Genomic DNA, 69,783 nt, shown 5'->3' on the forward strand with positions numbered 1-69,783 from the left:
CCACAGCATCAGCCCTGGGCAGCAATGCCAGGGAGGGGCACTGCCCACAGCCCTTCTGGACACCCACACAGGCAGGAGAGTCAGGGATTAAAGGCTCTGATGTGAGGCAGGAAAAGGCCAGGGCATGTAATTCCCTGAGGAGAGAGGGCAGAAATGTAATTCCATGAGGAGAGGGCAGGAGCAGTGACCCCAGCCCGAGTGCCTGAGTGTGGGGCTGAGCAGCACCAGCCCCAGCACAGCTGGGCAGTTTTCCTTCCCAGTTACAGGATCCCATTCTCTCTGAAGCCAGGGTTCTGAGCCTGCTTTCCACCTGAGGCTGCTGCCCAGCACAGTCCTGCGGTGTGCCAGGCTTTGCCATCTTCCATCAGCTCTGCCCCTGCAGTGTGCCAGGGTGATTCAGCAGCTCTGCCCTCTGCTCCCACATTTCCCCCCAGCCCTTTGCCTGCAGGAGAAACGTGTGAATGTTTTTGGTTGAAGGAGAAATGTGTGAATGTTTTTGGTTGAAAGCTCCCCTGGCAGCACAGCCCTGCAGCCTGGAGCTGCTCTGAGCCAGCTCCACAAAACCTTCCAGGGATTAACCAGGCAGCCAGTGTGGGATGAGGCTGTTTGTGTGCCCTGCAGATTCCTGGGAAGGGCAGCTGTGATCAGAGGGATTTGCAGGGGGTGCAGCAGACAGAGAGCCCTCTCCAGGCTGGGTGGGCAGCAGGAGCTGCGCTGAGCTTGGCAGCCTGGCTCTGTTTGGAGGCAGGAGCTGCGCTGAGCTTGGCTCTGTTTGGAGGCAGGAGCTGCGCTGAGCTTGGCTCTGTTTGGAGGCAGGAGCTGCGCTGAGCTTGGCTCTGTTTGGAGGCAGGAGCTGTGCTTGCTGCCACACCGGCAGGGGCAGATGCAGCTCTGGATGCAGATGGTGCATCAATAACCCACTGCTGCTGCTGACCACTGTTGGGAAGGAGCCCTGGGAGCCACCACAGTGCAGGTGGGACAGGCAGGGCTCAGGTGAGCACCAAACCTGCCTCTCCTGCCTGGTCGTGCTCTGCCTTTGTTTTGTCTCTGCCCGGAAGTTGGGACTGGCTGTGCTGCTGTTCAAAAGAAAATTCCAGATTTCATTCCTTCAAGCCAAATCTCAACCTGGCCAAGAGAGCAGGGAGCAAAGCAGATCAGACCTATCAATGGCTTGGGTTGGCTTTGACATTTCCTACAGGCAGCAAAGCCTTAATAAATATCAACTGCAGGAGCTTCCTGGCATTGCTGGAGAAGCTTTCCAGGTTTCTGGAGGAGCAGAAGTAAACTGGATCCCAGTGCAGATGCTGGAGGAATGGAGAGAGCCACAGGGACCTGAGCCACAGCCAAGTGAGCACAAACCACCCAGAGGCTCGGGGTGTGCAGGAAGGAGACCAAAGGGAAGAACTAAAAAGGCTGGAAAAAGCAGCCCAATGAATTGCTTGGTGGCATTGGAGGACAATAAACCCCAAACTGTGCTGTTCAGACCCAAATTAACTCCTCATTGCAAAGGAGATGGAGACAAAATTCCCCTGCCTGTCCTGGAATCCAGAGCCCATTCCAGCCCCTCTGGAACCCGAGCTCAGGCTCACAGCACATCCCTGTGCATGGGGTTAGGCTGGGCTTAGGCCACACAGCTCAGGCTGAGGCACATTGGCCAAGACACAAGGGACCTGTGAGGGCTTGCAGAGCCAAGGACACACCTGGACAAGGCCGTGCCCCCAGAGCTGGGCTGGAGGAGCTCTGCTGCAGTATTCCCCCTCTCCTGCTCCTGCAGGAGCTCTGCTGCAGCTCTGCCCCTGCCCCTGCCCCTGCTGCAGCTCTGCCCCTCTCCTGCTCCTCTCCACAGGCAGGGGTTGGACAGGGCTGAGCAGCAAGTGCTCAGGTATTTCCTGGAGCATTTCTAGCAGGAAATCTGCCTCTCTGAGCAGGGCTGCTCATGTTGCAGACCTTTGCCCCCACGGTGTGAGCGCTGCAGTTCCCCTTTCCCCAGCTCCAGCCCCGTGTTCGAGGTGCTTATTCTGGCTTCTTTCAGACCACGACTCATTTGCAAGAGCCCAACTGTCGTCACATTTATTTTTCTTCCTCCTGCTTCCCCTGGCCTGGGCAGGGCTGGCATTGGGGCCCCTGGGAACCCAGATGTGCCCTGGGATGATGCAGCAGCATCAACATTTTCCCTTGGAAGGGATTTGTGTTTGTGCCATGGCCAGCTCCTCGCAGTCCAGGGTGTTCGGGGGCTTGGGGAGAAGGAGAGCCCTGATGGGAACACAGGAGGGAAGGAATGCTTGGGTGCAGTGGCCAGGGGGAGATGGGTTTGGCAGGGCTGACAGGGATGCAGAAATGGAGCTGGTGGGAACTGGCTGCCCTGGATCGTTGCTGATAAATCTCTGGGAGCACCTCGGGAGCAGATCCAGCCCAGGCACATTCCCTGAGCTGCTGCACAGGCACTGCTCCCACAGCCCTGCCCACACAGGGCCCTGCTGGGCTGGGAGCCCCTCACTGTCACTGCAGGACACCAAACAACACAAGCACGCACCGCTGCTCTCAAGGTGAAAAAGGGGAGTTTATTATCTGACTCCAACATTTATAGTTCTCCAAAAGTGACAGTGGGTTGGAGGGTGACAGTGCCACGTCTCCAATGACACCCAACAAACCAACAGTCCGTCAAATTTCTCCTTCTCCATAAAATAGTGCAAAACAATGAGTTATTTACAGAAAGTGTGTGAGAAAGTTCATTACAAGAATGTCAACATCAGAAGGCTTAGAAAATCTTAAAAAATCAGGGTGACACCTGACCACCCCACAGGCACTCAGGTCTGAGGCAGAGGGGACACCTTGGAGGGAGGCTTGGGGGAGCCTTGGAATGCAGGCAGCCCAGTAACCACGAGCTTTACAAAGAAGGTGATTGCCTGTGCCAGGATTGGTGGATTGACCAGAAAAAGGCAGAGAAATCCAGTCCTGGGGAGCCCTCGGAGTCACAGGCACAGCACTGCCTGGTTTGAGGTGGCAGCAGCTGGAGCAGCCTGGCACCGCTGTGCTGCTCCTGTGAGGGCACGCCAGCACCCATCCTGCCATCCAGGGAGAGTCACAGGATCCTGGAATGGGCTGGGAGGGACCCTAAAGATCACCTCATCCAAACCCCAGGCTGCCCAGAGGCACTCTTGCCTCATTTCCCCTTTGGAAAGTGGGAGCAGCAATGACCTGCACTGGTTTCCAGCAGGTCCCACCATCACATGGGTGATGTTCCTGTGTTTTTGTGCTTGGTGCAGTGTTGGCATCTGCTGGTCCCAGCTGCAGAAAAGCAGCTTTGCTGTGATTATTAAATTTGAGCCCTGAGATCAGGAGCAGCTTTGCTAGGGCTGTGTAACGTGTGTGTGCTCTGGAGAAAGGAATTACACACGTCTATGTGTGCTCTGGAGAAAGGAATTACACACGACTGTAAGTTGTGTGTGCTCTGGAGAAAGGAATTACACACATTTGTAACATGTGTGTGCTCTGGAGAAAGGAATTACACCCATCTGTAAGTTGTGTGTGCTCTGGAGAGAGGAGTCGGTGTCCATGTAACCCAGCCCTGCTGGGGCTGCAAGAGGAGCTCCCCTCATTCCCAGCGCTGTCCCAACACCACAGCTCACCCACAGGAGCCCATAACACAAGATTTTAATCAACAATGTATTTTTTCTCTGCCACATCATTGTGCTTAAGTCCAACTTAACCTTCTGGACCAAAGAAATGGCAATAGAAAAACCAGAGTTTCCTCTTTGAGTGACTCATGCCTGATTCACCAAAAAAGTATTGAAATCCAGGAATTTTCATCATGAAACTGCAGGGAGGGAAGTGGGAAGGACTTGGGGCTGCAGCTCCTCAAGCATTTTAACCCAAAACTTCATCTCAGTTCCATGAGAATAAAGTAAACTACTGACCATTGGACACTCCCCTTTATAATCAATTCAGAGCTGGGCTTTGAATATTCATTTGTTGGTTCTGCTGCACACATTTCTATGCCTGAGTGGAAGTGCACAGAGAGGATTTCTGTGCTGGTTGGCAGAACCTTCCCAAGGCACCTCCTGGAGCCCTTCAGACAGGAGGGAGCCTGTGACCATGTTCACAGGGGTCTGAGGATGAGGGAAGAGATGTAGGTCTGACTCCATGTTACAGAAGGCTTGATTTATTATTTTATTGTATATATTACATTAAAACTACACTAAAAGAATAGAAGAGAAAGTTCTTAGAAGGTTAGCTAAGCTAAGAATAGAAAAGAAAGAATGATAATAAAGGCAGCTGTCTCGGACTCTTTGTCTGGGCCAGCTGACTGTGATTGGCCATTGATTAGAAACAACCACATGAGACCAATCACAGATGCACCTGTTGCATTCCACAGCAGCAGATAATCACTGTTTACATTTTGTTCCTGAGGTCTCCCAGCTTCTCAGGAGGAAAAATCCTAAGGAAAGATTTTAAATGAAAAGATGTCTGCGACAGCAGCCCTGGATGGACAATCCCTGCCCCAGGCTGTTCCCTCTGTCCCAGCCCAGGACTGACCCGGTACAGCCCATTCCTGACAAAGGAGAATAAACCCCCCAGTGCAGAGGCAGCCCTGGATGGACAATCCCTGCCCCAGGCTGTTCCCCCTGTCCCAGCCCAGGACTGACCCGGTACAGCCCATTCCTGGTCAGAGAGAAGAAACCCCCAGTGCAGAGGCTTTGAACCCAGCTGCTCCTCCAAACACCTCCTTCCATGGGCTGGAACACATCCCAGCAGTTTCTTTTTTGTGTGGCAAGGAAAAAACATCAATTTTTAACTCATGCAAATGAGGAACAAGATCCTTGTATAAAACAAACAGACAACTCATTTTTCACCTGTAATTGTTTCTTTGCCACATTAATAAAAATATGGTGTGTATTATGGTTAATGAATATGTAAATGAGATATGATTAATAACTCATTTGGAGAGAAATGGGAAGATTCATTGGCCTTCTGTAATTTCTCTGTGCCTCCCATCTTCTGTTGGATGCCTGTGAGGTGAGAGGTGCCCAGAGGGGCTGGGGCTCCCCTGGGCCATCCTTGCACCCTCTCAGCCTCACAGACATCCCCTCATTGCTGGGGGAGCCCAGACAGACAGAAACTCAGCAGCAGAGCTGTCTGTGCACTCCCCTTCCAAATGGAAATTTGGCTGCAGACGTGTCACTGGAAATTACAATTTTTGCAGGGAAAAAAAAAAACCAACAAAACTATGATCAATCATTTGTTCCAATTTTCATTAAAAGCAAGAATTTTCATTAAAGTAAATGTTGGTTACAGAAAAGCAGCTGTTTGTTTTGTTTTCTGTAACCAAAACCAGAAGATTGCTCTTTAAAATGTTTTTGAAAAGCAGCTGCTTCGGTCAGCAAAGCAAAAACAAAGGGAAACTGTCGCAACGACTAAAATAAATGTTTTCCTCAGAACTTCCAAGAACATAAAGGGAAGACACGACTCGCTTGTGCTGCCCTGGCTCTGCTGCAGATGCTGAGTGTTTGCAGCCCTTTCCTGCTCTGGGAGCGCTCAGCAGGATGGACAGCAGCCCTGCAGGAGCAGAACCCTGTCTGTGTCCTTCAGGAACAAACCCTGCCCGCATTTCTGCAGGAACAGAACCCTGCCTGTGGCTCTCCCAGAGCAAACCCTGCCCATGGCTGTCCTGGAGCAAACCCTGCCCATGGCTGTCCTGGAGCAAACCCTGCCCATGGCTGTCCTGGAGCAAACCCTGCCCATGGCCTCACAGCCCTTTCCTGCTCTGGGAGCACTCAGCAGGAGGGACAGCAGCTCTGCAGGAGCAGAATCCTGCCCATAGCACTCCTGGAACAAACCTTGCCTGTGTTTCTGCAGGAACAAACCCTGCTCGTGGCTCTTCAGGAACAAACCCTGCCTGTGGCATCCCAGAGAAAACCCTGCTCATGGTCCTTCAGGAGCAAACCCTGCCCGTGGTTATCCCAGACCAATCCCTGCCCATGGCTCTCCCAGAGCAAACCCTGCCCATGGTTCTGCAGCACCAAACCCTGCTTGTGGTCCTTCATGAGAAAACCCTGCCTGTGACTCTCCAGGAACAGAATCCTGCCCATGGTACTCCTGGAACAAAGCCTGCCAGTGTTTCTGCAGGAGCAAACCCTACCCATGGCTGTCCTCTTGGAGAGGAGAGAGGGGAGGAGAGGAGAGGAGAGGAGAGGAGAGGAGAGGAGAGGAGAGGAGAGGAGAGGAGAGGAGAGGAGAGGAGAGGAGAGGAGAGGAGAGGAGAGGAGAGGAGAGGAGAGGAGAGGAGAGGAGAGGAGAGGAGAGGAGAGGAGAGGAGAGGGGAGGGGAGGGGAGGGGAGGGGAGGGGAGGGGAGGGGAGGGGAGGGGAGGGGAGGGGAGGGGAGGGGAGGGGAGGGGAGGGGAGGGGAGGGGAGGGGAGGGGAGGGGAGGGGAGGGGAGGGGAGGGGAGGGGAGGGGAGGGGAGGAGAGGAGAGGAGAGGAGAGGAGAGGAGAGGAGAGGAGAGGAGAGGAGAGGAGAGGAGAGGAGAGGAGAGGAGAGGAGAGGAGAGGAGAGGAGAGGAGAGGAGAGGAGAGGAGAGGAGAGGAGAGGAGAGGAGAGGAGAGGAGAGGAGAGGAGAGGAGAGGAGAGGAGAGGAGAGGAGAGGAGAGGAGAGGAGAGGAGAGGAGAGGAGAGGAGAGGAGAGGAGAGGAGAGGAGAGGAGAGGAGAGGATCGAGATGTCTCTGTGGTTCTCAGGTTATTCATTGATTTTTCAATTTGGACAAACAAAGTGTCATTCAAAACCCGAACTCTTCCTCCTTAATGCGCCTTCACTGAATCAAGTTCTACAGCACTCAATTAACACATCAATAATTAAAACACTTCCAATGAAAAGTTCTGTCCACAAGAAGACCTCAGTGTGTGAAGTGCAGGGCATTAATTCATACCCAGCTTTCTTAATGGAGCTCGACCTTCGGCCTCGTGTCTGGCACAATGAAGTGGGAATTAATCCAGTGTATTTCATGGGCTGTCAACTCATCCCAGCCCCGTGGAGCACAGCCCCCCAGAGGTCACCTGCATCTGTGGGGACAGCAGCTGTGCATGGTGTCAGCTTTGGGAAGGGTTGGACTCCACTGCATGGGGTTCCCCAAGGCTGCAGGGGCACCAGGCTGAGCCTGGGACCAACCTTCCCTGCAGCTGGGGCTTCACCAGCTCGGCTTTGGGCACAGCTTTGGGTTTGGGATGCCCTTGCAGGGGAAGGCTGCAGGGGAAGGCTGCCAGCAGCCTCCCAGTGCTGAGGCAGGAGCTGTCCCGATGGCCCAGCCATGGGGTGCTGCCATGGGGAGCAGCCATGGGGTGCAGCCAGGCCAGGCCCAGACGCACCCCATAGGGCTGGGAGGGCAGCAGGGACCCCTCTGCTCTCCGCCCAGGCCCTGGATCTGTGGCCAGGCAGGAGCAGAGCCCCTGAGCCTTCAGCCCCTCATCCCCAGCGTGCAGGACCCCGGGGCTGTGCTCCTCTCCGGGCAGCAGCTCCCCCAGCAAAGGCAAAATGCAAATTCTATCGCCCATCCCTCAAGGCCTGCTCCATTAAAAATCAGATTTGGGCTTGGAACATGTCTGTGCTCCTGCACTTTGAGATGAGCTTTAATTAAGAGGTAAAATTATTAAAGCTGCAAGTTATTATAGCCCAAGGACCCCAGCCCAGTGATATGAAGCAGATGGTCCCGGGGCAAGCAAAAGCCCTTTAATAAAGAAGCGTTTGCAATTCATGAGCATTAATTATGTCCACTTCTCTCATTTTAAAATGTTCTGCTTGTCAGCCCAGGTATTGTGTGCGGAGCAAGCAGGATGAATTAGGCAAACCCCTTCTGGTTCAAGACATGTTCTTTGTGTGGTGAAAATTAAAAGTATTATCTCCCAGAAGATGGGGTGATTGGGATATTTAAGCACTTGGGGACCCCCAGCCCTGCTCCCCAGTGCCCCAGCTCCCTGGGCAGGTGTGGAGGGCACTGCTGGGCTCCAGCCAGGGGAAGCATCACTCCAGCCCTTATGAGGGGATGCAGCAGGCAGAGGGGTCCTGCTGCCCTGGGGCTGCTGCTCTGCCTGCATGCACCAGGGTGCTGGTCCCAGTTGGACTGGGAGGGCTCAGCCTGTCTGGTGGGATGAGAGGGCTTGGGCAGAGCAGCAGGGTGCTCATTGAGGGCACTGCCCACCCTGTGAAGCTCAAAGCCAAGGCACAAGTGGCTGGTGACCCTGGCACACCAGGAAACCCTGCAAACCCCTGAGAAGGTGCCAGCCACATTTATTCTTGTCGTTTGCTTCCTCTCCTCATGTCTCTTTGCTCTGAGCATTTGAAGAATTCACTTCAAACCACCAATAATTCCTCCCACCACCCCCAGCAAGGGGAAATTCCTTTTGCTGCTCTGATTCACAGCTGAAAGGTCTCTCCTTTCATTCCCTAGGTACAAATTCATATTTTCCCTGCAGGGGAGTCTCAGATCATGCCTGATGATCCAAGATACCCCCGTATGACCTGGAGCCAGGGTCACCTGCCCGAAATCCCTTCACCCACTGCCCACCTTGGCTGGGGACACCCTTTGCTTTCACAGAGATTTCTTGGCTCTTCCATCTGCCCTGGATTAAACCCACCATGCACTGCTAGATTAAACCCCACCATGGATCCTTCAGAGGAGTCCAGGACAGATGAAATCAGTGCAAGCTTCCCACACAGTCCCAGCAAGGGCTGAGCACCAGGCTCTGGCAGGACACGAATCCACTGTAAATGAACCAGGTCACCCCAAAAACCAATCCCCCAGGCTGTGCTGGCCAGGCTGAGCACAGGCTGGGCTGCTCTGGGTTGAAGAGAATCCTCAGCCACAAAACTGCTGCTATAAAGTAAAAATGCTCCTGCCTGGGGATCCTTACATGGGCTAAGCAAAACCAAACACCCGGGTTTGGCTTTATTCATCCAGCCCGGGGAGGAGACGAGGAGGATGCTCTGGGTGCTGGTTCAGTGCAGGGATGACTGGATTTCTGGCTGCCCCAGAGCCTGGCTCTGCTGTTCCCTGTGTCCTGTCAGGGCTCTGAGCTCAGGCCGCAGCTCCCAGCTCCATCCCGGGCTCTGAGCGGCTCCCGGAGCTCCAGCCCGGCTCTGCGGGTCCCTACCGCCCCCTCTCGCCCAGCTCCGGGCTCGGGGCTGGCTCTGCTCCCCTCTCCGCCCGTGCTGCACGATTTCCTTTGGCCCTGATTGATTTATTTTCAGGCACGCTGATGAAACGTGCAGCCCTTGCGCAGGCTGTGCTCACACCAGCGCCTGCGGGGCCGAAATCGCTGCCTCGGGACAGCCCCAGGGGACCCTGCCAGGCTGCCCTGGCACTGGGGACACCCTGCCCTGACCACGGCCCTGCCAGGCTGCCCTGCAGTGTTACTCCTGCAGTGTCACCAGAGAATTTCATGCTCCTGTTCCCATCCCTGCCCTGCCCAGCCCAGCCGTGCTGGTCCCTCGGTGCCAGGGGACGCAGCTGTGCCACAGCTCAGCCCAGAGCCCTCTGCACACTCTGCCACCGCATGAAGATGTTCCAGCACCGTGACAGCTGTCCCGGGGGGTCCCCAGGGTTTGCTCTGAGACCCCTCAGGAAAAGGAGCAGGTGACCCTGCTGTGGCTTGGTGAACCCCAAATGTTGGTGGTGGCTCAGGGGATCCAGGCAGGCCCTCGGGACAGCATAAATCATTTCTTTCACAGGTGTAATTTGCATATGCAAGTATCCCTGGGCTTCCCTTGAGCCTGCCCAACTTGCAAAGGCACCACGTGCTGCTTTCCCAGCCCCACAGGAGCCCCACAGAGGACCCTCAGATTCCCCTGGCACACCCCAAATCCCCACCACGAGCAGTCCTGACCAAATAAGCCCAGCGCAGCTCAGCCCCGTGGATGCCAAAGGCAGCCTGGCCCTGCAGTGCTGGATGGGGACGCCAGGGGCTGGGCGAGCCTTTGGGGACCTGGGAGAGCCTTTGGGAACCCCCAGGAGCTGCCCACCTTACAGCTGTGTCACAGCCCGGGGACACAGGGAAAGCCCCCCGGGTCTGTCACAGCCGGGGGCAGCGCTGGGATGGCTCAGGGGGGCTCTCAGTGAGGGGAATAAGAGAGAAGCAGCAGCAGAATGGGACACTGAGCACAAGGAAGGGGAGGTGGGAGGTAATTCATCGTGCCGGCCCATTAACCCCCCCATCCCCTCGGAGCGGGGATCCTGCCCGGGGCAGATGGGATCCCCCCGGCCACCCCCAGGTGTTTCACGGTCAATTGCGGGGGGAGCAGGGACAGGGGTTAAAGATTGCACCGAGGGCCAGGCCAGGGACGCAGCGGGGCTCCGCTGCCCATCCATATCATAGACACTAATTTGGTTTAATTCACTTCAAAGGCTTTCCCGGGGCTGTGGCGCACGCCGGGCTGGGATCTGTTCCTCCCCAAAGAGGTTTGAAAGGGGGCAGGGGCCTTTCTCTTGAAAGCAGCCCAGGGACAGAGCTTTGAGGTTTGATTTTCCTTTTTTAAAATTTCTTTTACAAGGCCTGCCTCCAAAGGCAGATAAGAGGGAGCCCTGGGAAATGAAAGCTGAAAAAGTGGTTATGAAAGGAGACAGGACCGACAAAGGCTGTAACGAAGCAGTTAAAGGAGTTTAAAATAAAGCCTGTCCCCAGCCAGTGCCTGCAGAGGAGCAATAAAACCATCCTGCAAAGTGCCAGCCAAAGATTCCCCCAGGAAAACCCACCCTTGGGGAAAGCTAAATGTGTTGAATTATCCCCCAGGAAGCAAATAAACCAGGGACAACACGGAGCTTTTATCCTTTCATCAGCCTGGGGGAGTGCCTTGTTAATGCTGGGAGCTTAGGGAGGCTGGAGAGGCAGGAGCAGCCTCGGATCTGTGTCTGGGAGCAGGGGATGGATCCAGAGCTCAGCCCGGATCTGTGGTGGGAGCAGGGATGGATCCAGAGCTCAGCCTGGATCTGTGGTGGGAGCAGGGGATGGATCCAGAGCTCAGCCCGGATCTGTGGTGGGAGCAGGGGATGGATCCAGAGCTCAGCCCGGATCTGTGGTGGGAGCAGGGGATGGATCCAGAGCTCAGCCTGGATCTGTGTCTGGGAGCAGGGATGGATCCAGAGCTCAGCCCGGATCTGTGTCTGGGAGCAGGGATGGATCCAGAGCTCAGCCCGGATCTGTGGTGGGAGCAGGGATGGATCCAGAGCTCAGCCCGGATCTGTGTCTGGGAGCAGGGATGGATCCAGAGCTCAGCCTGGATCTGTGGTGGGAGCAGGGGATGGATCCAGAGCTCAGCCTGGATCTGTGGTGGGAGCAGGGGATGGATCCAGAGCTCAGCCTGGATCTGTGGTGGGAGCAGGGATGGATCCAGAGCTCAGCCCGGATCTGTGGTGGGAGCAGGGGATGGATCCAGAGCTCAGCCTGGATCTGTGGTGGGAGCAGGGGATGGATCCAGAGCTCAGCCTGGATCTGTGGTGGGAGCAGGGGATGGATCCCAGGGCTGGATCGCAGGGCTGGAGCAGCTCTGCCGCTGGGGTCTCACCTGAGGGAGGCTTGGCTGCTGCCGCCCGCACTGGGGCTGAGCCGTGTCCTGCCCCATATGCCGGGTCCCGGGTCCCGTATCGCATGTCCCGGGTCTCTCGGGGCAGGGCTCGGTCCCGCTCGGCGCAGCTCAGCTCGACTCAGCTCAGCTCGGCCCGGCCCGGCCCGGCCCCGCCGCTGTCCCGGCTGCCCCGCAGCTCCCGTTCCCGGTCCGGGGCCGCCCCCGCCCGGCCGGAGCGGGGCTGGAGCCGCAGCCATGCCCGGGCTGCCACGGCTTCGATTCCCACCGTAATTTTTCAATTTACAAGGCAGTAAGTGGAAGAGGGAGATGAGATCTGCTGAGCGCATTTTCCAGGAGTATTTACTGCTCACAACGCCGCAAAAGCCATTTAAACAATTGCTTTTATGACACAACACACATTAAAGAAACTTCCCGAATTTTTTTTTCGCCCCTCTGCCATTCCGTGCCGCGCTGCTGCTGCTGTGCTCCGCTCGCTGCTTTATGGGCTGTTCGGATTTTAATGGGGCTGGAGCCCCAGGGAGCGCTGAAATTCGGCTCGTTTAGCTCAGGGAGTGCTCTCAGCTGATCGGGCAGCGAGGCTGGTCCTGCCCCTACCCCGCTGTCCCTCCGGGAGCTGCTCCAGCCCTGGGGAGTTGATGGGGATGAGGGGATGAGCTCACCCCAGCCCAGCGCAGCCCAGTCCGGGCTGGGGTGCCCCATCCCTGGGCGGGTGCTGTGCCCAGCGCAGGCAGTGAGGGCAGGTGAGGCCGGGGGTGTTTGGGAAAGGCTTTTTCCCTCCGGGGGAGCGCTTCGGACTCTCCACACCTAGAGGTCTTCAAGGCTGGTGAAACAAAGCCCAGCCCAGCCTGGAGCTGGTGTATGTCCCCAAGCCTGGCCCTGTTTGTCCCCAGTCCCGGCCTTGTTTGTCCCCAGTCCCGGCCCTGTTTGTCCCCAAGCCTGGCCCTGTTTGTCCCCAGTCCCGGCCCTGTTTGTCCCCAGTCCCGGGTCTGTTTGTCCCCAGTCCCGGCTCTGTTTGTCCCCAGTCCCGGCCCTGTTTGTCCCCAGTCTCGGCTCTGTTTGTCCCCAGTCCCGGCCCTGTTTGTCCCCAGTCCCGGGTCTGTTTGTCCCCAGTCCCGGGTCTGTTTGTCCCCAGTCCCGGCCCTGTTTGTCCCCAAGCCTGGCTCTGTTTGTCCCCAGTCCCGGCCCTGTTTGTCCCCAAGCCTGGCCCTGTTTGTTCCCAGTCCCGGTCCTGTTTCTCCCCAAGCCCGGCGGGGCTCGGGGGTCCCGCGGCCGCCGCTCCGCCCGCAGCCACCGGAGGGCGCCCGCGCTCCGCGCTCGGCCGGGACCGACGGGAACGGGCTGGGAAATAACGGGGGAATAACGGGATCAGTGACGGGGGGAATAACGGGGGAATAACGGGATCAATAACGGGGGGAATAACGGGGGAATAACGGGATCAGTAACGGGGGAATAACGGGATCAATAACGGGGGGAATAACGGGATCAGTAACGGGGGGAATAACGGGGTATAACGGGGGGAATAACGGGGGAATAACGGGGGGAATAACGGGGGAATAACGGGATCAATAACGGGGGGAATAACGGGGGAATAACGGGATCAATAACGGGGGGAATAATGGCGAAGATAAGTAGGAGATAACGGGGGAATAACGGGATCAATAATGGGGGGAATAATGGGGGGATAATGGGGGAATAGCGGGGGCTAACGGGGGAATAATGTGGAGAATATTGGGGGATAACAGGGGGAATAACGGGGGAAATAATGGGGATACTGGAGAATGATGGGGGGGGAATAACGGAGGGGATAACATGGGAGATAACGGGGAAATAATGGGGGGAATTACAGGGGGAATTAAGGGGGAATTACGGGGAGATAATGAGGGGAATTACAGGGGAATAACAGGGGAAATAATGGTGGAACAATGGGGGGGAATAACAGGAAATAACGGGGGATAACAGGGCGGGGTAACAGGGAAAATGGGCAAAGGAGGTGCCGAAGCACCATGGCGCAGGGGTCACCCAGCAGTTCCCATCCCCACCGAGCTGTGCTGTGTGTTTGCAGCCCCAGTGGAGAGCCAGGGAAACAGGATGGGCTTTGGGGTCCCTTCTGACACAAATCACTCTGCGGTTCCATCATGCCATGGGATGGCTGTGGATGACTTGTCTTGCCAAGCTGACCAGGCTTGGACTCTGCTACAGGCCAGTGGAGCAGAGTCCAGCTCCAACCTCCCAAAACCCCAACAAGCAGAAGCACCTGAGTTATTCTGACTTTTATTTCATTGCTTCTTAGTCCACACAGTCGGTATAAAATCAGAAAAGCAAAGCAAAAAAAAAAAAGAAAAAAAAAGTATAACCCCAAAAAACCCCAAGATTAACCAGAAAAAGCAACAGTGTCTGGAGTCCTCAGAGGCAGCCTGGGGTCTGTGCTGGTGCCTGTTCCATTCATGGCCAGACTCGTTGCTGACAGAGGACTCACATCTCACTCTGCTGCCAGAGCTCCACGGGCTCTAGCCAGAGCTGCTTCTGTTCCTCTGCACCATGGAGGGGAAAAAGGAATCTTGGTTATAAATGCTTTATTAAAAATAATAGTAAGAGCAAATCTAAGTACAAAAGCAGTTTTAGCTCATTTATATTACACAGAATTATTTCTCATTTCTAGCTTGGTTGTTTACCTCAAGGTCGTTAACTGAATTTCCAGTGACTAAGGTTAAATGGCGTAGCAGGGTAAGGAATGGTAAATAGATAGCACCATTTCATACATCTGGTATTGGATTTCAGGGACAGGCTGGGCTGGCTGCCTTCTCAGGGCAGCTCAGCTCCATGGCAGGGGCTGGGAGCAGCAGTTCCCAGCTCAGCTCAGCTCCATGGCAGGGGCAGAGCACGTTCCAGGCTGGGAGCAGCAGTTCCCAGCACTCGGCACAGCCCAGCCCCAGCAGCCATGCGAGGGAGAAGGGCCCAGGCTGAGCTGCAGCTCGGCCTAAGTGATTTAAAAGCCCAAATTCCCAGCGGGTGTGGTGGCAAGGCAGTGGGACTTGGGCACATAAGTCATTTAGGCACTTGGGGCAATCAAAACCTTTGCTCCGAAATCCTTCAAACCTTTTGGAAGCGTCTCCCGTCAGATCTGGACGTGCCCTGTGGATCACAGCATGTGGCAGGAGCAGGGCCCAGCCCTGGCTGTGGAACCAAGCGTGGCTGATCCACGCCAGCCTAAAACCAGAGCTGGGGGCTCTGACGGGCCGGGACAGGGCAGGAGAGGTCAGCTCAAAGAGGATTTTGCATGAGAGAGAAATCACTGCGCTCTGTTACACTGTTAGGAGTGAGAGTTCCTTAGGCACTTGCTTTAGGCTTTAAAACAGCGCATGGTCAACAGAAGCAAACAAGACTATGTACATATATGTAAAAAGTGTTATAAATAGGTTTTTAAACCATAGATACTATATACATCTTCAATTAACAAGGAACCCTTTGAGTGTTTCCTCTGGGGTGTCGGTCGGGTTTGGTTTGGATGGGAGGGTCGATTCCTTTTTTGGTTTTTTTTTTTTTTTTGGTTTTTTGGTTAATTTTCTTTTCCGTTTTCTCGTCTATTCTGCCCCGTCCCTGGTGAGGAGGTCACGGTGCCGCGGCCATGTCCCGCGGCGTCACTCGCGCTTCCGCAGGATGACGTAGACGATGCCGCTGGCCAGGGCCAGGGGGAAGGCCAGCCACGCCAGGATGTAGGCGAAGCCGTAGGAGGTGCTTTCCGAGGCTTGGTGCCAGTCCGTGTGCCTCACGGTGTAGATGGCAGCGCCGCTCATCACGCACAGCCCTGCGGGGCAGCACGGGACAGTCAGTGAGGGCACAGAGGGACAGTCCCTGCTGGGACCCGAGTTACATGGGGCAGCAGCCAGGGGCAGCACGGGGACAGTCAGTGATGGCACAGAGGGACAGTCCCTGCTGGGAGCCCAGAAACACAGGGACAGTCAGTGATGGCACACAGGGACAGTCCCTGCTGGGAGCCCAGAAACACAGGGACAGTCAGTGATGGCACACAGGGACAGTCCCTGCTGGGACCCGAGCCACACAGGGACAGTCAGTGATGGCTCAGAGGGACAGTCCCTGCTGGGAGCCCAGAAACACAGGGACAGTCAGTGACACACGGGACAGTCCCTGCTGGGACTCGAGCCACACAGGGACAGTCAGTGATGGCACAGAGGGACAGTCCCTGCTGGGAGCCCAGAAACACAGGGACAGTCAGTGATGGCACAGAGGGACAGTCCCTGCTGGGAGCCCAGAAACACAGGGACAGTCAGTGATGGCACAGAGGGACAGTCCCTGCTGGGAGCCCAGAAACACAGGGACAGTCAGTGACACACGGGACAGTCCCTGCCGGGAGCCCAGTCACACAGAACACCAGCCTGCACCACCATGGGAGCTGGCTCTGCCTGCCCCCTTGGGTCCTGTCCCCTGGGAGGTTTGGGAGGGGATGCTGCGGGCTCTGGCTTGGCTGGAGGTGAGCAGGGATGTCTCTGCCATGCTTAGCAAGCAAAGCCAGAGGCTCTGGAGCTGACCCATCCCTCAGGCAGACCAGGGATGCTGCTCCAGACCAGTCCCACTCCCCTGGTGGCCTGTGTAAAGCCTGGCCTGCGCCACCTCCCTGCAGTGCTGCAGGAGGGCAGACAGAGCTGGGCATTCAAAGCAAGGCATCTGTGCCACCTCTCTAGGTGATAAAAACCACAACAAACCCAGCTGGGCCTCAGGATGCTCTGGCTGTGATGCCCCATCCTTCACAGCTGTACCAGAAGCTCAACTACAAACCTCATTCCCAGCAAACACTGTTCCTTGAAAACCCCGTTCCCTGAAAACCCTGCCCCTCATAAACCCTGTTCCTTGAAAACCCTACTCCCCACAAACCCCATTCCCAGCAAGCCCTGTTCCCTGCAAACTCTGTTCCCTGAAACTCCAGCTCCCCACAAACCCTGTTCCCCGAAACTCCAGCTCCCTGCAAACCCCTCCATGCCCAGGGCTCATCCCTCATGGCCCCCCTGCCCAGCCAGGCCCGTGGGGGTCCCAGGGGTGCCCAGCCCTGGTGGGCAGTGTGTAAGGGTTTGTTGTTGCAAACCGCCCCATCAGGGGTGGGCACTGCCCGGAGCTCACACAAAGCCACCTCTATTCCTGTCCCAAACAAGCTCTTTGAGTCCATCCCAGCAGTTCTATTATCCAGCCGTGGGGCTGCTGTTGGAGCCGAGTTCCACATCCCCTGCCCGGCCCTCAGGACCACCTACATTTCAGCACGGTGATATTTGAGCTGCAATTCCACTCAACACTGCTCCTTTTGTTCAGGGAAAGTGCACAAGTGGGAATTCACTTCATTAAGGAGCAGTTTCCATTCTCCGAGCACGGGAGCCAACTCCCACTGCCCGGCCCAGGCACAGAGAGCACAGCCATTGTCTGGGGACAGGGGACGGGCGTGTGGCCACCAGTCACCTCCAGAGGCCAGATACAGCAGTGATTGTCCTCAGCAGGAGCCTGGCCATGGCTGCACGGCACTGCCGGGGCACCTGCCCTGCTCTGGGCCCAGCTGCAGCCAGCTGCAAGCAATAATGCACCCAGCATCCCTGCAGAGCCTGGCTTTGGGAGCATGCTGCTCTGGCAGGTCAGGAGGGCAAATGCTTCCCAACATTTGTTCCCAGGGTTTGTTCCTGCCAGAGCAGCCCCGGCCTGCAGAGGAACCAGGGCAGCTTTCCAGGGCAGGTGTTTGCAAACAGCTGTGGGATGAGGGCAGGCACAGCCCTGCAGGCTGAGCCCCCCTCTGCAGGGCAGCAGCTCTGGGCTGAGAGGGGTGGGAGGGAAGAGATGAAAGGGATGATGAGAAGGATGCAGGACTTGGGTCAGACCCTGAGGGGCCCACATCTGTGCCATGCACGAAGATCTACCCATGGATATGCTGGACCCACCAAGGATGCAGGGGAGCCTTTGAGGGCCTTTTGAGGCCCTTGAGCCCATCAGGACAAATTCAGCTGGGCTTTGGGGGTGATTCCAAGCTGTGTGAAGGTGCTGGGGATGATCCTGCCTGGCTGCTGCACCACAGAACAAAGTGGCCTCACCCTTCTCTTCCTGATCTACCCTCCCCTCACTGGTGGGTACCAGCCCCTGCCCTGCCCTCCCTGCAGTCCCTGCAGTGGGTACCATCCCTTGCCCTCCCTGGTGCCCCTGCAGTGGGTACCATCCCTTGCCCTGCCCTCCCTGCGGTCCCTGCAGTGGGCACCATCCCTTGCCCTGCCCTCCCTGGTGTCCCTGCAGTGGGTACCAGCCTCTGCCCTTCCTGGTGCCCCTGCAGTGGGTACCAGCCCCTCTCTCCTCCCTGGCTCCCAGGGCAGCTCTGCCCAGCTCTGGCACCCAGCAGAGCCCAGTGCTCCTGCCCTGGCTCCCACAGTAGCAGCGAGACCAGAGCTCAGGAGAGAAGCCTTCTGCTCCCAGGTCTACTAGAGAAGCTCTAACAGAGGTAATTGCGGGTGATTGCATTATTAATGCCCATTTCCCCTCCTTGGCTCTAAGGGGTTTCCATACAGCTCTTTTTCCAGAGAAGGTGAACTGATCTGAACTCCACCTGCACTGTGGCCAAACAGATCCACTCATCATGGAATTCATGCCAATAAAGCTTAGCTCTGGATTTCACCAGGGTTTGGGAAGGCCAGTTGCTTAGAGGATGCCCAGAAAGTTTAAAGTCTAAGCTCAGTGAATGAGTTTTTCCACTGATAAAATAGCAGGACCTTGGGTGGCTTCTAGTCTAACATCTAAAGCTCTAGGAAAGAATCAATCTCCTCCCCAGACACTCTGTCCTAATGCAGCCAGGACCTCAAAGCACAATTACATTTTTTAGCCTGAATGCTTGAAAATCTTCTCCACTGGTTTCATGCATGGAAACATAAACAGAGCCAGTGGCTTTAGAGCATCAGTACTTGGGGAGCTGCAGCCTAGGACGTGAGGACGTGAGCTGTGGCTCCTTTCCAGCACTGAGTTCTCAAAGAGTTAAAAATAGCAGCTGACAGTCCAAGTCAGAGCTCACCCTGCAGCTCCAGGGCTCTGTGCTCATGGGGAAAGCACCAGGCCCCCTCATGGCAAGGTCATAAATAATCACCCAGCCCTCTTTTGCCAAAACAGGATTGTCACGACTTTCCCCACCCCGCCAGCAGCTGTGGAAGCCTCACCCAGCCTGGTGAAGGTCCCAGAGCCAGCACAGCCACCCTGGGCACCCAACATCCCATCCGGGGGCACAGGCAGAGCTCTCCTTCCAGCATCCCTGTCATCTACTGCCCCCAGCTCTGCCCCAGTGCTCTGGCACCCTGTCCCTCCAGAGCCTCCCTGGCTGGGGCAGAAACCCTCTGGCACCTTCCCTGTGCAAGGGCAGAAGAGCCTGGATGCACAATGGCCCAAGAGCTGGATCCCATCCCAGGATCCCATCCTCAACACCCCCGAATTGTTCATCCCCTTCCCTTCCCTTCCCTTCCCTTCCCTTCCCTTCCCTTCCCTTCCCTTCCCTTCCCTTCCCTTCCCTTCCCTTCCCTTCCCTTCCCGTGGCAGTGACACCAGGAGCCCATGGCAGTGGCACCAGGTGCCCGTGGAAGGTGGCACCAGGTGCCCGTGGCAGTGCCACCCTCAGCCCCACTCACCTGCCAGGATCTGGAAGACTCCGGTGATGTAGAAGCGGCCGCCCTTGGTGAGTGTGAAGAGCTGGCAGAAGAACAGGAACAACGACAGCACGCTGAAGATGACGGAGAGGATCATCATGGCTTGGACAGCCTGCAGCCATTCTGGGGACAGACAGACACACGGGCACCTCAGCGTGGGCACATGGAGCCCCTGCTGTGCCCAGGGCCGTGCCACCAGCCCAGCCTGGCTCCCGTGGGCTTGGGAGCAGCTGGGGGCTGTGCCCAGCTTGGGCACAGTGCTGCAGCATTTCGGGTGCCAGGGGATGCCATGAATCAGCTGCTGGAACACAACAGATCACAGGCCTGGCACTGCCTCGGGAGTGTTTGCCACAAAACAGAGTAGAGACAAAACCCTGACACCAGGCTCTGTTCAGCTGTGCTGCAAACACCAAACCATGGGCACTGAGCTCTGCTCAGCCGTGCCTCAAACACCAAACCATGGGCACTGAGCTCTGCTCAGCTGTGCCTCAAACGCCAAACTATGGGCACTGAGCTTTGTTCAGCTGCAAACACCAAACCATGGGCACTGAGCTCTGCTGTGCTGTGCTGCAAACACCAAACCATGGGCACTGAGCTCTGCTGTGCTGTGCCTCAAACACCAAACCATGGGCACTGAACTCCGCTCAGCTGTGCTGCAAACACCAAACCATGGGCACCAAGCTTTGTTCAGCTGTGCCTCAAACACCAAACCATGGGCACTGAGCTTTGTTCAGCTGCAAACACCAAACCATGGGCACTGAGCTCTGCTCAGCTGTACTGCAAACACCAAAGCCATGAGTTCTGATACACCACGCTGGCCGAGCTCCGAGGGTAAGTAAACACACAGGAGGGAAAACACCCTGTGCCCCTGTGGAGCTGGACCTTTTGGAAGTTCTCCCCAGCTGCCAAACGCAGCTGTGTCCCAGAGCAGGCCAGCTAAACCAGCCCGTGTGAGTCACTGCTCAGCTATTTCCAGCCTTAGTGGGTGTGTAAACCCCACGTAAAAAAAATATAAATAAACAAGCAAAATGCAGCTCCATGCTGAGGGCCGCTGCAGCTTGACAGAAAGAGGCAGTGCTCCCTTTGCCTTCCCCTTCCCTTCTAAGGTTTGAAATCAAAATGCAGGACTCAGTGCAGGTAAACTGAGGCACAAACCACTCAGTGAAAGGCAGAAAAATCCTGCTTGGGGCTGGATCCTTCATGAGGCAGCCCTGAAGCCTCAGACTCAGCCCCATGTCCCTGCCTAAATCCTTGCTCAGATCAGACCTCCAAGTGCTTGGAGGATGTGCAGTGCTGAACTGCACCTGCCTCCATTCCTCAGCACAGACAGCGCTCCCATCCCAGCTCAGAGGGGAAGCTGAGCTCTCCTCTCAGCCCTTCTGGGCACAGACAGGGCTCCCATCCCAGCTGAGGAAGCTGAGCTCTCCTCTCAACCCTTCCCAGCTCTGGGCACTGGCTGAGCCGCAGCCAAGCCCTGCAGCTCCCTCCAGGACCAGAAAGCCGAGTCCTTTGTGATGCAAAGGCCACAGGATCCGGCCCAGAGGAGCCTTTCTGCTCGAGGTGGATGCTCCCACTGCTGGTTATTTTAGGAGAGGGCTGTCTAGACAGAAAGCCGAGCTGAGCTGAGCTGCCCTTTAATTGCATCCGCCTCCCCTGCCCGGTTTTTGCTTCTGAATGCAAATGATTTACGGGGGCTTTGCAGAATCCCATTGTAATAAAGAGCCCTGTCAGAGGCACAGAAAGGCAGCGTGAGGGGGGAGCCCACCGTGGCCAGAGGGTTTGGGCAGCCAGCCTGGGAGCAGGGAAAGCAGGAAGTGATCCCACAGCCCGGAGCTCTGAGCTCACATCCAGCCCTTTGCTGACTTGTGCTGGCCTCCTCTGTGAAAACAAAGGGCAGAATCCCAGCCCAGGGCTGAGACCCACGAGTTCCAGAGCTCCATTAGCTCCAGCTGCCCACTGACTCCAGCTGGATTAGGACAGCTAATTGCCTTTAATATGTTTAAAACCACCCCTATAACTGCAGGTGAGGTTTCTGTGGGCTCAGCCCCACGTGCCTTTAACCCTTTGCTGTTGGTGCCATGTCCAGCCCCGGGATCCCAAACACAGCAAGTTTCCCAGAGCTGCAGCTGGGCTGTCAGCACTGTTTACGCCCAGGCTGTTATTTGTGGTTTCCCCTGAGCAGTGAGCTGGTTATCCCATTTTTCCCCTGCATCTCTTCAGCTCTGTGTTTATATCTGTGTCCTTCAGGAGGAAGGAGGAAAGGAAGCAGCGTGGAAAGGACAGATAACACCCTGCACCCGCTTCCGGAGCAGAGCCAGCAGGAGGGACCACAGCCCTGTCACAAAGGCAGCCAGACACAAGGCAAGGAGTCCTTACAGAGCAAATTCGAATTTTCCTTTAGGTTCTGCAGGCCCTGATGTACTCACAGCACTGCTTACAGCAGCAGGGAGAAGACTTCAGCCCTGGGAAGATAAAGACCATGTTTCACTGCCCTAAAATCCAGCAGGAAAGAAAGAAACCCAGAGCAGGAGTTGCAGCTGAATCTCCCAGAGAGACAGCAGCCAGCCCAGCCCTGGGCAGCAGAGCCCCAACCCTGCTTGCAGGGAGCTTTTAGGACTGACAGGACTGACAGGGCAGTGAAAACGTGCCCTTGGCCAGGAGCAGAGGCCTTGAAGTGTTGCAGTGTGTTGTAAACTTCCTTCCCCAGGTGTGCCTATACCTCTCTCCCTTCCCCCTTGCCCCCATGCTGAGTGAGTCCTGTCAATCAGGCTTAACATTCCAGCAAGGCGTGGTGTTGTTGGTCAAGTTCAAAGGATGCCACTCAGGCCTGGGGGTCATTGGCCTGTCTGGGTGTCATCTTCCCCTGAGACCCTGCCCCTCTCACCTGGTTGGTGGCTCACCTGTACCTCCCCTCCCCCTGCCCCTGAGCTTAAAAGGTGAATCAGACCATGCGGCCGGGATTCTGTTGGAGCAGTTGCTCACGTTCAGACCTCTGTAACCATGGAATAAACCTCTGGACATTAAACCCTCCAGCAGAATCCATCTCCTTTTTCTCTTCACCATCCCCTGAAGCCATTCCTCCTGAGGTAACGGGGTTCCAACAAGCCTGGACTTGTTCAGTGCCCAGCTGCAATCTCCAGCAAGCCAAGGTATCTCTGGGGTGACACACGACAGTTGCTGCCTTTGGCCCAGCAGCAAGCGTCAGACTGGCCCAGGCACAATCTAACTAGTAATATTGGGATTCATATTCCAATATTGAAGGACAGGCATCGCCTCCCCAGGGCTTCATTCACACCCCTCACGCCCTCTTTGGCCCTGGCCAAGCAGGAAAACCAAAGTGCTCACTGAAGACGCTCATTAGAGCTCAGCTTATCCTCTGCTGTAAGAGCTCCCTAAATGAGTGCTGGGCATTAAAACCCCTCCGTGCTGGGATCTGCAGCTGATGGGAACGTTCTGCAGATGGAGTTTTCCCTCTGCCAAGTGTGTACACTGTGCATTTAAAAAGCAACCACTTCTGAGGAAGAAAACATCCATTAAGGAGGCAACCGCAGCACATAACACAGCCAAAGCTGGAGGGAAGGAGGGCAATTCATGCCCCAGCTGTAAAAGCTGCTGCTTCCATGCTGCAAGTTGAGTCTCAGCAGGGTCAGGAACAGCGTGGGTACAAAGGCACCAGGCCAGGCTGCCAGGAAAAGCCAGGGTTTCTGAGCAGAGTTTTTCCAGAGCAACTCTCAGGTGTCACGGCAGGACCAAGATCCTGAGCCCAGCTCACATCCTCCCCTCTGAAGTGGCAGGTTGCAGCAAAAGGCTGGGACTTGCAGGGGTTTTGGTACTCAAACATCCCCATGAGGCTGGGAAAGGGTGAACTGGAGGTGCAGAAACACCAGCTCAGCTGCAGCTCTCTAGGCTGCCCTTCATGCAGAGCCCCTCAGGACCCCCAGGGCCAGAGAAACTCCAGTGCCTGTGGGGCTGCAGGGAGGCAGAGACTGAACACAGAGCTCCAAGTCCTCCAGGGCCTCCTGCTCCTCTCCTGAGCTCCTGCAGATGGACATGAACCCCTCAAACCTCTGTCTTCTCCTCTCCTCCTCTCTGTCCTTCTCCTTGAAGCTCCATCCACGAGGGCAGGAGATCCAGAGCTCTCCAGAGCTGCCACATCCCACAGAGCTCACATCCTGCAGAGGCACTCCTGATGCAGCTGAGGCAGCAGAAAGCTGCTGGCACCACGAAAACTCCTTCCAGCAGCTCCACAAAGCCCAAGGCAGCTCCTCTCCCTCGTGGTGGTGGCGCTGACCTCCTGCTGGCCTGTGCTGAGGTGGCAGATCCATCACTCCATGCCCAGATCCTCCCAGGGCTCCAGGGATGGCCAGTCCAGCAGCAGAGTAGGCAGCACTGGTGCCTTGTCCCACAAACCTCGGGCAGGGTCACTCAGCCTGAGCCCATAGGGACATCCAGGGGGCTCACCAAGACCAAAAAAAAGCAGTTGAAGGTTTTTCCAGCACCACACTCTGTAGGGGACACCCTTCTTCTGGCTTGGCAGTCTTCCTTTGGCCACATGCTGCCCTCTTCCTCCTGTTCCTCTGTGGGCCACAGCACAAATATGGCAGGGAAGGCTGTCTGAGCCCTCCTCTCACAGAAGAAATGGGAGCCAAAGACATCTGGGGCAGCTGAGAAAAACCCAGCACCAGCTCCCAATCCTTCCTTAGCAGATGCTCTTCGTAAGAAAAACAAGCAACAATAAAAATTTGGCTTTAAGCAGAGGAAATCCCTTTCCTTCTGAAGGCAAGAAAGTTATAAGAAAAAATGACCTGAAATAGAAAATATTCTCTTGGAATGGGAGATTTTTAGATTTTAGGAGTAAATTCTTTACCCAGAGGGAGGTGAGGCCCTGCACGGAGTGCCAGAGCAGCTGGGGCTGCCCCTGGATCCCTGGCAGTGCCCAAGGCCAGGCTGGACACTGGGGCTGGGAGCACCTGGGACAGGGGAAGGTGTCCCTGGGATAGTGAGAGGTGTCCCTGGGATAGTGGAAGGTGTCCCTGGGACTGTGGGAGGTGTCCCTGCCATGGCAGGAGTGGCACTGGATGGGCTTTGAGGTCCCTTCCAGCCCAAACCATCTGGGATCCTGTGAATGCCCCTCAGGTGATTTCAGAACACCAAGGATGAGTTTCAGTCCCCCAGGGTTGGAGAGGGTTCAGCCCTGCCTGAGTTGAGCTGGTATCACCCATTATTAACAACATTAATAAAATCTGCTCTGGGCAAGCACCTGGGCTTTGCTTGTGGCCACCACATCAGCAAAGCAGTGCGGGCATCACAGGGCCCCAGCACCCAGTGATCGAGCACTTCCCAAGGTTTAGGGGCTCCTTTTCCCTTTAACACAGCCCCAAACCCCCAGCCTGCCTGTGGACAGGTCAGCCACAGGAGAAGCTGCCCTGGAATAACAAAGCTACCCCCTACACCCAACTAAAGCATTTACTAGTGCCAGTGTAGGCAATAGAAATCACACCACTGGCATGACAGAGACGACATACCGTAAGGGAAAATGAAATCATAATGAATAAACTAAGCTATAAACAGCAAAGATCAACCCTTGTACCTTTTGCATCATGGTCTAGCAAGAAAAACCAAGCAAAATGAAATTAAGTTTTGATAAAGTGAATTCAAGGGGGAAGACAACAGGAAGGAGAAACATCTCCTGGCCCTGCAGGAGGGTGGGGGATCCCATGGACGGCCCCATGGCCTCCCCACTTCCACACTCCCGCCACAACCGGAGAGAACACAGCAGGAAAGAGGTCTCCCTTCCTGCACAGAGCATCCAGCTGAGGAAAGCAAAGGCCATTTTTGGAGGAGAGACCATGGCAGCCTGGGGCTCTGGGCTGGAATCTCCTGGAGAGCCCTGCCGGGCCGGGCTGGCACGGGGCCCTGCGGCCCACAGGCCGCGCTCCGCTGGATTCCTCAGATAAGGCTCCTCCAGGAATGTCTGACGGCGCAAACCAAGCTAAGATTGCTACATTTTTTCCATAGTTCTCGGCCTCTTGAATAAAAAAAAGGCATTATCTAACAGCAGATGCAGAAATCAAAGCGACAAGGAGGCGTTGTATGAAGAGAGGGAGTGGGAATGTGCCCGGGGCTCCTGTGGGGATGGATCAGCCCTCACACACCGAGGGCCACGGGCAAGTGGAGAGGTGGGAGCTCTGCTCCATGCCCACAGGAGGGTCTGCAGGGTGAGGAGCACAGCCCAGAGCCTGCCCAGGGCTGCTGAGAGTGCTGAGTGCTCACCTGCCAGCCCTGGCACTGCTCCATCCCCACAGGAGGGTCTGCAGGGCAAGGAGCACAGCCCAGAGCCTTCCTAGAGGCTTCTGAGAGTGCTGAGTGCTCAGCTGGCATCACTGTGCCCAGCCCTGGCACTGCTCCATCCACACAGGAGGGTCTGCAGGGTGGGGAGCACAGCCCAGCCTGTGCCCAGGGGGAAACCAGAGCAAATCCTGCTGGCACCTGGATTTAAAAGTTCTGCTTCTCATTGGGCATCCAGACCAAAGCCACTAAGGAAAGGGCCCCTGTGTGACAGGACAGGGGAGGAGGCTCAGCTGAGACCAAGGGGGCACTACAGCATCACCAGCCCCCAAAATCCCCATCCATGATGAGCACAGGTGACCCAGCACCATTTAATTCCCAGATTCCACTTGCTGAGTCCCACTGCCTTCTGAAAAGGGAAGAACAAATAACCACACCCCAGAGGCCACCATGATGGCCACAGCAAAACCTGTCCCTGTGTGAAGACTGGAATTCTGCCAGAATTCCCAATGAGGATTCCTTGCTGCTCCCCAAAGCACCTTGGCACTGCAGGACTAACCATTCAGTGCCATCCCAGGCACAGGGAAATGAATTCTTATGGCTCTCTGGAGCCCAGTGCTCACAGCCTCTGTTCTGAGAGCTGTGACCAACGATGGTTTCTGGTATTTGTATGGGATTGTTCCTGATTTTGAAAATAAGCATATTGCTAGGAAGAGGGTGAGGAGGAGGCAGGAGACAAGCCTGAGCCTCGGAGGTGGCTCTGCCACAGTGTCCTTGCCCTGTGACCTCAGTGCTGCTCCAAAGAGTGGCTGACAGCAGCTCCTGCAGCGGTGACAGGGGAGGGAGGACCTGCTGGAAAGGAAACCATGTGGCATTTTTGTTGTTTTTACAAACAGACCTGAAAAGCCCTCCATAAACCCAGGAAATATCCTTTGACTTTATGCTCCTACAGCAGGATGGGCTTTGGACCTGCATCCATGGTCCCATAGGACGAAGGCAGGTGCTCAGCAGCACTGCTCCCACTCCCTGGCTGCAGGATGAATGGGGCACAAGCTTTTGTCCAAGCAAAACCCCCTCGTCCTGATGCCAGAGCAGAGCCTTTGGATGAGTGAGAGTGGTCAGAGAGCACAGTGAGCTCCTGCTCACAGCGCAGCTCACGGGGGCACTTTATCCTGGAATCCCAGACTGGTTTGTGTTGGAAGGGACGTTAGAGATGGGCTCATTCCGACCCTCCTGCCATGGACCTTCCACTGCATCAGGGCTGTCACCCCAACTCAGCTGCTCGGCTGCGTTTCCAACAGGATCATCGTGGCCATTGTCCCTTTAACGATGAAACATCAGCGCTGGAAAGGCTCCAGAGGCTCTGGGAACGGGCAGAGGACACTCCCAGCCCGGCAGGACCGTGGGGTGTGCGGAAACCACCCAAGCACAGCTGGGACAGGGCTATCTCAGCACTGACAGCCCGTCCTGTAAACATCCAGAAAGAGCGGGGCGGGCGTGAAAAGCCAAAAGGATCTGGGGAGGCTTTAGAGCTCCGGGGCTCTAAAGGGGCAGGCGCTGCCTTTCAGCACAATCAGGGGCTCAGCACAACCCGGGGCTCAGCACAACCCGGGGCTCAGCACTTTCGCAGCCCGCATGACTGCCCTGCAGCGGGGCTGCCGACGCTGCAATAGGCGGCCCGGCCGGCTGCTTATGCGGGCCCGGCTCCAGCGGCTCGGGATGCGATCCAGCCGCTCCCGGCTGGCCCGGACACCAGCAGGCGTCAGCAGAGACCTGTGCGGGGCCGGGACTGCCAAAGGAACCAGAGCGGGGACAGCGGGGACAGCCTGGACAGCGTGGGGACAGCGTGGGGACAGCAGGGCATCGCCTCCCCGCGAGCGGTGGGTGCGCTCCCAAAGGATTGGGGTTCTGATGGGAACCTCCAAAAACCCTCGCACAGCCTCCCATCACTGAGGGACCCTCCAGGAGCATGGAATGCTCCCCGTGTGACTGTGACCCTCGCCAGGGCCACATGGCATCGCTGTGCCCGTGTCCCAGTGATGGTGCTGGGATTCTGGCACTGGACCCTGTCATACAATCTATTCTCCCAGGAAAGCAAAACCAGGCTAAGAAAACAAATGGTGGCCCCAGCACCACCGGCATTAGCTCTGTCTTCCAGGGAAACTGAGGCACGGGCTCACCCAACTCTCTGATGCGGATTTTGTGTTCCCGGTGCCACCCTGGGAAGTGCGTGTCACGGTGTGTCAGCACACTGTTGACCTCAGCAAACAGCTCAGGGGTGATGTCACCCGGTGTGACACCAGCCTTCACCAGCGGGGTCCCGAGGCAGCCCCAGCTGTGCAGGTGCAGGGGATGAAGGGTCGGGGTGCTCAGCTCAGCCCCCACAGCAAACCCTGGGGCCAGGGCTGTGCCCAAAGCTCAGCCCGTGCCAGGACAAAACCAGGACAGATTCCCAGGTAGAGGACAGGTGTCCTCTGGATCAGGTGTCCTCAGGGCCCGTGTGCATCCCTCAAACCCCTCGCAAGCAGAGCAAGAGGGAGCTGTGCCAAAAGGAGCCCCACAGCCTCCAGCAGGGGGGGCAGGGCCCAGTGGCCTGGCGCGCCAAGGAACACTTCGTGTTTGTGCCATCAAGAAGAAAGATGTGCTAATTACAGGAGACCCCCCAAAAGGGCTCTAGCCATCACTGCCAGTGCAGCTGAGCGTGTCATCCTGCCCTGGTGCTGCCAGGAGCTGCCCCGCGGCCCGAGAGCAGCCGGGCAGAGCCAGGGCCAGTGGGTCCAGTCCTGTCCTAGGCTCCACCGCAGCTTCAGGGACTGGGAGGGGACGGGGAGCGATCCCCCACTGCCGGGCCAGCCCCGTGTCCCCACACCGGGACACAGCAGAGCCGTGCTCCTCCAGCAGGGCACAGAGCAGGGCAGGCAAGGGGATGGGGAAGGGAAAATCCAAGGAGGAATCCCAAACAACCCGTATGGGAAATTCCTCGTGAGTCCAGAGGCACCGCGGGGAGGAGAACAAACGCGGTGGGAGGGAACAGCCCTGATCCCGGAGGGCAGCCGTGATCTATAGGTGCATAGCCCCGATCCATGGGGGCACAGCCCCGATCCATGGGGGACACAGCCCCGATCCATGGGGACACAGCCCCGATCCATGGGGACACAGCCCTGATCCCAGGGCACAGCACTGATCCATGGGGACACAGCCCCGATCCATGGGGGCACAGCTCTGATCCATGGGGGGCACAGCCCCGATCCATGGGGGGCACAGCCCCGATCCATGGGGGACACAGCCCCGATCCATGGGGGACACAGCCCTGATCCCAGGGCACAGCACTGATCCATGGGGACACAGTCCCGATCCATGGGGGCACAGCCCTGATCCATGGGGGGCACAGCCCTGATCCATGGGGGGCACAGCCCCGATCCATGGGGACACAGCACTGATCCATGGGGGGCACAGCCCTGATCCCAGGGCACAGCACTGATCCATGGGGACACAGTCCCGATCCATGGGGGCACAGCCCTGATCCATGGGGGGCACAGCCCTGATCCATGGGGGGCACAGCCCCGATCCATGGGGACACAGCCCTGATCCCAGGGCACAGCACTGATCCATGGGGACACAGCCCCGATCCATGGGGGCACAGCCCTGATCCATGGGGCACAGCCCTGATCCATGGGGCACAGCCCTGATCCCGGGGGTCACAGCACTGATCCATGGGGCACAGCCCTGATCCCGGGGGTCACAGCACTGATCCCAGGGCACAGCCCCGATGCATGGGGGCACAGCCCCGATGCATGGGGACACAGCCCCGATCCATGGGGACACAGCCCCGATCCATGGGGACACAGCACTGATCCCAGGGCACAGCCCTGATCCCGGGGGTCACAGCACTGATCCATGGGGACACAGCCCCGATCCATGGGGACACAGCCCTGATCCATGGGGACACAGCCCTGATCCATGGGGACACAGCCCCATCCATGGGGGCACAGCCCTGATCCATGGGGGGCACAGCCTCAGTCCCAGGGCACAGCCCCGATTCCGGGGGACACAGCGATGATTTCAAGACACAGCCCCGATCCCGGAGCACTCACCGTTGGAGGAGGATGCCATGCATTGGAAGGGGTCGCCGGTGGTGCAGTTCTGCCACAGGTCTGCCGCACGCTCGCCGTTCACCAGCCATTGCTGCGGGACAGACACAGCCCGTGAGCGGCTCCCGCACCCCCGGCCGTGTCCCCCCGGCCCCACCGCGTCCCCCCGGCCCCGAGCAGCCGCAGCCCCGGCGTGCCTGCCGCTCCTAGGGCCGCGCTTTTCCGACCAGAGGGGTTTGGAAAGGCAGCCCCGGTATTTGCTTTTAACCGCTTCTGCCCCGCGGCGCAGGAACAGAAGCTCTTTATGCTCCTTAGCACGGAGCGAGTCCCGCGGGGCCGCGCTTCCCTCCCCGGGCCGGCCTCGCCCGCTGCCTGGCCGGGATATTTGAATGCTTCCACGTGATTCCTAACGGCTCGGAAGATTTTTGTAACGTTTTCCGTGACTGTTACCACAAAAAGAAAAAAAAAAAAAAAAAGAGAAAAAAAGAAAAAAAAAATCCGGGAAAGAAGCCCCTGGTGAAGCAAGCTTGGAAGCCACCAGCTCCTCAGAGCAGCTGCCTCGAAGCCAACTCCAGCCTCTCCCCAGCAGCTGACGTGTTCACTGGGCTGCAGCCCCGGGACAGTGCTGGGAAGCCTCGGGGCTGCATCCAGCCCTCGCTCCTGCCGCTGCTCACAGAGTCAGCCTTGGAAGCTGGGCTAGGAAAAGAGGCTGGGCCTTATTCCCAGCCCCGAGGAGGAGAGCCGTGGAGCAGGACGGCTGTGCTGAGGAGTCAGTGCCCAGCCAGCCCCGTCCAAGGGCTCTGCTCGACCTGGCTGTTCTGGTCCTGTGCCTGGAGCTCAATAGCAGGTGGAGCTCCCTTATGAAAGGGGAGAGCAGCATCACCCCAAATGAGGGGATTTGGGGTGCTCCGAGGCTGCTCCTCGATGTGAACCAGCCTGGGGAGGATGAGGAGATACTTTCCAACAGCCCTTGTGTCTCTGTACCAATGTGGATGGCCTGAGCACCACCACAGAGCACAGCCAAGCGTCCCAGCAGCTTCCCCTGACAGCACAAACTCCCAGGCTCCCAAATCCCATCGTTACTGAGACCAGCACCCAGCCCGCAAAGGCTTCCTGCTGACAGCCAGGCTGTAAACGCAGCCATAAACAAAAATAACCCCTCCTGCCCTTGCCCCGCCACGGCCGTGCCCGGCGTTAGCCCGGGACAGGGAAATCCCAACTCACACTGACGATGGTGGAGACGAAGAGCAGCACCAGCACGGTGACGTGCAGCACGATGATCCCCAGCAGCAGCAGCAGCATCTTGGCGGTGCTGGAGGCAGAGCTGCGGCGAGACAGGGATGATGCTGAGTGCGTGTGTCTGTCTGTCTGTCCGTCCCGGGGGCAGCGGGAACGCTCCGCTCTGCCCCGCCCGGCGCGGGGGATGCTGCTGGGGCAGTGCCCGGCGCTCAGGCTCCCTCCGCGGGCCCCACAGACGGAGAGGGGTCCGAGCCCTCTGCCCGCTCCCCGATATCCCCTGGGGCCCCCGAAACCTTCCCCCGAGCCTGCTCTACCCGTCCCGCCGAGGGCTCCTCCCAGTCCCTCCCCGGGGACCTTCAAAGCGCGGATGTCCCCAAGGGCTCTCCCAGCCCCTCTCCCCGAGAGGAGTCCGGTCCCCCTCTCCTCCCAAGGGAATGTGCTCCCCGGCCCGCCGGGCGGGAGGGCTCGGGCCCAGCTCATCGGCCCCGAGGGGCTGCCCGGGATCGGGCAGCGGGGAAAGGGGGCCGGGGGGTGCCTCGCCCACCCACCCATGGGAGCAGTGCGGGTAATTTCGCCGGCCCCACCCCTGGGGGAATTTTACCGGGCTTATCTGCCCTGGCGACCCCCGGGGACAGGGCAGGGGCGGGGAGCAGGGGGCGTCAGCCCCGGACTCTTCCAGCCCACCGGGCTGCCTCGGCCCCTCTTCTCCTGGGGTGCTCTCAGCCCATCTCCCCTCCGCTCTCCCGGCAGAGCCTCTCCGGGACCCTGTCCCGAGCTGGGGGGGACCTTCCCCAGCCCATCTCCCCTCAGTGAACAGGGGAGGGGGCTGCCCTGACCGCTCTCCTTGGAGAGCCCCAGAGCGGGGGTGCTGCTGCTCTCCCTCTCGGCTGCGGGCCCGCGGCTGCTCTCCCGAGCCCTGTTCCCGCTGTGCCTGTTCCCTGGCCCTGTTCCCGGTGTGCCCGTTCCCCGAGGATCTCTCCGGCCCCGTTCCCGCTGTGCCCGTTCCCCAGCCCTGTTCCCGCTGTTGCCGTTCCCCGTGGGGACGGCCGCTCCGTACTCACATCGCGGCGGAGCGGAGCGCGCTGGCGGCGGCGGAGCGGGCGCGGAGCGGAGCGGGCGGCGGCGCTGTCAAGTTTCTCCTTTTACCGGGGCCACCGCCCCGCTTGCGTCTGCGGCACGGGGAGGGCTCAGCCGCCGCCCGCCGCCCTCCTATAAACGGGACAGCGCCCGGCCCCGCCGCCTCCCCCCGGGAACCGCTCCCGGAGCCCTCGCCTTCCCCGACACGGCTCCCGAGCCGCTCCCGCCCCGCAGCGAGGAGATTTGGGGACGACAAGAGACGAGGGGCCCGCTGTCCTGAGCCCCTCTGCCCGGGCAGCCGTGGAGGAAGGCGGGGGAGCGGTGCCGTGCCCCGCTCTCCGAGCAGCCCCGAGGTGCCGGTGTCCCTGTCCCGCAGCGGGGGCAGCCCTGGGCGGTGTGAGCAGGACCGGCCGTGCCGGGGAGGACAGAGCTCGGGTTATGCAGCCCCAGACGGGATCCGTGGCACAGGATTTGGGGAACGAGCGTCTGGCTGAGCTGAAGGGATTCTAGCACTTGGAGTCGACCTTTCTTAGCACTCGAGAGGCAAATTAAGTAGAACTGAGCAACTTTTCACTAAACAGAGGGTGCGATTTTCCACAGCTCTGGCGAACATTTAGAGTTAGGGCTGTTCTGCCTGTAGAAGGGTTTGGGGAGAGCTCAGAGCCCTTCCAGTACCTAAAGGGGCTCCAGGAGAGCTGGAGGGGGACCTGGGACAAGGGCTGGAGGGACAGGACACTGTCCTGTGGCTCCCCACTGCCAGAGGGCAGGGATGGATGGGATATTGGGAATTAGGAATTGTCCCCTGTGAGGGTGGGCAGGCCCTGGCACAGGGTGCCCAGAGCAGCTGTGGCTGCCCCTGGATCCCTGGCAGTGCCCAAGGCCAGGTTGGACAGGGGTTGAAGCAGCCTGGGACAGTGGGAGCTGTCCCTGCCATGGCAGAGGTGGCACCGGAGGGGCTTTGAGGTCCCTTCCAGCCCAAACCACTCTGGGATTCCGTGACTCAGGCGCTCGGGAGGGAAGGGGTGGCTGTGCTGCCGCCCTCGCTCATTCCTCGAGCACCAGCCAATGTGTTCAAACAACCCCCCACACATACACAGAGTTCACCCCCAGCTCCCAGACAATCCCGCCAGGATCCTGCACTCTCCTGAGCATTCCCACCGACCCCCATCGCTCCCCTCTCCTGCACCAGCTCCAGACTCGTCCCGCATTGTTGCACAAACGAGGGATTCGGCATCCAGCCATCGGGACTGTAAATGCTGGGAGAAGGGAGCTGGGGAAGCGTGCTTGGCTCCTCTCTCCTGGCAAGCAGAGCCGTGTTCCCCAGCCCGGGCTCCTCGCTCACGGAAGGGGTCCCGGCACAGGCATCGCCCAGACAGCGGGAGCGGAGCTCCGAGCGGCTGAAACGAGATTCCAAAGGATGCAATTCCCTTTCCGTCCAAAAAATCCCGCCGATTCCTCTGCTGCTGCCGTCCCTGTGCACCCTGTGACGCCTATCAATGCCATGCAGAGGGCTGGAACCTCTGCGCTACCATCAGAACATTCCCGGCTAACGAGACTGATGAGAGCTGTCCTGCCCCTCTGGGCCGGGTGCCTGGAGGAGCCCCCGCGCTCGGGGCTGAGAGAAAGGTCTTAGAAAGGTCTTGGAAAGGTCTTGTCCGCAGGGCTGCCACCCAGGCTCTGGTACAGACCATTCTCTGACCTGGGTTTGTGGCTCCGAAGGCACAGGGAGTCTGGGGGTCACAGACAGCTCCCGAGCCCCTCCGTGAGCCTGGCACAGCAAATCAGCCCCGCTCTGCTTCTGAAAAAGGTGCCAAAGCAGCTTCTTAGGCGTGGGGAGAAATATCTGACAGTCAGACCAGGGAAAAGAGCAGTCTGTGGGTAACAAAGCCAGTTTTGGCTGAGAGCCGCAGGTTGGAAACGGTGGGGAAAGCCCTGAGAGAAGAGCACAGCAATCCCCTGCTCCTTGGACACTTCTTTTGGGAAGGTGAACTGTTCAAACCGAGCAGGGCTTTGGACAAACATCAGCTGCTGCTGGGAGTCCTGTGACAGAGCTCTGGGGCTGGGGCAGAGCTCCTGTCCACACCTGCCATCAGCCCGAGGCGCTGGAGGGAGCCTTTCCAGGGAGAGGAGGAGAGGAGGGAGTGAGGATGGTTAGTGGAGCCCTCGGGGCAGTGAGGATGGTCACAGGGCAGTGAGGGACAGTGAGGATGGTCACAGGGCAGTGAGGGACAGTGAGGATGGTCACAGAGCAGTGAGGGATAGTGAGAATGGTCACCGAGCAGTGACGGGCAGTGAGGATGGTCACAGGGCAATGAGGGGCAGTGAGGATGGTCCCAGAGCAGTGAGGGGCAGTGAGGATGGTCACAGGGCAGTGAGGGGCAGTGAGGGACAGTGAGGATGGTCACAGGGCAGTGAGGATGGTCACAGGGCGGTGAGGGGCCCTGAGGATGTTCACAGAGCAGTGAGGATGTTCACAGAGCAGTGAGGATGGTCACAGAGCAGTGAGGGGCAGTGAGGTTGGTCATGGGGCAGTGAGGGGCACTGAGGATGTTCACAGAGCAGTGAGGTTGGTCATGGGGCAGTGAGGGGCACTGAGGATGTTCACAGAGCAGTGAGGATGGTCACGGGGCAGTGAGGGGCACTGAGGATGTTCACAGAGCAGTGAGGATGGTCACAGAGCAGTGAGGGACAGTGAGGTTGGTCACGGGGCAGTGAGGAAAATTGAATTGGAAAAATGTTTTGTTTACAGCCAGGATTCACCAGCACTGGTTGTGCTGGGAATACTGGAAGATTGACGAGTTGTATAAACTCGGGGTTAAAAATGTGGATTTCTCACTTGGAATCTCTTCCATGGGACTACTTTCATTGTGATGCTTCAGCTTGAAATTCCAGGATAAAACTATGAGAACCCAGGAGGAAAAGTGAGGTTTCTATCCCTTTATGGGGCTCAGATGCTGCTCTGACCAGGCAGGGATGGGCTGAAAGGGATCTAATGCTCATTTAGCTGTGACATGCACTGACCCAGCACTTCAGGGCTCTGCTCATCCCTTTCCTCGGGCCAGGTGAAGGAAACTCCTCTCAAGACAAACTGAAATCCCTCTTAAGACAAACCGTTTCCAGCTACACAAAAAGGCAACATTTCCTCTGCATGTCCTTGTGAGGATGAACTCATTTAACCCCACATTTTGCTCTCTCATCACAATTTTAGGGACTTGCTTCCTGTTCCCTACCCTGGTGATTACGACCATTCCGAGGAGGGTTTGAAATGCAAAGGGCAGCGGCCAAATCTGCGCTGCCATCAGCAATCCCCTCCTGGGGGCTGGGGAGGGAACGGGGCGGGGAAAATCCTGTTTTCAAACGACTGTGCCACCAGGAAAAGGAGGAGAGCAAGATATGGTTTGGCTACACTTTGGGCAAGATTTATGGTGCTCCCTCAAAGAACACACATGCAGACATGTATATGTATATATACATATATATACACATATATATGTGTGTGTGTATAATATACATATATTGTGTATAATATATAAATAATGTATATATAAACATAGATAAATAGATTTATATTTACATATACATATATGTAAATATAAATACATTTACACAGGTGGAATGGGTATTGGCAAAAAATATTTCAACCAGAAAAAAACATAAAGGGAGACTTTATATTCAGCAAACTTCAATTACAAAGGGTGTCTAATGTATCTTGGAGGCACTGACTTATTTTTCCTGATTTTTTTCCTACAAATTCAAGAAGAATTTATAAAATACTTTAGTCATGTCTGCATTCATGCCCCCAAACCAACTTCATCCAACTTTTTGCTTTCCACTCCAAGCCAGTGTCAGCACTGATAGAGCCAGGCTGAAATCACAGGAGAAAATCTCACTGACTTAAAGGATACCAACATTTACCCACTGACCCCAAAACCCTCAAAAAATCACGTGAGCTCCGCAGCTGGGACTGGGAACATCTTCAGGCACTTTCTGAGCTGCTGCCTCGTGCTCCTCTCCTGCATATTTATAAAATAGAAAGTATTTTACAAATAGCACAGAGCAGACCCTACAGAGGGCCCAGGTCTAACCCAGCTTCGAGCCTCACCTTTGCCCAGAGTGCTGAGTTTCACACCTTTGGCCCCAGCAGTGCCAGGGGTGGCTCCTTCTCTGTGCCCCGCAGGGTCCCTAGAGGGGCCATGGCTGCCCTGGGCATCCCTGCTGAGGGACACAGCAGAAGCTGTGCGAGCTCCCAGAGACCTGGGACCAGAGCATGTGAAACAAATCCGTGGGGGGATATTAAACCCAAGGATAGCCCTGGCAGCTCAGGAAGTCCTTGGGATTGCTGGAAGCTGGGAAAGTGGGCTGGGAGAATCTCACAGAGCTCTTGCTGCCTTCTGCTGCTTTTATCTCAGCATCTCCTGTTGGCTCTGGCAGGGCTGCACCAGAGGCTGCGCTGTGCTCTGAGCCAGCACAAGCATTTCTGTGATCCTACACTGCCCAAATTTTCCTTTAGCATTTGGCCAAAGTTTTCGCCCTTTTTTTCCATAATAGCAATGAGTTTAGGGTTGGTTTTTTTTCTGACTGCTGATGCTGTTTGGGGAATTCTCTCTCCCTTGAGCTCAATAATCTGCACTAGTTATGCAATACATTGTTAACATGGTTTTTGGCAAGCTTTGATTTCACCCAAATTCATATCAGACCCTTCCAGGACATTCAGTGATTTTTGTTTTCTTAAACAACAAAATCTCCTTTCTGAGAAGTTTCTTGCTAGCCCTGCCTGGAGTGTTCACCTGGATCCTGGACCGACACAAAGCAACGGTGTCCTGGGTTTATTAATTCATTGTCTCTCCTCCAGTCAGTAAGCAATTAATTTACACACCCAGCTCTGCAGCAGTGATGCAAATGGAATGATGCAGAAGGGTGGGAATATGGCTGTAAGATGCAAAGGAATTTCCACAGAGTAACTTTCTCAGCACTTGGCTGATAGAGGCAGTAATAAATCAGCAATAAATAGCAATAAAAGCAGACACGTCATTCTGGTGGAGAAAGGAGCCATCCCCTCAGTACAGAAAGGCAGATGATGGGCCTGGGCCGTGATTTAGAAATGATCTCTGAAAGGAAATCATTTAATGGCACGGCAGCAAAGGCAGCTCAGCCATCAGCAGGAGGAGGCAGGGCAGTTGTTTCATCTCCCCAGCACATCAAAGGCTGCTCAAATCCCAAAGCCAGCCCTGCAGGGATTACATGGAGCAGCTTCCCTCAGCAGCAGCTCTGTCATGGAAAGCAAATCCTCCCTGTGCAGGAGAGCCTAGTGTTCACTGGAACTGCACCCAGACCCATCCCTGGAGACCCCTCTGGCAGGGCTGTGTGCCAGGGCAGGCTCCCTCAGGGCAAGGAGAGGATTCACACTGAAACTCACACTGAAGCACACGTAGAATGCCCTGACCAACCTGTCAGGGGGGCTGGGGGATATCAGCTGCCAGAAGAAGTAACATCACTTCTGTCAACTTATGGAAAACTGGCGTGGAGAGAACACAAACCCAGAGGGACCTGGGAATTCTCTAACGTCTGGGAAACTGCTGCAGGAAAGTGGAAAGTATTTGTGAGAGAAATTAGACGAGCTGAAGCTGAAATTCCTCTGGTCATGGCTTGAACAGAGGAAAGAAACTCTTTGGCAGTGCTGTGGAAAGGAGCATCGAGAGGCCAGGACAGCAAGAGAAAATGGAGTTGGGTAATTGCAGCACCACATAATTGCTGACAGTTAGAAGAAAGCTCTAAAGGAGCTGGCCATGGGAAAGATCAATGTTTGGGGAGCTCTGAGAGCAAACTTGGGGAAAAGTGGAGACTGATCCTGGTGTGCCCTCACCATAACACAGAGCCCAGATATTTCTGACATGACTCAAACCAGAGGTGGAAGTGAAGTGAAGGCAAAGCTGTGGCCGGTGCCAGGGCTTGGCTCCAGGTGCTCCAAGGCTGGAGCCTTCCAGGAAAGGGCTGTGGGTGCCTCTGCTGCCCCACACTCAGCTGGAACACACTCCTGGGGCCCAAAGCGTGGCAGCTCTGCCTGGGAACATCTAGAGTGGGTCTGCAGACGAGGGGAGCAGCCAAGGTCAGCGGGGCTGGGGACAGGAGCACAGGCAGGGAACAGGACGGGGCAGCCTGAGGCCACTGAGGGTGCTGACAAAACCCGAGCTCAGCTGGCCCTGGCTCCTTTGGGACCCAGGGAAGTGCAGACTGGGAGGGTGAGGTCAGCTGGGCAGTCTCTCCTGCTCAGGCTGTCTCTTTCCTTTGGAAGGGTGACTGCTGCCTCCGACGGACTCCGGCCCCAGGACACACACAAAGTAGAGGAAATCTATTTTTAGTCTTGACAAAAGTGCTAGTGAAGAAAAAAAAGGTTGGAAAGACAATTGCTTCCTGTTTAGAGCTGGTGCTGGGAGGGAGATCCTGCCAGGATGGGGAGGCTGGGCAGGGCAGAGGGTCCATGGGGTGAGGAGGAGCCATCGGGGTGGCACACAGGGAAAGGGCTCCCAGCTCCTGCGAGCCCACGCTGGGTTGGGGGTCCCTGCCCTGGATTCCCGAGGGAGGGAGGGACTCAAGATTTGGCCCCCTTGGGATTCCTGGTGCCCACGGGCTTTAGGCTGAGCTCAACAGCTGAGGTTAAAAGACTCAAGAGCTGTGATAGCCTAAGGAGAGAAAGTGCAACGTGACTTTCACACTCAGCCTCAGATTGATTGAAGACTTATCCCTCTGGAGATTCCAGTACTTGGTAAATCAGGATTTACAGCAGGAGAAAAGGCTCCATGCAGCCAGAGGGGCTTAAACACCCATTAATCTCTTTATCTTCAAAGTGCTTTGGTGCTCCCGCCAAAGAACTACAAGTGAGAGGTTAAACCAGGAACTCAAAATTAAACCCACAGCATTTTCTTCAATGAACTTTCTCCAAGTCGAATCTACTTCCTCTTTTTAAAACCCCAACACTGACATATTTTATGGCATTTAACATTTTTCAAAAGCAAAACAATTATCATTAGAAATCAGCTTAAAATGCACATTTTTCTATTTTAGGAACAGCAGAAACTGCAACTCTTTCCGGGACAGTTTGTGTTTCTTCTGCTGCACCATTAAAAATCCATCCTGGATGTCAGCAGCTCATTATTCTGACAAGTGGCTTTACTTCCCCTTGTGCCTTCTCCACATCACACACACTCAAAAGGAGGAAGACGCGACAGTTTTTCTCCTGAAAGCACAGCCTGGAAGGGTAGGGATGGATCCCCGTGGGTGGCTTTGGTGACATACAGGATATTTTCAGCTCCTTCCTGGCACGCGGTGAAAGAGAAAACACAAAGGAAAAAAGAATCATCCTGGTAACCCAACAAACAAAACACCCGTTTAATTTCCATGCGGAGTTTACAGCAGGAAATGAAACGCTATCAAAGTTGTGAAATTGCAACAATATATTTGCAAAGCAGCGGGGGGAAAGGGGGGACGCGTTGTGCCGTGGGTGCCGGGCGCTCAGGTGAGCCCGGCCGAGACGTAGCCCAGGATCTGCACGGTGCTGGGGTAGCTCTTGCGCATGCCCATGCAGCGCTCCTGGTCGATGAACAGAGAGTTGTTCTTGACCACCAGGTCGTGCTCCAGGACCCCCTTGGAGCGCACCAGCATCTGCAGCATGTCCTCGGAGGCACGCAGGCACTGGTGCAGGTTCCGCAGCGTCTCGTTGATCTCGTTCACCTCCTGGACAAGGCTGGAGAACAGCGGGACCCATCAGAGCCCCCGTGGGGTGGTGCCCACCCAGATGGGCCCTCTGGGCATGGTTCTCCCATCAGAGCCCCCGTGGGGTGGTGCCCACCCAGATGGGCCCTCTGGGCACAGGGTTCCCCATCAGCACACTCAGGTGATTCCCACCCTCGTGCCCTGCTATGGGAGAGCTCCTCCCAACCTCCATGGGGAGGAGAGGAGAAGTTTGTTCCAAAGCTCTGGATATGCTCAGCCACGTGTGCCAGAGCAGCTTGTGCCACCAGAACAGGGACGAGCAGCTCTGGTTTCCTATTTCTCTGGGCTTGTGGCTTTGTTGGCTCACCCTCCTGGATTTCCCTGTGCAGGGGTTCTGCACAGGAGACACAGTCAGCAGGACAGGACACTAGGAGAGGTAAAAGAGACCATGGAACAAGTGGAGGATGGGAAAACTAGCAGTGTTCAGTGAGATGCTGAACCAATTCTGGGGCTGGGTTTAAATCACTTTGAAAAGGGAACTGTGCTCAGAGGGCTCCCAGGAGGAGCTGTGAGCTTTGGGTGCCTCCCAGAGCTGCTACTGGGCACTCCCTGAGGCACAATCCCAAAGTCTTTGAAAGGATTTCCAGTGTGCCCACTGAGGGGGGGACAGCTCCGCATGTGCACCCATCCTTGGAGCTACCCAAAAGGAAGGGGCTCTGTGCCCTCAATCTCAGCCTGTCAGAGAGCAGAATCACAGAATCATAGACCAGAATCCCAGATGGTTTGGGTTGGAAGGGACATTAAAGCCCATCCAGTGCCACCCCTGCCATGGCAGGGACAGCTCCCACAGTCCCAGGCTGCTCCAGCCCCAGTGTCCAGCCTGGCCTTGGGCACTGCCAGGGATCCAGGGGCAGCCACAGCTGTCTGGGAACCCTGTGCCAGGGCCTGCCCACCCTCCCAGAGAGAAATGCTTTCCCAATATCCCATCTGTCCCTGCCATCTCTGCGTTTAAAGCCACTGCCCCTTGCCCTGTCACTCTCTGCCTGTGTAAAAGCCCCTCTCCCTCCTTCTCCTAAGCCCCCTTAGGGTGCTGGGGGGGCACAGCAGGGAGAGCAAGAGGTTTATCCTCCAAAACTGAGCACAAGCAGCCAACTGGGTGAGGCAGGAGAGAAGATGAACCCGAGGGCTGGGACACCTGCTCAGTGCTTTAGGTTTGACCAGGGCACTTATGGAAGGAATATTTAGGGAAAACAGCCATTTTGCCATGCAGAGATGCTCCTGAGTGCCCCTGGGCCCTGGCACCCGGCCTCACCGGATCTGGGCGGCGTCCCGGCACAGCTCCACATTGGGTCTCCTCGAGCGCTCATCCAGCCGGGTCTGGGCCACCTTCAGCTGGACCTCTTTGTCCCTTATGGTCTTCTGGATGACTTGGATCTTGGTCTCGAGCTGGAAGATTTCCTGCCGTGTCTGGGGTGAAACAAATACAGGAATCAGTGAAAAGATATCTTCTCAAGTGATCACATCATTCCCTTCTCTCCTGCTGGTGCAGGAAAAAACCCAAGTTCAATAAACAGCCCCTGGGCTCAGGCCTCTGTTGCTCTGCCACATCAAGGCCCAGATCCAGCAGAGTTTTCAGGGAAAATCTCTTTGCTCTCACTGCCACATCAGAGGAGAGTAAGGAGCAGAAGAGGTTTAGGAGTGGTGATGGATCTATTGAATTACCATCTTCCCAAATTTGCTGCTCATAAGAATGGATCATCCATCAGGGAAAGGTTTTAATGGCTCCTCATTTAAGGACATGCCATCAGCCTCTAGTGCTGGAACTTCACGGGTCTGAGCCCTTCCCAGGAAGCTTCCCATAAGTCCCACAGCTCCGAGCCAGGGCCCATCGCTGCTGTCCCCCTGCCAGTGGCAGAGCAGGGCAGGGAGCGCAGGGACAGCGCCGTCCCCGGGAAGGGCGGGGCCGGTACCTTGGCCAGGTGTGTCTGGATCTTGCTCTTGGCGTTGGCGATCTCGGTGATGCGGCTGGTGAAGGCGTCGTTGACCTTGCTGAACTGGCGCCACATCTCGTCGGCCGTGCCCATCAGGAGGCTCTCGGTGCTGGCGCGCAGCTTGGCCGAGGCCGCGCGCGCGCTCTGCGAGCGGAAGATGTTGTTGTCCGTGAACCTGGCCCACGTCTCGGGCACTGAGACCCTGCGGGGAGAGCACAGCCCTTGGAACACACTGCACACTGAGGCAGGGAAACCTGTGCTGTGAACTAAATTATGGGGAACTGAAACATCTGGACCCCATCCGTTTGATGACATTTATCAATTGAGGGCTGGACTCCTTTCATTTGATGATGTTTATCGAATGAGGGCTGGACTCTGTTTGTTTGATGATATTTATCAAATGAGGGCTGGACCCCGTTCATTTGGTGATATTTATCAATTGAGATCTAAACCCCACTTGTTTGATGATATTTATCAAATCATGGCTGGACCCCGCTTGTTTGATGATATTTATGAAATGCTCACAAAGATAACTTGTAAAAGTTTAGACAAACAAGAGATTCTCCCATAAAAAACAGAGATTCCAATCGGTGCTCTGTTTGCACCTTCAAGGCATTGAGTGCCAAGGAATTCCCAGCCTCACAAGGACACACAGATCACAGTTCAGTCAATTCCTTTTGCTCACAGCACATCTCAGTCTCCCACTAAACCAAACGAGCTTTAGATCCCACTCCATTCCCTCTCTGTGCATTTGGGATGAAGTTCCTGCCTGTGCAGTAGTCCAGAACAAGATCAACAAAAGACTTAAATACCACATAAGCTCCATTTAAAACCTGCTGATTCTCAGCACATTTTACCCCGCTCTGAATTTCAGCCTCGATCCTCTGCGATCCATTTGCCTGTCTAAATATGTCTGAGCTCTACTGTGAATAATTATTCAAACTACTAGAAAAATTGTCTCAATCTGTGCCTCTCCATAAACTTTATGGGTTTGTGTGAGCAGATTTATTCTCTCAGCCCTTTGCCACTTGGGCATCTCTCTGTGAATGCTGGGTTAGGTCACTGTTCATTTACTGCAAAGCCAAAGCTGAATTCCTGGCACCCAAAAGCAGCAGAACCCTGTCCCAGGACCATGTTCTCATTTCTTGATTTTCTGGGTCATTTCAGCTCCCTGCCAGGCCCTCTCCATACAGGGCTGAGCTCCCAGACTTCCCATCACTGAGGAGCACTCAGGCAAGCACTGAGACATCTCTGAAAACATGCACAAACTTAATGAGCTGTGCAGAGGTGGTGGGCTGAATTCGTTTGCAGGCTGAGCTCTGGGCCCTGATCTAATGTTTAATTAGGTTGGGCTCGCTTTTGCCTGCCGGGTGTTGGGTGTCCAGCTGAGAGCAGAGGGTTCCTCTCCCATGGAGAGCCCAGAGGGCAAGCTCCCCTCGGGGTGGTGTCTCCAGGAGGGATGGATGTGCCCCCAGAGAGGGCTGGGCAGCCCCAGCTCCTGCTCTGCCCCTGCTGGGCCCCAGAGCTCACGTGGCATCGATCCTCTCCACGCCCTTGAAGAAGTGGATGCCTCTGGAGGTGTTCTTCAGCTGGTAGCACTTGTTGTCGATGTGGTGGCCCAGCTGCTTGTCAGCCAGGTCCTTCTCCAGCTCCTGCCGGGCCTCCTTGTTGCACCTGGAGCCCACCAACAGCAGCCTCAGTGGGGATGGAGCCGTGGGATGGTTCTGTCCCATCCTGTGCCCTCAGCCCCTCTGTGCTCCCAAAGCATCCCAGAGCCTCCTCCAGAGCCTGCAGGGACTGAACCCGCAGGGCTCAGCTGGGGCACAGCTGCAAACACACACCAGCCCTGCAGCAAGGGCCCAGCCCTCCTTACATGATCTGGGCATTCACCGTGTCCAGGCACTTCTGCAGCCGCTCCCGGCAGGACCTGATGATCTTGATTTCCTGGGCAAAGGCAGAACAGCCCCATCAGCATTGTGCTCAGACACCCTGGGCACTCCTGCCCTGGGGGCACACAGCAGGAATTCCCCTTCCCGCACAGCAAGCACGGGCCAGTGCCCTGGGCCAGTGGTGCCGCACATCCCCATCCCCAGTCCCGGGGCATTTTCCTCCTCACAAGAAATCCCATCCATAGGGGACAAGAGAACTTTGGTGTAAACCCGGTTTAGGGGTTTTCAGTTTCAGGGGTTTTCAGTTCTAGGCAGGGTTCAGCTCCTCCGGGGGGAAGGCTGGTGCTGCTCTCAGCTCCCTTGGTCCAGCACAAGCCTGTTGTACCCATAAGGGTTTCCAGACAGGTGATCAGTGCTCCAAAACCAGGGGCTTTCAATCCCTCCTGTCTGCAGAAGCCAGCTGAAAGCACAGCCTAAATGCATCCCAAACATTAAAAAACCCAAATGGCATTATGGAGATACCAGCTCTGATAATTTTCCTAAACCCTCATGACCTTCAAACTAATCTTTTAATTTTTCAGGGCCTGACTCATAACAAAATATCTTTTAAGAGACCAGTGGCTTCACAGGCCCAGGGGCTGCAATTTCCTTCCCAGTTCCGTGAGGCTTTTGCAGTGATTATATTTCACTGTACCCTGCATTAGGGTCCCATTTGCTGTGCCATGCTTGCTTTTAATTCATGATTTAAAGCAGCTTAGATAAAGGCAGGCAGGAGTGCAGGTTTTTATGATTTCTATTAAATCCATTGCCTGAGCGCGCAGTGACAGTCCTGCTGCAGCCACTCTGCCCTGAGCAAAGCAGAGCTGGGCTAGTGCAGTTAATATCTTTTATTAGCCCAACGAATATAGCTGGGGAAAGCAGACATGCTGTCGGGCACACCCTGCCGTCTCCGTGTGTGTGTGCAATATACAGAATGTGCTGCAGACACAGATCACGCAAACAAAGCGAGGTCTGTGCAGGCGGGGCTCAGAAAGGCAGAGCCATCTCACGGGCTCCCCAAAGAGGGTCAGAGGACCCTGATAAACCAAACCCCGCTCCTTTCCAGCTCTTTCTTCCTGTCCCGGGGCCACGCTGCTGGGTGGGAGCACCAGCCCCTGCCCAGCAGGTTTGGGGGTTGAAGAATTCAGCACCTCAGCAGTGCTGAAGAGCCAGTGAGGGAACAGGGCTGCCAGACTTGTTCAGAGGAGTTTGGGTAGAAGCAGCTGTGTCACAGGCTGAGTGTGCCACACTCACCGTGACAAGCTGTTTCTCCACATCGTCATTGACCAAGTCGATGCCCATCCTCTTCTCCCGGTTGAGCAAACACTTGTGAGCGACCTGGTGGGGACAAGGAGTGACATCAGCGCTGGCTGCAGGCACAGGGCTCCCTGCAGGGACTGTGCTCATGGCAGGGGATGCAGGAAGGGAAAGTGCAGGTGGGCACAGGATGGCAGCCTGCAGAAAGCTGCTGAGGCAGCAGGGTTAGCTGACAGCAGCAGCCAAGTGCCACATCAGCAGGGAACCAAAGGGATGAAGCCCTCGTGTCCCCAGCCACCACAGCAAGTTCAGGGACCCCTATCAAGCCCGGTGTGGACCTCCCCAGAGCCTTGTAGTAAGATAGGCTTTTGTGTCCCAAGCCAGGATTTGGGATACAGAAATATTTGCTAAAACAAACACTGCAGTGATGTGCTCAGCATGTGCTGGAGGAGGATGCAGCAGATGCAGGGGATTTGTTTATCACTGACTCAGCTAATGGGCTCTTCTTGAAACCTTTCCAAAGTTACAGGGCTGGGATGGGCTTTATGAGAGGTTTGAGTGGCTGCAGATGTGTGGGCTGGGGATGCAGGGTCCCTACCTGGAAGGGGCCCTCGGTGTCGGCCAGGGCTCTCTCCAGCCGTTTCTGCATGTCCATCAGGGAGTTGGTCTCCCTGATCATGGCGTCCAGCTCGATGCAGAGCTCGGACTTCCAGTACTCGATGTCATTGATGCGCTCGCCCAGGTTCTTGGTGCTCTCCCCCTGCGTCCTCTTGGCCTGCTGGTACACGTCCTTGATGGTGCGCGTGAGGTCGGCGCGCAGGCGCTCCGCGTTGTGCCGCGTCGTCTCTGACTCCTTGTAGTTGGTCATGTTGGACCTGTGCCAGTCGTCCAGCGTGTGCCGGGTGAAGACCCCGCTGGGTCTCTCGGAAATGAAAGGAATCATCTTGGTGGGGGGCAGCCCCGGGAAGCTCTCGGTGAGGGGAGACAGGGTGGGGTTGAGGGCAGCTGCTTTGTAGTAGGAGTTGGGCATCCATGGCATGTTGAAGCTCTCGGAGGGGTTGAAGGGAATGCGGTTCTTGTAGCCAGCGGCCGTGTGGGTCGCTGGCAGGACCTTGGGAGGGGGTGGCCGTGGCTGGTTAAACTTGGCTTTCAAGGGATAGCCGTAGAGTTCCATCCTGGAATGCTGCTGGTCCGGGTCCTGCACAAAGGGGGCAGAGGAAAATCTCGCTCAGAAAGTTACTGTGCTCGTGGTACCTCTTACAGCAACATCAAATGGGTGATGGGACCAGCCCTGCCCAGGGCACCCACACAGCCCCTAAATCTCCTGAACGCAAATCCCCTCTGACAGCCTCCCAGGCATCTTGACAGGGAGGGATTTGAGACCAACTTTGTTGTTGGTATCTCGTGTCAGGTCTTGAAATGAGGAGAGAGAGAAATCATGGCTGCTTAGGAGGATGACAAATTTATACCTTTGTTTTCCTTCTTCCTTAATTCCTTATTTCCCATTACTCCTTCATTTTCCCTGTCAATCTAATGACCTCCCCTGGCAGGATGGGCAGGCCCTGGCACAGGGTGCCCAGAGCAGCTGTGGCTGCCCGTGGATCCCTGGCAGTGCCCAAGGCCAGGCTGAACACGGGGGCTGGGAGCACCTGGGACAGTGGGAGGTGTCCCTGGGACAGTGGAAGGTGTCCCTGCCATGGCAGGGATGGTCCCTTCCAACCCAGGCCAGTGAGTCTCATCCCAGGATCCAGCCTGGCCAAAGGCTCTGGGATGGGCAGTGGGACACTCACACCCCCAAATTGAGCACAAAAGCTTTCCAGGTGTGACTGGCTCCGAGTCACCTCGGCAGAACCGAGGAGGAGAGGTCTGTGCTGAGCTCCACCAAAGCCCCTGCATGTGCTGCTCCCACAAACGAGTCCCTGCAGCTCTTTGTCCCTGCTGCAGACAGGCCACTGCCATTCCCTGCCTTATTTATCTGGGGAACAGGTTTTGGACACTGGGGGATGCTTTCCCTGGCTCCCACCCTGCCACCAAATCCTTCCCCTTCAGACACCGACAGACACGTGTTTGAGAGGGGAAAAGCCTTGGGAATGGGCTGGATTGCTTCCCAGCATTTCCAGCTGGAATGAACGCCCTTGCACACCCCTGGGGATGAGCCAGGCTGGGATGGGAGCTGGCAGCGCCCCTGGGCACGGGCACACGGGGCTGGGTTTGGGGTTGGGGTCAGTACCGGCTGTGCGGGGCCTCCCTCGGCGAGCACAGCTCCCCCTCAGGCCTGGGGGCGCCCAGGGGGGCTGCTGCTCATCTCTGGCTCTGGGGTGGCGCTGGCACTGCCCACCTCTGTGTGCCCGTTGCCATGGACGGGGTTCCGTGCCCAGGCTGGGTTCTGGATGGCTCTGTGATGCTGGCCAGGCTCTGTGACCCGTCCTGGCCATTGACCCGCCCTGCACAGGCTGGCTTGGCCAGGAGCAGGGACAAGAGGGGCTGGGATGGGTCCTGGGCGAGCCCAGGCACCCCAGCTCACCCAGGGCTCTCTGCCCAGCCTCTGGGAACACCAGCTCTGCTGTGGCAGCTTCCACATCTCACCTTCCCCACAGGGATATCTTCATCTTCTTCATTGCCAAGCTGTGTCCACGGCTCATCGAGGACCCAGGCTGGTGTTTCTGCCCTCTCACAGCCTCAGTTTCTCCTGATTGCCCCAACTCTTGCAGCTGCAGACTGGGACTGCACTGAGGGTTTCCCAGGTCCTGGTGACTCCAGGCCACCCTCCTGAGCTGGCTCCCTGTGGCAGCTCTGCCTCTGGCCAAAGAGTGACAGAAAATGGAACACAGAGTGCTGCTTGGTGAACACAAAGTGCAGCACATCTTCATTCCACTCCAAACAAACGTCCTGCCTCAGCCGGGGCAGGAATCAGCACCATCAACCTGAAACAAACCATTCAGCCCATCAGCTGGCTTTTCTGCAGCCTGAGCAGATAAATGATGGCAGTGAAGGCCTGCCAAGCCTGTCTCCAGCAGGACACCCACCCTGGATCAGCCCAGCTCTGCTCCCTGCACGCTCCCAGCTCAGCCCGGCTCTCACACCCTGCCCATGCTAATTCTGTTCAGATGAATCACTGTCCGGCCAGGGACACCACTGATGTGGGAGGCAACCCCAGGGCTCTGGAAGCATTTGCTAAATTAGGCAATAATCATTTGATAACGTTGTAAATGGCCCAGGGGTGCTCTGTGCAGCTGGGCAGGACTGTCTGGGCCAGCACAGGGACAGTGGGGACATCATGGGGGGACAAACTTGGTCCCACAGAATCACAGAATGCCCTGAGCACTTGTGGGAGGGACCCACAAGGATCCCTGGGGACCCCTGGCCCTGCCCAGACCCCCAACAATCCCCCCTGGGCATCCCAGCCTGTCCAAGCCTGAGCTCTGGCAGCCCCAGGGCCGTGCCCATTCCCTGGGCAGTGCCAGCATATCTGCGGAGGAACCTGTTCCTAGTATCCTAAAGGATGTGTGCATACTAAAAGCTGCAAAAAGAAGAATTGGCACAGGTAACACAGACAAATACCACAGTGACTCTCAAACAGCTGCCAAGTGCACAGTCTGTGATCCCAGAATCCCAGATCTCTGAGTATCCCAGGGAATTGGACAGGCTGTTTACACCACCGCCATTTATTTGAGTAATTAAACCTTGTTCCTTGATTCTGACTACAGCTGCAACATCACTAAAATTACACACTGTCCCCACCCAGTTGTGCTGTGGCACATCCAGTCTGGGTGGACACATGAGGACACAGCTTGTGCTGAAGCCTCGACCAGTTTAGCTCAGAATGAAAGAACAAAACCAGGCTGAGCCCAGGAAGCTGATGGGAAGCAGAGGTGCCAGTTCTCAGCACGGCAGCCCAGGCTGGCCAAACTGGAATTTCAAGGGACACATTTAGGTACCTGAGTACAAAATCTGCTGCCAAGAGCTGTCAGTCATTGTGTCACAGCTCTGCATTCTGCTGTCTATTAATACAGCATTACACTGGGTCAGAAGCTGCCCTGCTGAAAATACCCAGCTGCAGATGCTTTGTACAGCCCTGTGAGCCTGCACGTACCCAGCAGAGCCCAGGCACTCCTTCACTCACATTGGAATTATCCCCTGGCTCCCTTCACTCACTGGAATATTCCCCTGGCTCCTTTCACTCACATTGGAATACTCCCCTGGCTCCCAGGAGTGCTGCACCTGCCTGAAAGGGATCAGCTGCTCATTCACAGAACCCCAGAACCCAGCGTGGTCTGGGATGGATGGGGCTGGAGCAGCCTGGGACAGGGGGTGTCCCTGCCCATGGCAGGGTGGGGTGAGATGGGCCTTAGGTCTCCTCCCAGCCCAAACCATTCCATGATTCCCTGAGATGATTTTCACCTCTGGACACGAGGCTGAGTGAAAGCAATAAAGAGATCAAAACTGAACCAAGAGTAGACTGGCAGCTGAATTATTCAGTCTAACCAAAGCAGCATTTGAGTGAGCTTTCCAAACAATAAAAGTGGCATGAATAAATCATCACAAATCCCTCCCCGAGCTCTCGTGGTGAGTCACAACCACCAAACCACAGATGCTCAGGGCAGGCTCTGCTCATCTCCAAGGTTAAGCCTGGGATCACTCCTGTAATTACAGCAGTGGTGGCCTCAGAAAATGTCATCGTTTACTGGTGACGCTCTCAGCAGTGCCCAGGAACCACCAGAAATCAAACACTGGGTTCAGGGAGAGCCTCCCTGCAGCCTGTCAGTGCCTCTGGGCTGGGGGAGCTCTGGCTTTGCTGCCTGCCCTGGGGGCACTGCCAAGGCCAGGGCAGTGGGGATGGTGTGCCCTGCACTGCCCCAGCAGGGCACGGGGCTCTCAGAGCCCAAAACCTCCCAGAACCCCCCAGAAACCCCCAGCCCCAGCAGGGCATGGGGCTCTCACAGCCCAGAGCCCCCCAGCTGCCCCATCCAGCAGGTCTGGGGGAGGAGGAGCCCCCTGAGGCACACAAGGGGCAGACCTGGCCTGAGAGGGGAAAGGAGCCCGAGCAGGGGGTGCAGGGATCCACCAAAGCTCTGTCCCCATCCCACAGGAGCTCTCCAAGGTCACAGCCTGGGCTCACCCCTTGGCACTCAGAAACCATCCTGAAACCATCCCCAGCTCTGTCCTTGGTGCTCCCCACCTCGCTGCAGCCCTGGCTGTCACACCGTGCCCCCACCCTGGGCTGACTCCAGCCCAAGAGGGGCAGGCACAAACTGCTCCAGAAACTGATGGAGGGGGAAAGGGAAATGAACCCAGTCTCTCTCCATTTACCTTGAAATATCCCACCTGTGAAAGTGCTTAGCCATGTGCTGTTTATTAACATCAGCCCCATTATTTCAGGGCAGTTTAAACACAGAATTTAAACGTGAGCCCCACATCTGAGGGCTCTGTAGAAGTGGATGGCTCTGGTGATTGATGCTCCACACATGCTTTAGTGCTCAGCTGCAGTGAGTTATTGGTGGCCTCTCCTTGCCTTACACACTCCTCCTTTCAGAGCCAGACGTGAAAGCAATTAACACACTGAGAGGACTCTCTCTAGGTCTGTGGGGCTTTTTATAGGTTACTGTTTATTTCTGGCCCTCTTTTCTTGAGGTGAATTTTGGCAGACAGCTCCAGGGCTGGTTTATGTCATGACTGGCCATTGTTTAAAGTTTTTTATTGCTCTGGCAAAGGGCTTGCATTGGAAAGGGGAGGCAGAGTCACTGTATTTTTTTTTTGCCTGTCATCGTACTCGGGCTGTGACTCCACAGACAGCAAAAGGATCAAAATGTCTGCAGAGCTGACAGGAGCAGCCTCAGCTCCTGCTCTCAGGAAACAGCGATGGCTGAACACAGCCCTGGTGTGGAAGGGTCCAGAAAGCTCAGCTGGGAAGAAAACAAACCAGCATTCATGGAAATTGCTTTAAAAAATTAAATAAATAAAAATCACAGAATGGTTTGGGTTGAAAGGGGAAAATCCTCTAGTCCCAACCCCAAATGTCTCTCCTCACTTTTCAGCTCCCCCTGAGCACTGCCAAGGTGCTGCCCCCATCCCAACACCCTTCCCCAGGCAGGGAGGGAGAGGGGGCTGTGCCCTGTTCTGTCCCCTGGCACAAACGGGGGTGTCCCCAGGCTGGGGGTGTCCCCAAACTAGGGGTGTCCCCAGGCTGGGGGTGTCCCACGTCCTTTTGGTGCCACTCAGGACGTGAGCAGAGAGGAGCTTTTGCTGCAGGAGTGCCCCTGACTCCTGGCCTGTGGGATCATGGATACAGGAGCTGTGACAATCCCAAATTAACCCCAGCAGCTCCAGATAGCCCTGAGAGCACTGCAGCCCAGGATGGTCCCTGCAGCCCTTCCCAGGGCTGGATCCTCCATGGAGTGGGGAAACGGGGCTGGCTCTGCTGCCCAGCCCAGCCCTGAGCTCCAGCACGGATGTTTATCCTCCAAACAAAGGGAACCATTCCATGCCCAGCTGAAAAGTAATTCAGACAGCTGCCCTCAGATGAGATCCTGCAGATGCCTTGGTGTCCTCTGTCGGGGTTTTGCTAGAAAGGCAGATCACATTTCCCAATAAAGGCCCTTTCCTGCCCCTGCCAGGGCTGTTCTGTGCCTGTCCCTCCCTGTGGCACTGCACAGGAGCAGAGCTCCTCTCTGCCCTGCCCTGCCCCAGCAGGGATCGTTCACATTTCATTACATAAATATTCTGCTGATGCTTTCTCTCATGTTACACGACATTTCTATCCCTGGAGCCCGTGTCCACTTGGCCAGGCTGAGCACACGGTGCTGCCCATGGAATGGCAAGCAGGGTGAGGCCATGGGCTCCTTCCCCTGGAAGTGACAATTATTGTCAAGGAGTTTCAGCAAATGGTGTTTTGCGGTTGTATCCCGAGCTGCCTGCAGGAGAAGGTGAATTCTGGCTTGTTCTGGAGAGATGGATGTCACTCAGACTGGCAGGAAAGGATGGAAATCACTCAGGGCTCTCCTGCACGGAGCTTTGCTCCAATTCCAACGTTTGAGCTGGGATTCTCACCTGCATCCCCAACAGCCAGGCTCTCAGTTCTCCTCTGTCTCCCATGGTTCCTTCCCAAGTTTTGCCTCACACATTGGTAATCCAGGCACAGACACCTGCTCCAGGCTGTGACACAGGGGGTGAGAAGCTCCAGGCTGGGCAAGGAGGGTCCTGCACCCCAAAATTCCTCACCCTGAGGAGCCAGGTTGGGAGGGGGCCTGGAACATGGTGTGCACCTTCAGCCGGCAGCTGGACAGAGCAAAACAACCACCCTGGCTGCACCTTGGAACAATGAGAGCAGATAAAAGCAGATAAAGACAGCGCAGCAAATAATGACCAGAAGACATTTGCAATATACCACAAAAGCAGGAAAAGCACTCCAGGAAATCTGCATTTCCCCACACTTCTCAGAGAAATTATTTCATTATCTGCCTGTCCTGCTCATCTGCAATCACCAACAGTTCTGGAATCATGGAATGGTTTGGAAGGGCCCTGAAAGCCCATCCAGTGCCCCCCCGCCATGGCAGGGACACCTTCCCCTGTCCCAGGGACACCTCCCACTGTCCCAGGGGCTCCCAGCCCCAGTGTCCAGCCTGGCCTTGGGCACTGCCAGGGATCCAGGGGCAGCCCCAGCTGTGCCAGGGCTGCCCACCCTGCCAGGGAACAATTCCCAATTCCCAATATCCCATCCAGCCCTGCCCTGTGTCATTCTGAAGCCATTCCCTGTGTCCTGTCCCTCCATCCTTGTCCCTAGTCCCTCTGCAGCTCTCCTGGAGCCCCTTTGGGCCCTGGAAGGGCTCAGCACTCACAGAGCTGTGTTTGGGTCCTTATCCCATGGGAAAGGTTTTTCCTCTTGTTTCTGAGGAGGGTTCATCCCTCAGAAAGGGCCAGAGGCAGAAGGAGCCAGCCCTTCCCACAGCCCTGCCCTCCCTGCCACAAACAAACAAACCCCAGAAGGTTTCGGGTTTGCAGCCTGGTGGAGCTCACATTTTCCCACCTGATTGTTTCCCCTCTTTCCAGAGTGTGAGATTTAGCTGCACAGGGGTTGGGTGAGCCTTCTTTCAGATTTGGGGGTTGTGGTTTCATTACACCCATCTGGATATTTATTTGAGAGGCCCCAAAGAAGCAAGTGAGTAATTGGCCAAGCCCAGCGGGTTTTGCCTGGTTTTACACCAACATTTTTCATCCCACCTGATATATAAATCACCTCAGCTGTAAAGCTGGGCTATAAAACAGAGCCAGCTCATTTGCTTGCTTATACATTTAATATCATCATGGCAAGGGGTGATTCTGCCCCAAAATTTCCTCTTTCTGCCCCCTGAGAGCTGAGGGAATCATCACAAGCAGTTCCCATGGGGAAACTTTCCCTGCAGACATGAACTGGGGCAAATGCCACCCTCAAAATGCTGCTCTCAACCTAAAGATGCAATCGGGTAAAGCCAAAGTCAGGATATTTGAGGTCTGGCACACGCTCATGCAAACCTTGGGTTGGTGTTACTGAGTGCTGAGCACCACCAGAGCACAGGGAGGGATTTGTGGGGAAGCTCAATGCAGTGGGACACTGAAGCTGCACAGAAAAGCCCCCAAAGGCTCTGGGAGGGATGTCCCAGGAGCAGGTACAAGCTGCAGGAGCTGGGGAGGTGCAGTGGAACCTGCAGGAGATGCTGGGCTTGGCTTCTGCGGGTGTTTATAACTTGGGAAATTGCAGTTGCACTGCCAGGAAGGAAACGGGGTGAAGGAGCTGCCTGTGCTATCAGGTTTTATTGTTCCATTGCACTGCCATGGAAATTTGGGGTTTTATTAAAGCCACAACTTGGAGGCCATGAAGCTGTTTGAGAAACTCATCTCTCAAAGAAGGACTCCTCTCTGAAGCTCCCACCTGCACAGAAAAGTGACCCTTGAAGGGGAACATGTGAGTGAAAATGTTCAAATGGTGCAAAACTGCACTTTGTAGGGAATGGGGGTGGGAATGCAAACCCCATCCCTCTGGTCTCTTGTGGAACTCTGTGGAGCCTGGGCTGCTCCAGCACTGGGCTGCTCCAGCACTGGGCCTTTCAGGCTGCAAGAGATGGGAATGAGACTGGAAATGAGACTGGGAATGAGAGTGGCAATGAGAGTGGCAATGAGACTGGGAATGAGAGTGGCAATGAGAGTGGCAATGAGAGCCTTCCCTGGCCAGAGCAATCCCTCTGGCAGCTCCTGATCTGGGATAACTCCCGCTGCAAGCACGGCCACGTTGCCCAGCCCCACCACTCCCAGGGGTGCCTTTGCCTCTCTCCATGGGCACAGGGAGCCTGGCTGGGGCATCCCCTCCCTGCCTGCAGCACGGCCCCACTGCCCCTGCCCAGCAGCCCCCAGCCCAAGGAGCAGCTCTGAGCTGTCCCTGTGGGGCTGGATGCTCCAACCCCCTGAGCCAAAGCTGAACCCCATCCCTTCCCAGTGCCAGAACCCCATCCCTTCCCAATCCCACCCTGCTCAGGGACAACACCCCTTGTTTTCCCTGACCCAAGGAGCAGCTCTGAGCCACCTCCAGTCCCCCAAATGGACCCCATCCCTTCCCAGTCCCAGCCAGTCCAGGGCCAGCATCCCTGGTTTCCCCCAGCCTAGGGAGCAGCTCTGAGCTGTCCCCATGGGCCTGGGTGCTCCAGTTCCTCCAACAAACCCCATCCCTTCCCTATCCCAGCACCCATCCCTTCCCAGCCCCAGCCAGTCCAGGGCCAGCACCCCTGGTTTCCCCCAACCCCTTTTCCTGCTGGCAGCATCCTGCCCTGCCATGGGGAAGGGCTATTCTTAGGGATGTCTATTTTGAGTTGGAATGCTGGAATTAAGATCCTTCCTTCCTTTAAAGAAAATACTCCTGATGATTTTTAAAAGCTTCGCCCCAGCTTGAGGCTCAGCCCTGGCTGCTGAACCAAGCACATTTATTTGTTGGTTTAACATTTACCCGGGGCTGGGATGAGCCCAGCCCCTCCAGGACCACCCAAACACCCTCCAGGGGCCCTGGGAGCCTGGGGTATTCCCTTTAATGTGCCCAGGAGCAGCTTCAGGGGCTTCACTCCTTCCCTCTGTCTTGGCACAGCTCTGAATCAGTTGCAAACAGATTTAGTAAAATATTTTCCATCAAAACCCTTTCTGACAGAAAATGGCTTTTGGACACAATGGAAACTTTTGTGGAGAAGAAAAATGAAAATAAGGCCTGCTCAGCTGATGCTGGAGGCCCTTATTAGAAACAGAAAGTTGTTTTCCTCCTTGAAAGCTTTTGGGGAAGGTGCTGCTGCTGTTTTTATCAAGGTGAACACAAGTTTGTCATGGAATGATCAGAGCAGTTCTCATGGTGTTGCCATGGAATAATCAGAGCAGTTCTCATGGCGGTGTCATGGGATGATCAGAGAAATTCTCATGGCATTTTCATGGAATAATCAGAGTAGTTCTCGTGGTGGTGTCATGTAATGACCAGAGAAGTTCTCATGGCATTTTCATGGAATGACCAGAGCAGTTCTCATGGTGCTCCTGGAGCAGGGATCACAACCAGCCCAGCCCTGGGAGGAGCTCAGGGTGTGAATGGCTCAGGGCAGGGGCGTTTTTCAGCTTCCCTCAGTTATCTCCTGCTCCATCAGACTCCAAGGAATGATTAACACCCCACAGCATCCCGGCTGGGAGCCGCTTCCACTGCCGAGGAAACCCTGCCTCGAAGGGAGACATTGACTCTGACTCTGACTCTGACTCTGCACTGAGGGCTGGGATGCTCGTGCTTGCCAAGGCAGAACATTTCCTGCAGCAGCAGCAGCTCAGGGCCGTGCCAGGGTGTCACTGCACTCTGTGCATGATCCTGTCCCTGCTGAGCTTTCCTGAATGGGCAGGAGTGACCCCATCTAGAAAGACAATAATATGAAAATTCACATTTTACATGACATGAAATTAATTTAATGACAGAACAGAAACATTCTGCTTCTGCTGGAGCTTCTATACTGTCCAAACAAAATATTTCCACTTTTTTTTTTTTTCTGCTGCTGTAAAATGTTGTTGAACTCAGCACATTTCTACTGCATGGCTCAGGTTCAATTAACCTGCTGGTTCATATGGAAAGTTATCCTGAGAATAATTTTTAGTGGCTTTAATATCTGAGATACTCCCATCTACTCATCCCCACAACACCCCCATCCATCTTTTATGTGCTGAGCTAAAATGCTGTGCCACAGGTAAGCAACAATGAGGCTGTGTTTTTCCAACTTCTTATTCCTGAAATTTGCACAAAAAAAGGTTCAGACAAATTCCTTCCCCTTTTGCTTCTCCTCATGATTAAATAAGCCTGGACTTGGGATTTCAGCTGTTGGCACTGGGGTGTTCTGGTGGGGCCTTTATGCAACACTCTGGAAACACCTTTAAAAAAGCCCACAGGTAAATGAGCAGGGAAAAAAACCCTACAGAGATAAAGTAAAAATTGTGAGCTTTCTTCTGACTTGACTGTGCGTCACCTGCCTCCAAACAATTTTCATTAAAACACTTTCTAATGGAATAATAGCCACATTTAACTAGCTCTGATTTTCCTGCAATTAACAATGTTATTCTGAATAGCTGAATCAAACTGTGGCAGTGTCACCCTCCCAGCACACACCACCCATGGGATCAGCGCCCCAAAGCCAGGAGAACTCTCCCAGACAAAACGAGGAGCAGCAATTGCAGTCTTATCTGTTGTTATCAGCCTCGCAAAAGTGATTGAGAGGGATAATTGCAGCCAGAGTCTGGGCACGAGTCCCAGCCCGTCCTGTGTCACCAGGACAGTGTTGCTGGATGGTGACACTCCCTGCGTGGTGACACTCCCTGCATGGTGACACGCCTGGTGCGGTGACATTCTGGGTGTAGTGACACCCTCAGTGCAGTGACAGTGACATTCCCAGTGCAGTGACACCCCCAGTGCAGTGACACCCCTGATGCAGTGACAGTGACATTCCCAGTGCAGTGACACCCCTGTCCCTGTCATCCCCAGCTCTGGTGCTGCAGGGCAGGAGCGCAGGAGATCCTGGAATTCCAGCCTGGTTTGGGTTGGGAGGGACCTCAAAGCCCACCCTCAAAGCCCACTGTGTGCCACCCACGCGGTGACACACCCTGAGCCCATGGCACATCCAGAGCCAGTGCCACACACACAGTCCCTGCAGTGACACACACGGTGGCACACCCAGAGCCAGGGGCACACACGGAACCAGTGGCACACACAGAACCAATCAGTGTCACACACAGAACCAGGGGCACACACGGTGGCACAACCAGACTCCCTCCAGTGTCACACACGCCCCGCTGCCCGTGCTTCCCTCCCCTCGGAAGGAGCCGGAGCATCTCCCGGCTGCAGTTCCACCGGGGCTGTTTATAGCTCCAGGCACACGGAGCTCTGTAACGCGAGAAGGTCGCGCTGAGGCTGCCAGGGCCACAGCAAACGCTGCCACCGAGAGCAGCCGAGCATGGAAACACAGCCCTGCCACCAACCACGGTGACACCGAGCACGGAAACACAGCCCTGCTGCCACCAGGCACGGTGACACTGGGGACACGGTGCCAGCAGCCCTGGGGACACAGAGCCATGGCCCCAGGGAAGGACTGGGGCTCCCACTGATGCCTCCTCTCTGTGCCAGGGAGGGTCAGCCTCATCTCTGTGCCAGGGAGGGTCAGCCCCGTTCATGTGCCAGTGTGTCAGAACTCAGTGCATCCCTCCAGCTGTCCAGAGTTGCCAGTGGGCTCGGAGACCCTGGCAGGCAGCCCAGAACACCTGGGGATTTTATTTTGACCCCTGAAGCAAGATGCCAACCTTGTATGAGGATCTGAAAGTCACAGAAGTTTGAATAGTGTAATAACAAAATAATCACAGGGTGAAAATGTAGATTTTAGGATTTTTGATATGGGGGTTATGAGGACAAGATGGAGGAACTTGGGCATGTCCAGCCTTTATTCTTTTTCTTCTTGGTCTCCATTATCTGCTGTGATGCTGGCACTCTGGGATTGGTTTAGAGCAGAAGTGCACTGTCTAACACAGGTGATAGGTTGTTTCCAATAATAGGTATTGGGAATTAAGTGTAAATATGTTATAGGTAGTTTTTAGTATAAAAGGACAACACCACCTCGGGGGCGGTCAGAGTGCCTGTGGCTGCCCTGCTGAGCAGATCTCGGCTGGGCAGAAAGAAAATTTTATAGATAAGAATTAATAAACCACCTCAAGACCAAAATGTGAAGACTCCAGACTCGTTCTTCAGTTGTGTAGGCTGAAGCAGAGACATCCTGCACATCTTGGGGCAGCAATCATCAACAGCAACCTGAGACCAGTGAGGGTCAGCCCGTTCATGCGCTGCTCACCAGGAGCCCGTGCCCAGGCCTGGTGGGCAGCAGTGCAGGGCAGGCCATGGAGTGGCTGCTCCCGAGTGCCAGGCAGGGCTCGGGGCTGCTCCTTCATTTCCACACCACAAAGCTCTTGGAAGGAGCTCTTGGCTCCGTGGCTCTTTACCTTGGATTGCAGAGAGCATATTTGTGCTTGAGTCAATATCAAACTGATTGTTTGGGCAAGGAAAGAATTCAGACCCCAGATTCTGTTCTCCTCGATGCGAGGAAACTTCGGGGGGAAAAAAGCTTGGAAAAAAGATTTATCCAAGTTGGTTGGAATCTGCAAGAAAACTGTGGAGGCTCAAGAGCAAAACCCAAAGTGAGAAAGGAACTGGATGGATTCTCTGAGCTGTCTGGGAGCAGCTGGGAATGGCAAAGCTGAGGGGCTGCAGCGGGGGCTCCAGGGATGTGTGTGCAGCCCACCTGCTCCTCCCTCCCTTTCCAGAGTGCTCGTTCTCAAATCCTGCCCAAAGTGCAAAGGGAAACAGGAAAAGCAGCGAGGGCTGAGTGGAGCCTGACTGCAGCAGCACCTCCCGCCACCCACGGGCCCTCTGGGATGTGTCTGGAGCCCCAGGGAATCCTGAGCCACCCCCAGCCTCAGTGACCATCAGGACAGCCCTAGTTTGTCCCAAGGGAAAGGAGCAGCTGACACAGCCCCATGTAACCCCTCAGCCAGGTGATGGGAGAAGCTGCACTCGGTGACCCCAGGCTGTCACCAGCCCCAGGAGCACAGGGACAGCCCCACTCAGGGGATGGCGTGGAGTTGGCAGAGGGTCCCAGAGCCCCCAGGAGACCCCCAGAGCTGTGCCAGGGAGGGAGGGATGGGGAGGGGACAGGAGGGGAGGTGGCACACCCGGAATTCAGGCAGTGTGGCCCTTGGGACTGGGGAGCTGTGCTGCTCCAGGGAGGGGGGAGGGAGAGTTTTCCAGGGCAAAAGTGATTATTCATCACCAGAACTATTCTGTCCAAAACGTGGCTGTTTGAAGAAGTGAAGCCTCTCTTCAGCACATCCCTCCTCTGACATAACCCTGGGAAAGGTTTCTCCTCCCTGCAGGAGCTGGGAGCAGGGCAGAGGCTTGCCTGGGAATGTCCCCCCAGGCAGGGCTCACTCTTGGCTCTGCTTCTTCATTGAAAACCTGTACCAGTCCCAGCCCGGGCAGCTGCAGGAAAAGAAGCTGAGGTGAGGTCTGTGCAGGTGGGGAAAGTCTCTTCCTCCAGTCCCTGTCATGGGAGCCCAGGGAGCACAGCACGGCACAGCACAGCACACACAGCACACACAGCACAGCACAGCACACACAGCACAGCACACACAGCACAGCACACACAGCACACACAGCACACACAGCACAGCACACACAGCACACACAGCACACACAGCACAGCACACACAGCACAGCCCAGCACAGCACAACACACACAGCACACACAGCACACACAGCACAGCACACACAGCACACACAGCACAGCACACACAGCACACACAGCACACACAGCACACACAGCACAGCACACACAGCACAGCACACACAGCACACACAGCACACACAGCACACACAGCACACACAGCACAACACACACAGCACACACAGCACACACAGCACAGCCCAGCACAGCACAGCACACACAGCACACACAGCACACACAGCACACACAGCACACACAGCACAGCCCAGCACAGCACAGCACACACAGCACACACAACACACACAGCACAGCACACACAGCACACACAGCACACACAGCACACACAGCACACACAGCACAACACACACAGCACACACAACACACACAGCACACACAGCACACACAGCACACACAGCACACACAGCACAGCACACACAGCACACACAGCACAGCACACACAGCACACACAGCACACACAGCCCAGCACACACAGCACACACAGCACAGCACACACAGCACACACAGCACACACAGCACAGCACAACACACACAGCACACACAACACAGCACACACAGCACACACAGCACAACACACACAGCACACACAGCACAGCACAACACACACAGCACACACAGCACAGCACAGCACACACAGCACAGCACACACAGCACAGCACACACAGCACAACACACACAACACACACAGCACACACAGCACAGCACACACAGCACAGCACAGCACACACAGCACAACACACACAGCACACACAGCACAGCACACACAGCACACACAGCACAGCACACACAGCACACACAGCACACACAGCACAGCACACACAGCACACACAGCACACACAGCACAGCACACACAGCACAGCACACACAGCACAGCACACACAGCACACACAGCACAGCACACACAGCACACACAGCACAGCACACACAGCACAGCACACACAGCACAGCACACACAGCACACACAGCACACACAGCACAGCACACACAGCACAGCACACACAGCACACACAGCACACACAGCACACACAGCCCAGCACACACAGCACACACAGCACACACAGCACAGCACACACAGCACAGCACACACAGCACACACAGCACACACAGCACACACAGCACAGCACACACAGCACAGCACACACAGCACACACAGCACACACAGCACAGCACACACAGCACAACACACACAGCACACACAGCACACACAGCACAGCACACACAGCACACACAGCACAGCACACACAGCACACACAGCACAGCACACACAGCACAACACACACAGCACACACAGCACAGCACACACAGCACACACAGCACACACAGCACAGCACAGCATGGCACAGCACATGGCACAGCTCAGAGCTGTCCCAGGCTGCTCCCAGGCTGCCCCCAGCTCCTGCAGCCCCCCAGGAACACAAACACAACCCTGGGCAGGGCTGGGGTGGGCTGGAGGGATCTGCATGGAAACCAGCCCTGGGATGCCTCTGCTCCCAGAGGAGTCTCTGCGTGGAGCACATCAGCTGGAATGTTTGCCAGCAAACTGAGAGCCTGGAACAACGCCAGGGCAGCCAGGAAAGCCATTTCCACTTTCTGTTTCACCAGAACTGCTCTGCCTCATTTGCAGTGCTGGAAGCAAAGGGCCTGGCCAGAATCTGCAGGGAAGTTCAGTTCTGGGGGAAGTCTCACTCTGCCTCCTTGGAAATGTCACCTCAGTCTGGAGGAGCAGCAGGAGCCTCTGTTCAGTCAGGGCACAGCCAAGGGCACAGCCAGGGCACAGCCTGGGAACACCTGGGCACAGCCAGGGCACAACCAGGTCACAGCCAGGGCACACTTGGGCACAACCAGGGCTCTGCCAGGGCACATCTGGGCACACCTGGGCACAGCCAGGGCAAACCTGGGCACAGCCAGGGCACGACTAGGGCACAACCAGGGCACAGCCAAGGGCACAGCCAGGGCACGACTAGGGCACAGCCAGGGCACACCTGGGCACAGCCTGGGCACAGCCAGGGCACCCGGGCTCCCGCAGCTCCTGCCCCACCCAGAGTTACAGCCCAGCCCGTCATTCCCCACCCCGGGGCTCTGCAGGGAGGAGAGCCCCGCTGGCAGCACTGACTCGTGTGTGCGGAGCCCCACAGCCGCCAGGCAGGGCAGGGCAGGGGCAGAGCATCCCCCAGGGGTGAATCACAGCTCTGGCACCCACCCTGGCACAGAGCAGGGGCAGAGCATCCCCAGGGGTGAATCACAGCTCTGGGGCCAGCTGGCTGCCATCAGCTGCCGCTGCGGAGGACCGGAGCTCCTGGGCTGGACTTTGACATTATTGCAGCCCAGGGAGCCTGGCCAGGTGCCAGAGCCGCCCTGGTTCTGAGCCACTGGGAGCTCCTGCTGCCCTGGTTCTGAGCCATTGGGAGCTCCTGCTGCCCGGGTTCTGCCCCAGGTTTGCAGCTCCCCGAGAGCTCCCGCAGCCCCGGCTCTCGGCTCAGCCACTCCCAGCTCCAGGGATCGATGCTGAGTTAATCGCTGCAGCATCTTCCAGGAAATTTACTGGGGCTGCTGCAGGCACGCGTGGGCGGAGAAAAGGCACAGCAGGGACCTGCGGGCACCAGGGCAGGGCAGGCCGTGGCTGCCATCCCGTGTGGAGCCCCCAAAGCCACGCACAAACTCCTGGAGGAGAAAAAAAGAGTGGGCGGGAGACTGAGGAGGGGATGGTGCCCCTGTGCCCCTGAGTTCAGGTGAGACCTCACCTGCACAGACCCCACCTCACCTGTACAGACCCACCCGCACTGACCCCACCCCACCTGCAGAGAGAGACCCTCACCTGTACTGACCCACCTGTACAGACCCCACCTGCCCAGAGCCCACCTGCACTGACCCCACCTGCAGAGAGAGACCTTCACCTGCACTGACCCCACCTGCACTGACCCCACCCCATCGGCACTGACCCACCTGTACTGACCCACCTGCACAGACCCCACCTGCACAGACCCCACCTGCACTGACCCACCTGCACTGACCCACCTGCACAGACCCCACCTGCACTGACCCCACCTGCACAGACCCCACCTGCACAGACCCCACCTGTACTGACCCACCTGCACTGACCCCACCTGCACTGACCCCACCTGCACAGACCCCACCTGCACAGACCCCACCTGTACAGACCCCACCTGCACTGACCCCACCTGTACTGACCCACCTGTACTGACCCCACCTGCACTGACCCCACCTGCACTGACCCACCTGTACTGACCCCACCTGCACTGACCCCACCTGCACTGACCCACCTGTACAGACCCCACCTGCAGAGCTGCCCCAGCACAGGCCGGAGCTGGAGCTGCTGCAGAGCCCAGGGAAGCTCCAGGATGATGCCAGGGATGAGCAGCTCTGCTGGGAGGAGAGACTGGCACAGCTGGGATTGCCCATCTGGACAGGAGGAGCTTTGGGGTGGGCTTAGTGTGATCTTTCAGGACCTGAAAGGGTCTACAGGAAATGTGGAGAGAGAGAATTGTCAGGGGCTGGGGACAGGACCCAGGGAATGGCTTCAGACTGACCCAGGGCAGGGCTGGATGGGATATTGGGAATGAGGAATTGTCCCTGGCAGGGTGGGCAGGCCCTGACACAGCTGGGGCTGCCCCTGGATCCCTGACAGTGCCCAAGGCCAGGCTGGACACATGGCAGGGGCTGGAATCGATGCTCCCAGAGGAAGAGTCGCTGCTTCTCAGTGCCATTGTTCCTGAACTCGCCCTTTGTGGCTGCTGCCAGTGCAGGGGAGGACCCAAATGCCAGTGCTGAGGCAGCAGGGGCTGTGGAGCGGGCAGGGGGGCAGCAGGCAGGGCTGGAGCCCGAGCAGCGTGGGGAGCTGAGCTGAGGGCTGGCACAGAGCTGGGCACTGTGGGGGCATTGTCCTGCTCCAGCAGCCTGGGAACAGGCCAGGGGTCAGCCCAGGGCTCGGGGAAAAGCGCTTTGGGGAGAGACAGAGAGGTCTGAGCACGCTGTGGAGGCTGCCCCTCAGAGCCAGGCTGTGACCCACTGCTCACCAGGGTTATTCTCCCTGTCTTTAAGGTGCAAGAGTCAAATCCCCCTGGATCCCAGAATAGTGACCCTGCACGGCCTGAGCCCCCTGCAGAGCCTTGCAGCATTATCAGCCTCACCCTTCTGCCCACAGGGCTTTCCCATCACATCCAGCTGAGTTGTGAAGGGAAAAGCCTTGGGAGCTTTGCCCTTCAAAAAAGCTGGGGAGTTTTGCCCCACACGAGTCAGGGTCACCCCTGTGTTAGCTGCTATTCGAGGTGTCCCAAAACCCCAAACCCAGGTTGCCAAGGCAGCCCCAGCCCCACAGGGGCACCAGAGCAGTGCCAGACCCAGGCAGCAGCCCTGGCCAAGGGCAGCAGCACAGCCCCAGTGAGAGAACAGACCCCACAGCTCTCCCAAGGCTCTGCAGAGCCACCCTGACCTTTGGAACCTCCTCACCTGCCTGGGAACAGCTCCCAGGGCTTTGCAGAGCCAGCCCCGACCTTTGGAACCTCCTCACCTGCACCCACACCTGAGCTCCCCTTCCTACTGCAGGGAGAGCAGCACCTGGAGAGCTCCAGCTGGTGAGAGCAGCCCCAGAGCTGCTGGCGAGCAGGATCACCTGAGAGGTGGCTGGGGTGAAACAACACCCTGAGAGAGGCTCCCAGCACCTCAGAACTGTGCTGAAGCCTTTACCCAAATCCCACAGTGAAATGCAGTGACTTGGGCCTTCCACAGCCAGCAAGGAGTGACCTGAGGAGACCTTCCTCACCACCTTCCTCATCATCAGAGACCTTCCTCACCAGCACCCTCATCATCAGAGACCTTCCTCACCACCCTCCACATCATCAGAGACCTTCCTCACCACCCTCCTCATCATCAGAGACCTTCCTCACCAGCACCCTCATCATCAGAGACCTTCCTCACCAGCACCCTCATCATCATCAGAGACCTTCCTCACCAGCACCCTCATCATCAGAGACCTTCCTCACCAGCACCCTCATCATCATCAGAGACCTTCCTCACCAGCACCCTCATCATCATCAGAGACCTTCCTCACCAGCACCCTTATCATGCTCCAGAGACCCAGAAATGCAGGGTCAGACCCCAGGGTGCTGCAACCTGCCCTGGGATGAGCAGGGCACTGTGTGCCAGGTCCCTGTGCAGGTGTTCCTGCCTGCCCTGGGATGAGCAGGGCACTGTGTGCCAGGTCCCTATGGGGTTCCTGCCTGCCCTGGGATGAGCAGGGCACTGTGTGCCAGGTCCCTATAAGATCCCCACCTGCCTGGGCCCAGCAGCAAACCCTGCAGAGGCTCCCCCTCCCTGAGCCAGGGCCCAGAGCTGCCTGCACACACCCCGAGGGTCCAGGGCCATGTGCTGGGCTGCAATTGGAAGCAGATTCACAAAGAGGGCCTGTGTTCAGGCACCGAGCTATAAATATTCATTTTTGAAAAGGCATAACTGGAAAAATGTCTAAATGTCTATTTTTGCCTCCTCTGCTTCACCCACTCAAAACATTGACATCATACCAAGCTCCTACAGGGGCCAAGTCACTGGGAGAGCTGGAGCAGCCCAGCAGCTCCCAGCACGGAGCTGGGACAGGCAGAAAGCACCTTTGTGTGCTGGGGGACGGAGCAGGGCCTGGCGAGGGCAGGAATGGCAGAGTTTAGAGCTCCTGCAGGAATGGCAGCTTCTCCCTGCCCTGTGATGCCACACCAGTGACTCAGCACAGCCCAGCCCGGGCTGGCCCAGCCCTGCCCTGGCTCTGCTGAGGGCCAGGGCTCCTCCAGGCGGCTTCCAGCACCGTGGGTCAGCCCCAGAGCTCAATCCCAGCACCCTGGCTCAACCCCAGCACCGTGGGTCAGCCCCAGAGCCAGACATGAAGGGGTTTTCTCCAGCAGAATCGTGGCAATGTTTGGGCTGAAGGGACCCTTAAAGCTCCAGCCCCTTGTGATGGGCAGGGACTATGTCCCCAATTCCACCCACCCAAAGCTGAGCTCTTCTAGACAGGACCCCCTTAACCCCCTGTCTGTGGGACAATCCCCCCTCAATTCCACCCACCCCAGAGCCCCCAAAGCTGCCTGAGGACAGGACCCCCTTAACCCCTTGTCTGTGGGACAATTCCCCTCAATTCCCCAAAACCCCAAAGCCCCTGAGCTAGGACAGGATCCCCTGTCTGTGGGACAATATCCTCAGTTCCACCCACCCCAAAGCCAGGACCCCCTGTCTGTGGGACAATCCCAATTCCACCTGGCCCAAAGCCCCCCAGGCTGGGACAGGACCCCGTGTCTGTGGGGCCAGGGAGTCTGAGCAGCAGGGACCCCCAGCACGGGCACAGCTTTGGGGAGGGCTGCAGGGATGGCAGAGCAGCAGCAGCAGCTCCATCCCAGCCTGTCCCTCCTGGGAGGGGGAGCTGGGGCTGATCCTGCCCTGGGCTTGGCACAGCCCCTCTTCAGCAGCCCTGGCACCTGTCCTGGCACTGCTGGCAGCAGGGCAGGGATGCTTCAGCCCAGCCCAGCCCCAGGCGGTGCCCCAGCCCCTGCTGCCCCCTGGGTTCTGTGCCCCAATAACCCTCCCTGTCCAGCTGGGCCCCGAGGACACCTCTGGGGTATTTTGGGGGCTCAGCCTGCCTGGAATACAGAGCTCAGCTGTGCGAGGAGCCCCATGGCACCCCCAGAGCCCCCCAGCCCCAGTTCAGGGTTCTGCAATGCAAGGGAATGTTCCAGAGCAGAGCCCCAGAGCACTGCACTGGTGTGCAAGGGCACGAGTGACACAACCACCACGCTGCCATCTGCACCTCTGGGGAGGCCCCTTTTACCCTCAGCGACAGCAGAACAGCCAACATTTCCCATAAAGTGGAGTTACTGAAAAACTCATTTTGGGAACGGCCAAAGCCAGCAAGTCTGGGGTTTGTTGGGGATTTGGGTTTTTCTCTCTTTTGCCTTCATTGTGGGTTTTCCCCCTTTGTTCCCACAAGTGCTTTCCAGAACACTTGGTTCCGCCTGTTTCCATTTTACTCTGATTTGTCCTGGAGAAGCAAAGCTTCAGCCTCCACTAAGGACATAATGCATTTCCAACTGTTTTTTAATGATAAAATCACTCCCTGCCTGGGATCCTGCAGAGCCCTGGCTGTTCCTGCAGGCAGCTGCACTGCCAGAACATTGCCACGGTGGCTGCAGGACTCCTGAGCTGCAGGGATGATCCAGCTGCACACAACTGACCCTCTGCACACAACTGACCCTGCTGCAGGGAAAACAAGACCAAAATCTGCTCCTGGGAGGAAGAGGAGAGCAAGGAGCAGCCCATGGCACCTGCATCACCCTGGAGCTGGCCAGGACAGCGCTTCCCACCTGCAGGGAACTGTCGCAGGTGTCCTGGGACCCCTTCCCACAGAGATGTCCTGGACACTTTCCCCCAGAGCCCAGCATGTGTGCAAACCCTTCCACACGCCCAAGAAAAACGGGAATGTTCTCTCAGCCACCTCAGCTGCCGTTCCTGGCTCTCCAGGGATGATCCCAACCTCTTCCTCCACCGTTTCCTGCCACAGAAGTGCCTGTGAATAGCTCTGGCCATCCACCTGAGGCTGAGGAGGAGCAGTGTGGGAATGGTTTAACACCACTAAAGCAGACCTTGGAAAAGGCTCTGTGCAGTCAGGCCAGGGCAGGAGGGGGGCTGTTTGCCTTCCCCCATCCCTCAGCAAGCACAAACTGCTGCCAGCTGCTCCAGCAGCCTCTGCACGGGCAGGGAGGGCTGGCAGCACCCTAGGGGCAATGAGGAATTGGGGAATTTGGGGAGTTGAGAAAATACAGAAATGGGAATTGGGGAATTTGGGAAATGGGGGCCTTCCTGCTCCCTTGGAATGGGGCATGGAGCAGCCAAACCCAGAGCCCTGGCCAGGGGCTCCATCCCATCACCTGGCACACCTTGGGGCTCAGTGGTGCCTCAGCCCCAGCCCTGTCCCCAGGGGTGACAGTGACCCTGTCACAGGCAGACACAGCCCCTGGGCCCCCTGGCTCTGTCCTAGCCCTTAGCAGGGAGGCAGCATTTGGCCACGTCCCTTTCCATGATCCCCCAGACAAAGCCCCAGGGAAGGGTTGGAAAGGGAGCTCCATTTATTTATTTACGTATTTATTTGCTTTTATTTGTCCCCAGCTCCATGGCTCGTGACCAGCCCTGAGGGCCTCTCCTGAGCACGGGGCTCGTGACATGCTGCAGGCACAGTGAGAGGAACCCGGCTCAAAATAGGACAAGGAACAAATTTATTTATCCAGCCCAGAAAGTGGTAGTTTCTCTCTCTCTTTTTTCTTTTTTTTTTTTTTGCCACATTTTCTCATTCTTCACATTCTTTCCCTGCAGAAACCAAACACCCTTTCCCAAAGCCCTCAGCAGCCAAGTGGCACCGGTCCCACAGCAGCCAAACTCCCAGGAGCTGCACAGCAGGAACCACACACTGGATGCAGCAGAAAATACTCAGGACTCTCAGAGAAGTTGTTTATAACTCCAGCAGAGTTTTCCAGGACAAACGACTTCCTCAAGCAAATTTAATTTTGATAGCAAGAAAAGGGCCATTTTTTTCCCCACCACCACAAGTTAAATATTTTATTTCAAATGCAGAGCTGTGGTTTGCTCCAGACCTGTGAGCAGAGATCAGGATGCAAATTTAATTTCAACACCAAAAAAGGGTCATTTTTTTTTTCCCACCATCGCAAGTTAAATATTTTATTTCAAATGCAGAGCTGTGGTTTGCTCCAGGCAGGAGCAGAGACCAGGATGCATTTCCACCCCCTTCTGCTTCCATTCCAATCAACCTTTTAGGAAAAGACTCCAAAAGCTCAGTGCTGCTTGCAGGGAGGTTTAATGAGTCTGGAGAGTGCTCAGGAGCAGTCATAAACTCAGGAGCATCTTCCTCCTCTCCTCGGCCTCAGGGTCACTCCCTGTGGCTGGGGCAGGCAGGGCTGCTCGGGGGCAGGATGCTCCGGGGAGGTTTTCTGGCAAAAATGATCCTGTGGAGGTTTCCTGGCAGAGATGATCGTGTGGCGGTTTTCTGGCAAAGAGGATCATGTGGCGGTTTTCTGGCAAAGATGATCATGTGTTGGTTTCTGGCAGAGATGGTCATGGGGAGGTTTTCTCGCAAAGATGGTCATGGGGAGGTTTTCTGGCAAAGAGGGCGATGTGGAGGTTTTCTGTCAGAGATGATCATTTGGAGATTTCCTGGCAAGGATGGCCATGTGGCGGTTTTCTGGCAAAGATGATCATTTGGAGAGTTCCTGGCAAAGAGGATCCTGTGCAGATTTCCTGGCAAAGATGATCATGTGGCGGTTTTGGTTTTCTGGCAAGGATGATCATGGGAGGTTTCCTGGCAAAGCTGATCCTGTGGGGGTTTTCTGGCAAAGAGGATCATGTGCAGGTTTTCTAGATAAATGATCATGGGAGGTTTTCTGTCAGAGATATCATGTGTTGGTTTTCTGGCGAAGAGGATCATGTGGCGGTTTTCTGGCAAGGATGGTCATGTGTTGGTTTTCTGGCAAGGATGATCATTGGAGGTTTCCTGGCAAAGCTGATCCTGTGTTAGTTTTCTGGCAAGGATGACCATGGGAGGTGTCCTGGCAAAGCTGATCCTGTGTTAGTTTTCTGGCAAGGATGACCATGGGAGGTGTCCTGGCAAAGCTGATCCTGTGCAGGTCTCCTGGCGAAGATGATCGTGTGGCAGAGCGCGGGCGGTGCCGGGGCGCGCCGGTGCCGGGGCGGTGCCGGGGGACGCTTCAGGGCCGGAGCAGGGCCGGGAGCAGGGCCGGGAGCGGGTCTGGGCTCGGAGCGGGGCCGGTACCAGTGCGGGGCCGGGTGCGGGTGCAGCTCCGGGGCAGCCCGGCCCGGCCCGTCCTGCTGCCGCAGCCACCGCACCAGCGGGCCCGTGTGGGTCACGTAGGCGGGCCCGGGCGGCTCCCGGGGGATCAGAGCGCTGGGCAGCCCCACGTTGGGCGAGGGCAGCACATCCTCTGCGGGAAGAACCCAAAAACACCGCCTGAGAGCACTGCCCGGCGCTGCCCGCCCCGGCAGGGGCACCCAGGAGCCCTTGGTGGCACCAGGGACCTGCAGGGGTGGCTTTGCTGTGGCCAAGGGACAGCACCGAGGGACAGCTACAT

The 69,783-nt window shown here is 56.5% G+C and overlaps 2 protein-coding genes across 2 annotated transcripts; both read right to left on the reverse strand.

Moving 5' to 3' along the window:
* Positions 1-14,129: 14,129 nt before the first annotated feature.
* Positions 14,130-31,969, reverse strand: PMP22 (peripheral myelin protein 22). The gene is made up of 5 exons (XM_058817161.1): positions 31,918-31,969; positions 30,842-30,941; positions 29,621-29,711; positions 19,221-19,361; positions 14,130-15,376 (listed from the first exon to the last, which is right to left on the reverse strand). Exons 2-5 carry the CDS (start codon positions 30,917-30,919, stop codon positions 15,210-15,212), a joined length of 477 nt encoding a protein of 158 aa, XP_058673144.1. The 5' UTR covers positions 30,920-30,941; positions 31,918-31,969; the 3' UTR covers positions 14,130-15,209.
* Positions 31,970-39,442: 7,473 nt separating this feature from the next.
* TEKT3 (tektin 3) lies at positions 39,443-45,993 on the reverse strand. Its single transcript, XM_058817160.1, has 7 exons — positions 45,418-45,993; positions 44,817-44,900; positions 43,508-43,578; positions 43,165-43,308; positions 41,614-41,836; positions 40,956-41,110; positions 39,443-39,674 (listed from the first exon to the last, which is right to left on the reverse strand). The coding sequence occupies exons 1-7, from the start codon at positions 45,991-45,993 to the stop codon at positions 39,443-39,445; spliced, it is 1,485 nt and encodes a 494-aa protein (XP_058673143.1).
* Between the last annotated feature and the right edge of the window lie 23,790 nt (positions 45,994-69,783).

This window comes from Ammospiza caudacuta, chromosome 19 (assembly GCF_027887145.1).
Source record: "Ammospiza caudacuta isolate bAmmCau1 chromosome 19, bAmmCau1.pri, whole genome shotgun sequence".
Taxonomy (NCBI): domain Eukaryota; kingdom Metazoa; phylum Chordata; class Aves; order Passeriformes; family Passerellidae; genus Ammospiza; species Ammospiza caudacuta.

Bases quoted from the DNA above. Each gene is read 5' to 3' on its own strand.
- PMP22 (XM_058817161.1), bottom strand. From the start codon at position 30,919: ATGCTGCTGCTGCTGCTGGGGATCATCGTGCTGCACGTCACCGTGCTG. The intron at 29,712-30,841 runs GTGAGTTGGGAT...TCTGTCCCGCAG, and splicing joins TCGTCTCCACCATCGTCAGT to CAATGGCTGGTGAACGGCGA. The intron at 15,377-19,220 runs GTGAGTGGGGCT...GCTGCCCCGCAG, and splicing joins AGTCTTCCAGATCCTGGCAG to GGCTGTGCGTGATGAGCGGC.
- TEKT3 (XM_058817160.1), bottom strand. From the start codon at position 45,993: ATGGAACTCTACGGCTATCCCTTGAAAGCCAAGTTTAACCAGCCACGG. The intron at 41,837-43,164 runs GTGAGCTCTGGG...CTCTCCCCGCAG, and splicing joins GTGGAGAGGATCGATGCCAC to GGTCTCAGTGCCCGAGACGT. The intron at 41,111-41,613 runs GTACCGGCCCCG...GTTTCACCCCAG, and splicing joins TCCAGACACACCTGGCCAAG to ACACGGCAGGAAATCTTCCA.